Source organism: Eublepharis macularius, chromosome 8 (assembly GCF_028583425.1).
Source record: "Eublepharis macularius isolate TG4126 chromosome 8, MPM_Emac_v1.0, whole genome shotgun sequence".
In the NCBI taxonomy this organism is placed as follows: Eukaryota; Metazoa; Chordata; class Lepidosauria; order Squamata; family Eublepharidae; genus Eublepharis; species Eublepharis macularius.
In genome coordinates this window covers 91,271,776-91,339,970 of record NC_072797.1, presented here as the reverse complement: position 1 = coordinate 91,339,970, position 68,195 = coordinate 91,271,776, and the positions used below count along the sequence as shown (strand labels likewise).

The window sequence follows — 68,195 nt, the reverse complement described above, 5'->3', positions numbered from 1 at the left end:
GGATGGGTTTTTGTAACCCCATACAAGGTTTGAACTCACTAACAGAAGGAGAATCACTTCATAAAACATTGAAGTAAAGGAGCACTAAAAGAGTACTTACGTCATCTGCTGTTTGTACTTCTGTGCTTTTCAGACTTGAAAGAGAACGAGATGCACGGGAATGAATTCTGATTAATTCAATTTTTAAAGCATAAATGCATTTTCTTTTTGCTGAAGTCTCAGGCAGCTTTCATTTGGAGACCTTTTCACCACCACTTCTACTGTTGGGCTTTTGATGGGCTTTTTTAAAACCAGCAGTGGCTGTATGACTCCCTTTTTCCAATGCAAACAACATACCCTCTGTAGCTTTCCTGTCCTCAAATATTCAGTGAAGAATACCATTTTTTATTTAATTGTAGTATCATTTGTTAGCAAGGACAGCAGGAGTGATTTCTACTTCTGGCCCTGCCAATTGGGGCAGCACAGAAAGATAGCCCCTGCAGTAACTGCATTACATCTCCCTAGGAAGAATCAAGTTGCTGCCCACTTTGCACAAATAACCTACTTAGCCTTTAAAACGTACCTTTTTGAAACATAGTTGCTGTTACTTTGCTTTATTTCTGTTTTAATTTAATTATTGTTTTAATTTTAAAACTAGGCTGGCCCTGATGTTCCAAGGTAAGAGACCAGACTATTGTAATGCATCCTACATGCCTCTGCCCTTAAAGACAATTTGTATATTACACCTATTATGCCGTCACATCACTGTTTACCTGCTCATTTCTGGGTTCAATTGAAAGTGCTGAGTATCACTTACAAGGCACTTCAAGGCACATATCTGCAGGACCACCTTTCTCGATACAATCTGTTGAAGTAATTTTGTTAGCGGTCAGACTTGCCCTCACAATTTTAAGAAGTCTTATGAATATGGCTATGCCATAAGCCCCTTCTCTGCATGCGTTTCAAACACAAAAATACTGCCCAAGCAGGCAGAAATATGGAAGCCAGATCCCAGCCAAGAAATAGAACATTGCTAGCATGTGAGATGTCAGGTGAGGCCAGCTTTCAGCCTCCACACCCCGGAGATGTGCAAGGATCCTAAGACAATAGTGTCTTCCCAGAGTTTTAAATTAATCACCGTAAGACACACTTCCGATCTTTGCTTATCCACTCTCCTCAGGTGACTCAGGGCTCTGATAGCCTTACCCACCCATACAAAGGTCAGCAATCATTGATAACTTTAGTTCTGCCCAGGAAGACTTCATCAAACCTTTTCCCAGCTCATTGTCTTGCCACGTAGACAGCTTCCCAGCCCCTTGTCCCACTCCAGGAAGAACCATTAAGCCATTGTTTTGGGACAGAAGATGCAATCTTGCCCCAGGGTACGTTCCACAGTATAATTGGACTACCCCTCCTCCATAGTTGCATGCATGCTCTCAGATCAAGCATTCACCCTTGGACCTCCGTTTGAGCTCTTCCGCATTGACACGCTGGTCGCTCAACGCTGCCTCTCCCGGACACCCTCTTCTGGATGGTAACTATTACCCAATCCCTCAAACTCTGTCCAATTTTCACCATTAATTTCTAGTTAGCTCTGAGTGTGTGTGTGCTGTTCATCTTTATTATTTTTCAATAAAACTCCTCTTTTGATTGAAAGATCTTTCTGTTCATTGAAAGAGTTCTCTAGCTTGATCAATCCTTGTACACACTGGTGGAGATCCTGAAGTTACCAGTCTCTTGCTGCCTCTCCTTGCGTGCTAGTTCCCCCAACTTGCAAGGAGACCTCCTCATTGGGTAACAATTTCACTCCTCCAAGCAAAGCCTTTTGAAGGTTCCATCCTACAAAAGAGTAAGATCAACAGCTGCCTGTACTAGGGTTGCTAGGTATAACCTTCCAACTGGCAGGAATAGGGTTCCCAACCTCCACATGGTGGCTGGAAATCTCCCAGAACTGCAACTGATCTCCAGGCCATAGAGATCAGTTTCCCTGGAGAAAATGGATGCTTTGGAGGGTGGACTCTATGGCTTTATACCCTGTTGAGGTCCCTCTCCTCCTCAGACACCACCTTCTCCAGGGTCCACCCCCAAAACTTCTAGGAATTTTCCAACCTGGATCTGGCAACTCTGGGTGGGCGTCTGGAGGGGGGAGGCAGGGATACTAGGGTTGCCAACAGGTGATAGCGTAACATTTCTAGAGGAAACCTGGAAGTGATGTCACACTTCTCTAGGAATCACTGGAAACTCTGTAGTAAAACTATAGAGTTCCTGGCAATTCCTAGAGCGCACTGATGTCACTTCCAAATTTCCCTTAGGAGTCATGTCACACTTTTTGCATTGTTTTTCTCCTACCACCTGCAGGAACAGCAAAGTGAAACAGGAGCCTGAGGCAGGGGATGCCTCATCTTCAGTGGGAACCAGGAACCCTAACCTGTACCCAAGTACTCTCCATTGTCTCTCCCTCCTTGTGGACTGGCCTAGCTGACAAAGTCAAAAAGTCTTCCATACTTGTATTGTTCTGCAGAATGTGTGAAATTGAATTGTTCTAGAAAGCATTTACTAATGGGAAAAGAGTTATAATTTTAATGTTTGTAGAAATTTTAGCAGCCTTTCACTGCAGTCTTTATTGTATGCATTATATTTTTAATGAATCTCCAGTTTTGTGTTCCCACTTCGTTGCACTGTTTGTTCTATGTGTAATACTGTTGTTTTTGTATTCTCTAATTTTGTAATCCAGATTTTGTGTACTGTTTATATGTATTATACTGTTTTTATTGCATTGCTTTTTAACTTTGTAATCTAACTTAAATCTCGCTAAGAAAGGTAATTATGACATTCCCTCCTCCTCTTTCCCTCTTCTTTGTTCTTAAAAGCAGGAATGGCACCAGAGGAGTTTTATAAATTAAAAAATAACTGTATTACTTATTTTAAAGGGGAAAGATCAGGTGAAATTAAGGGTTGAAAATTTCTGAGGTAATTCAACATAGTTATCTCTGAGACAAAATCTGTGGTAAAATCAGTATATGTACAGACTTTAGTTCTTATGCTCTTCATAGATACTTAAATGCATATGTTTAGAGGCTCTTGTTCCTGGGTTTTCCTCAAACACTCTAGTATACTTTCTTTTAGTTGCTTGGTCTCTTTTCAGTTTAAGAATGCTGGTACTCACTTTCTAATACCTCAAACCTCTTCTCCTCACCATTGCTCTCCTTCAGGTTTTTTTTTTTTTACAGTGACAGTTCTCCAGTCAGTGTAAACTGCTGTCGGGTTAGGGCTCCGTCTCTCACTTGTTCACACTGGATTCTTCTCAGTTAGGGCTGAAAACAGACTCTCCTCTTTCCAGCTCATGCTACCCAATCAGATGCCTTGGAGTAGCCTGTCACTCAAAGCTATCAGTCTCTGTGAGGGATTTCAGTCTTTCAGCTGTTTGTACAGCACTTCTAGGCTTTTAAAAAATGCAATCTGTCACAACTATAAATGAAGTAAATAAATCTAATTCTTCAAAAGACTATGCATACACTTTCTAAATAACACTAAACATAATTAATTTTTGCGAGCAAAATAAAATACCGGCCTTACTCCTTTCTTTGGATATAGAGAAGGCATTTGACAGAGTGGAGGTAACTTACCTTATGACTTTATTACATGAGATGGGCTTTGGGAATCATTTAATGAATGCCATTAAAGCGCTTTACTCCTCTCCTACAGCTACAGTCAGAGCCAATGGTTTATTCTCATCAGACATTCATATCTCGAGAGGAAGTAGACAGGGCTGCCCCCTTTCCCCAATTTTATTTGCTATTGCTATGGAGCCCTTGGCTTCAGCCATTAGAACTCACCCTGACATAAAGGGTATCATATTAGGCAGACAGGAATATAAAATAAGTCTCTTTGAAGACAATATAGTATTGTATATAACCAATCCTAAAGTATTCCTTCCCATATCCCTACCCAACTATCCCTATAACCAATCCTAAACCCAATTATGGGTAGGGATATCCCCACCATAAACTACCCATAACCAATCCTAAACTATCCCTACCCTTTTATTTGAATTCCAAAACATCTCTGGCCTCTCTGTTAACCAATCTAAATCTGAACTATATCCCTTAAACCTGCAACAAGAAGAAGTTATTTATATAAAAAAATACAAATACAAATGGGTTAAAAAGGCTTGGAGCTACTTGGGAGTCAAGATCTCCCTAAAATTGAGTGATGTCTGGACCTACAATTTTGAGGAACTATACTCCACCACGTCTAGAACATTGGTTAGCTGGAAAAAAATTAATCCAACATGGCTAGAAAAAATCAACTTCATCAAATCTGTAATACTTCCTAAACTTTTATTTTATTTTAGAGCCTTGCCTATTTCTATCAAATCAAATGCACTGGAAAGATGGCAAAAGCTACTAAATGCCTTTGTCTGGGAAGGGGAAAGGCCTAGGATTGGGCATTGTATAATGCAAAGCCACACCTCACAAGGAGGGTTAGGCTTGCCAGATGTTAAGCTTTATTATGAAGCAACTCATCTCACATATCTTGCTGTCATGTTGAATCCTAATTTTCAATCAGACTGGAAGGCTATGGAGCTATCCTATGCCTTCCCCAAAACATTGCAAGAAGTCATCTGGAATTGTGGATCAGACCGTCCCCTTACTGTCAAGAAAAATATTTTTTTACAGTCTGCACTAGAGACATGGGATAGACGTAGATCCAAGTTGGCTCGACATTAGTTAGTTTCACAGGCCTAACTTGGTTTGAACCAGCACTAAGATATGGGTCCTTTAATAACTGGAAAGTGGAAAATTTGGTTAGGCTAATTGACATACCTAAAAATAGAAATCTCCTTTCTAAGCAAGAACTTGAAATTAAATTACACAACAAGATCCCATGGTTTCAATATTTCCAACTTAGTCATCTTTTTAATCAACCTTCTATAAAAGAAGCACTGACTCGTAAAACAACTGAATTTGAGAATTTTCTGAAGCTTGGAAAAAACAAATACAAAGGTTTTCTCTCAAAGATCTATAAGATACTGCTTTTAATGTCTAAAACCAAAGCCTTTTCCTATCAATTAGTGTGGGGAAAAGATTGTAATATTACGCTCTCAGAAGTTCAATGGACCAAAATTTGGAATTCATCATTATTTAAACCTAGATCGAGCAATATTATATCTCAATCTACTAAGCTGTTAACTAGGTGGTACTGTCAGGCTATGGAAGACAGGATATGGTGACCCAGAATCTAGACCCTTTCAGCAAGAAATCCAAGCTCTTGAGTAAATGGGTTTTATTAGATATCTTGTCTTTGCCATATATATGTCCATAGAATAGTCAGAAGCAATACAAAAGCATCTTTGTGTACACAGGTCCCTTGTTAGGAATGACGAACTGAACACACTACCCCCACTAACTGTCCGCTCCCCACCCACCCCCTCCCCTCTAGACCACAAAGCATAGAAGCAGGAACAGGACGATAGGGTTTTGAAGGCACCAGATATCCTATAGGCCTGACCTGGTCATTATATTAAATAGTTCTGAGATTCCTTTTTTCCATTTACTGTGGCAATGTCTTATCAGGGACCTATCCATGTTGTAATCCATAATGTAGTCAAAGTCTCCAGCTAAAACTATCTCCCCTTCTGCAAAAAATGTTAAATTAGTGAATGTGGTTTCAATAAATTGCAACTGATTTTGGTTTGGAGCATATAGGGCTGCTAATGTAATTGGGTCTTGATCTAAATGGCCTGTCAAAAATAAATATCTGCCCTTAGGGTCTTGTAGAGAGTCTGCCAAAATAAAGCACACATTTTTTGAAAATAATATTGCCACTCCCCTAGATTTAGAGGAACCAGGGGAGTAGTATTGTTGGCCAAACCAATTCAAGTATAGCACTGATTGGGCTGATTTCTTCAGATGTGTTTCCTGAAGAAAAAGAATCGAGGGCTTCAGCTTGGTCAGGGCTGAGGTCATCCTCTTGGCTTTAATTTTATTATTCAGCCCCTGGCAATTTACTGAAACAATTTTGTAGTTTTGTCCCTCCATTTTAACTTGCTGATGGAAGTTAGAACAATTTTTTTATTTTCCAACCAAAATAAAAGTCCCCGTCTTTCTAATAGTATGTCAACCAGAAGGACCCTGACATTATGGGGAGAATAAACTAACCATAATAACTGTCTGACATCTCCAGGTCTTTTTATTTTCCTGACCCATTTTTCGTAATATCCCCAAGAAGATACTTTTGCAGTGCTATAAAATAATAGCCTAAAGTACACCTATACACTGTTTATCTTTTTGCCATTGACTTATGGACCTTTTTACCAAGTAGAACACAAAATTTGAGGAAAACAGTTCCCACAAAACTTCACCCTCCCAAATTCCTTCCCTCTTAAAACATTCCTGGTAAGGCTCATACTCCTGTGAAAGTCAAGTGTCAACAAAATAAGGGAAGAAATCCCACCCCTCTCCCTTTCTCTCTCTTTGAATTCCCCAACCCAACTATTTACAAGACTGCTAAGTAGCAGGTAAATTAGAAAATAAAATAAAAACAACATGTGCCACCCTGTGATCGACCTTACATTAAGGTCGATGCAAACACTATTCCAGGGGGTAAAAAAACCCATAGGGGAAAGTTTTGAAAGCTGCAGGCGTTCAGTTCCCGTCCCAAAATCATCTGCTAATATACATAACAGCATTTAAGGCATCCTGATATAAGTCTTATGCTAGATGACATCAGCACATCGTTTGTGCTTTGGTTCTTCTCTATCTATCCATCATTTTGGGAATTTTTGAGTCTTTGGGCGATGACTTCAAATGAGGTTCCAGTGTGGAGACTAGACCCAGTGTGTTCAGCAAAGCTTGTCCTTCTTCAAGATCTCTGGCGCGACTCAAGGTGTCATTGTGAAAAACAGAAAGCGTGGCTGATGGGCCAGCCCATCTGTACCTAATATTGGCATTTGAGATAACATTGGTTATTGGTTTTAAGTCTCTATGCATTTTCAGTATCTCCGATAGGAGATCTTAGTAAATTTGGATTTCCTTGTTTTTATATAACAAATGTCCTTGCTTGCTAGCTTCTTTTAAGATTTTTTCCTTCGTTCTCAGGTCTCTAAATGTCACCAGTATGTCTCTTGCACTGCGGGATCTATTTGTTCTGATGGGGCCTAGTCTGAAAGCCAATTCAACACTAGGAGCAACCCCATCTTCGAGTAGGAGGATTTTTGCCAGCCAGGAGGATATAAAAATAGATATATCTATATTTTCCTCCTCTCCTTCTGGTAGACCCCTCATTTTAAGATTTTTAGCCTTGAGTTTTGCCTCCAGATCAAGCACTTTAGCTGATAAGGCATTTTCTACCATTTGCATCTGCTTAACTTGCTCCTGCAAATTGATTCCCAGTTCTAAAGCCTTTTCAGCCATTTGGGTAACGCTCAAGATAGTATCTTTGATGTCTGTCAGTTGTTTAGCAATAGGTTCCAAGCAACTATTAACTTTATCTGCAATTTGTACAGAAATGGTAGAGATAATATTTGCCTAAGGATTTCAAAGAGGCTGAAAGCTCCTGCTTCGTCAAGTAAGCAGAGCTATGTTCTGAGTCCGCCATTTTGAGGCTCTTACCAGCCACGTCTTCTTTCATCGCTTTCCCCCCCTCTGTTGAGAAAAAAGCTTTCATTGGTCCAGGTTATGTTTGGGGAGGCTTTGCTTTTCCTGTCTCCACTTTTCCCATCTCTCAGGACTGCCTTTTTTCCTTTTTTTGGCTGATTTGGGTGCGAGACGACCCAGAGCTTCAAAAGAGAGTGCCTGCCATGTTCTGTGCGGTGCTCTGCCCCCAGGGGATTTTTAATAAAAATATATACAGGCTATTTTCCTAAGTAGGTCTACTTAGAAATAGTATCTGTAGGTCTACTTAGACCTAAGTAGGTCTACTTAGAAATAAATGTCATGTCCTAAGGAAAGTCTCCTTAGGATGGCAGCCACCGAGACTTAGGTTAAAACAAAAGCACAACATAATAACTCATTAAAACGTACCCCGCCCCCCCATCCTACAGTTATTATAACCCTCTGAAAACAAATAGTAGTGTGGCTAAGCCAATAGGTCACACCAAAGAGCTAAAAAAATCCTCTAAATAAGCTGAATTTCTGTATCAGTACAGTATGACACCACTGGATGGCAGCATCCATATATTATCACGAATATGCTGCACCGACCTGATGCTTATGGATGCTGTCATCTAGTGGTTTCATAGTATATTTCAGTTTTAGGTGGGTAGCTGTATTGGGCTGCAGTAGAACGGCAGGATTTAAGTCCAGTGGCACCTTAAAGACCAAAAACATTTTCAGGGTATGAACTTTCAAGAGCTTTGACTCTCAAAAGTTTTATACCCTGAAAATCTTTTTTAGTCTCTGAGGTGCCATTGGACTCATATCCTGCTGTTCTACTGTATTATAGCATTTTTTAGAATTTTTCAAACTCAAGCACTTCATTTTCAGTCCCACTGTCAATGCATGTGTGAAAATGCCAGAGCAGGTCTAAGTGCACATGTATCAGTTTTGTGATTAATCAGGAGGGGTTTAGGATGACTGTTTTATGTGTTTGGGGATTGCCTGGGGAATTCTATTACTGTCCAAATCCTGTGAAAAGTGAGGGATCTGTAGTGGGGTTGGTCAAGACTGAAAGGTTTGGTTTCTTAGTGATGAGTTTGAATTTTGGGGTGAGTGGAGGATGATGGGTACCTAGGGGGAAGTGGAAGTCCAAGTATGGGCATGCCAGGTGAGGCAACAGAGAACAGCAGATGATCTAGATGGGAAAATTACCTGAGTGGTGGACTGGCTAGGGCTGGTTTGACAAAGGCTGAACAATGGCTTGATGGCCTTCCCTGGGTTTGTGACTGAATTGTTGGAGAAGATAGTATTGTAAAGGGATCTCTGGGGTCCTTAGATTCTTGAGTCATTGCTTGTGGTCCTGAGTGTGAAGGAGCTGTAGAAGACAAAGAGTCCTTGATTGCTGTTCTCCTGGGACATTCAGGCAGTTAGGTTTCTGGTGTTGTTTGAGTCTACTAAAAAAAAAGCTGGAAGTAGCAGCTAGGCAATTTGAAGGCTCTCCTATAAATTATAAAAGTTTAGGGCAAGTGTTTTTATTAGTAGTATTTGCTTTTTGCTTGCACCTAACCATGATTTAGAGATCAGGTGTGACCAGCATGCTTTTTCCTCCTTAGGATTAACAAGACAATTTTCCTTCCTCCCTCATTTGGATTTACTCTTAACGTGAGGAGGAACCATTAATGCCAATATGCCTTAATTTTTAGGTGACTGAGGAAGATGCAGCTGTTTTCTGGACATTTAGTGATTACACACTATTGAATATGATTAAGGTTACAAAATATGTTTTTAAACCCTGGAGAATTCATAATGTACTTTATCATGGATCACTGTGGGTTGTATATTTGATGTACTTTTATTGTTATGGCTGATATATGTGGGTCTATGAGATCATATATTGGGTCTATGGGATCATATATTGAACAATTTTGTATTTTGGTGGAATTTCTATCTACTGCTTTGTTTAGAGTCTTTTAATTGTTGGCTTTGCTATGCATGTTTCCTTGAAGACTTGCTCCTTTTCTTTTTTGAAGCAATATTATGCCTACAAGGTTCATATAGTTAGATTCAGACAGAATCAAAGACTAGCTGCAGGAAAAATAAGAAAGATTAAGAGAACCCATGAGACGTGCTGCACCGCACCTCCTCTGTTGTGCAAAGTTCTGATACTGAAGATTTCCATACTTCCAGCTAACTGTGGTTTGCCATTTTGGCTATTTTGGACAAATGAGGATTTGTTCAGTCAAACAATGGGTTGATCTAACCAATTTTTTTGCAGGTGAAAAGCTATGCTAGGGATCATGGGATCTGCATGGACAAAAGTCATTGACATGTGGGGTGTAGTAGGAAAGAGAACTGGGCAAGGTTGGCCAAAAAAGGCTGGTTGGAGCCAACCAGTTTTTCCACTGTAAGAAAGGGAAGAAAGGTTCTCTGACATCAAAAAGGCTACGCTGAGGATCATGATGTGGACCAAAGGCGTATGAAACAGGGACTATAGTAAGGGGGATATAGGTGAGATGGAGTGAAAAAACCAGGCTGAGGGGAGGGAGGTGGAAGGTAAGGTTGGAGGCCAGCCTGGTGTTGGCTGGAGACCTTCTGAAATTACAACTGATCTCCAGATTAGAGATCTCAATTCCCCTGGAGAAAATGGCTGCTTTAGGGGGGGGGCACTCTGTGGCATTATACTCCACTGTGGTTCCTCCTCTGCCCAAACCACACCCTCTCCAGGCACCACCCCCAAAATCTCCAGGAATTTTCCAACCTACACCTGGCAACCATAGCCTGGCCCAGTCACACTCAATTGGCAATAGCTTCTGCCAATCAACCCAGGAGGTTGGGGCAACCCTCAGCGAGGCAGTTTCAGGTGAGTGGCCATGTTGGTCTGTAGTAGAACAGCAAGATTTGAGTCTAGTAGCACCTTAAGAGACCAACTAGATTTCAGCTTTGACTCTCAAAAGCTCATATCCTGGAAATCTAGTTGGTCTCTAAGGTGCTACTGATCTCAACTCTTCCTCCTCTTGGAGGCAAGGAGAGGAAGGGATGGACATATCCCAGGGTGTCTTCCTTATAAGGGCCAGGGACTTAGGCCTGGGAGGACATGCTAGTCCTCCTGCTAGCTAATGGCGGCAGGACAGGACAGTAGAGAGAGGAGTTTAGACCTAGCTTAGTAGTGGCAGGGAAAGGGGCATTTGACAGTTTAAAGGGCCCTTTCCTGCCTTGCAAGTGGCAGGTCCCTTTAAACTATCATCTGGCAGGGCCCTTTAAATTGCCCATACCGCAGCCACCATCCACACCACAGCCACAGCCCCACACTTACCTTGCCCCGCAGGCCCATGGTGTCCTCCCCCTGCCACCATTTGAGGGGCAGGGAGGCCGTTTTGGGCAGTGGAGGAAGCCGAAAATGGCCTTCCCGCCCCTCAAATGGCCACCGTGACTGCCATTTGAGGGGCAGGAAGGCCACTTTCGGCCTCCTCCGCCACCCTGAAGACCCACACAGCGGCAGAAGAGGCCAAAAACAGCCTTCCCAACCCTTGCGAGAGGAGGGGGAGGACGTTGTGGGCCAGCAGAGGAAGGTAAGTGTGGGGCTGGGACCCTGCGGCTTGCAAGCGACAGGTCCCTTTAAACTATCCGCTGGCAGGAGGCAAGGGGGGGAATCCCCCGCCACCTGCCAGCTGATAGTTTAAAGGGACCTGCCTGCAAGCCACAGCAAAAGTTTATATGACCATTTCCCTGGGGAAATGGCCATTTAAACTTCCCCTTTATGACCCTAACGAATCAGTAGACCAGTTTGTGGAAGTTCGTGGAAACGGGCTTCCACGAACCACTGGTTTGTGAACCACGAACTGGCCTGGTTCGTGTGTTTTTTGGGGTTGTAATTCGGTTCATGCCCATCTCTACTTGGGAGTGAATACTGGAGCTTGTAGCTGGATAAAGGGGTTACGAATGACAGAGAGTTTGTATCTAGCAGACCTATTGAACCAGCCAGTGCAGCCCTCTCAGCCTAAGTAGGCTGAGAGCTAATCTGGCTCAGTTGTATTCACTGGCAGGTGCTAAGGCTCCAGAGACTGGGCTGTGCTTTGGTTAGAATCTTGCAAAGATGTACTACTCTCAAGGCCTTGTTCTGGAGCCAGGCTGGGAGTGTGTACTGCCAGCCTGGCATTTTGCCTCCGTTGCACTGCCTTGGCCCTTGCCTTCTAGCAAAGCTATTCTTTTGGTGTGGTAATGGGCCCTGAGGGGGTGTGAGCCTGGGATTTGTGTCCTGCCCAGTGGAGGCCTTGTGATTATCTCAGTCTCTCTCACAGACTCTGGTAGGGTGGTCTCTGGCACACCTAGAGCATGGTCAGTAGGGGCTTCTGTGATGTCAGGCCCTTCCTGAACCTGGTTCCTTTGACTTGGCTCAGGCTCTTACTCTTGAGTCGAGGTCACTGGACTGATCAGGAGAGGTCATGATAGCTGGGTTGGGTATGCTGCCAACCTTCTGGATAAGCCCAGATTTGATGGGCCTACCACATGGAGGGTACACTGCCCTGCTGTTACGTGGTGGGTGCACGGCCAAGTTCTGATGTGTACAGGCTGTTGCTAGGTGGAGTCCTCCAGCTGGCACTCTCTCCTTCACCTCTGAGAAAAGGACACCTGCCAATAAAGAGTCTGAACGCTGGAGAATGACAAGATTCAATAGATACATCTCAGTGCAAAATATTGTATCCTGAATAATATCCTTTTTTCAAGACATTGGATTTGGTTGGTGGATATCAGCAAGGGAATGAGTCTAATGTTTCAGTATCCCATAAGGAATCATTTGTTCTGGTGACAGTACTACACAATCACATTTTTCCAGCAATAATTCTTTTACCTTTTGAAAAGTATAGATTTGTTGAGGGCTTTGTCTTTATGTATAATTTTAGCTGAAATTGATTCCTCATGTCTTGTTATAGAGCTTCCTGGGTTACTTAACCTCTTTTCTATAACAGCACCCCCCCTGAAACTGTAAACACAGTGCAGAATCAGTATGCCCATGGCAAACAAAATTGCCACATTTCAGAGTTCTAAATATATTCCACATGCTATTTGGAAGGATGACCTGCCTAGGAGGAGCCTTGTCTTAAAATGTTAGTTTATATTAGAAAGTTCAGGATGACCTGATTTAATTAAGATAAAGCCTAAATACAACAGAAATCCAGATAGATACATTTGTTGAAGGGAAGGAAGGAAGAACAGATGGAGTTCAGAACATTTACATAAAATATAACCTGCATTTGCTTGCACTTCAAAGCATGGATTCTGTATTTTTTAATTTTGCAAGGGAGAGAACCTTTGTTTTCTTTCAGGGTCTTTTAAAAATAGTTTTTCCTTGGTTTTATTTTGCATTCGTTATTATGTATTTTATTAATAACAACAACAAAGCCTTTATTGACATATCTCAGGTTATCAATACAGTACACAAATATAGAGGTAACAAGGGTAGTTTGAGTATAAACAGACGTTTTTCAATCAATCCTTGATTGCCAGACTTAAAAATAAGGCTACCTTTTCAGTTATTTTGGATGATGATGAATCATTCAGAAGATGGTACACCATTAAGGTCTCCGAATGACCCAGCATATTAAGTAAAATTGGGTCTAAGAGATTAGAGTGGATATCAGCATACTGGGAACAATGAAGTAAAATATGAGGAACCGACTCAACTGAATTTGAATTACAAGCACAAAGTCTTGCAGAATATGTGATCTTATTATATCTGCCATAGGCGACTGCAGAAGGGATAGCATTGCACCTAGCGAGTGTGAACGCTCTGCGCATTTGTGGGGTATAAGAGGCAGATAGGTAAGGAGCCAGTCGGCCAGTAATTAAAGGGATTTCAAAATTCAGAGGGGAGCAGGATTTTTTGGCAGAACTGGCAAGCTTTTGCAATTCAGTGTCCAAAATTCTGCGTTTAATTGATATGCATTTGAAAGAGGGAGCGTAGATAACGAATCTAAAGATAAGCCCATTGTAGTTATTTTTTTCTCTATGCAGGCAGTCCAGTTGGAGATGGTAAATTCTGACAGCGTTTGATGTAAAAAGCTCCTGGGGTCAGCATTATAGTGCACTCGTAACCAATATTTAATTGACATAAGCCATGCTCTTGTTTCTACCACGTTAAGGCTGGTTTCTAAACAAAGGACTGCATATGGAACACAGCATGGGAGACCCATGATTTTCTGCACAAACTTGGATTGGACTCTTTCAATACCAGCCTCGAAGGCACTTATCCATGCGGGAATACCATACAGTAACTGTGGAATCACTTTGGCCTTAAAAACTTTTAGCGCAGCTGGAACAAACTGATTACCTCTATTGAAAAAGAAACGTGAGATAGCTGATGTGCTAATGGTAGCTATATTAATTACTGATTTATGATGGCTTAGCCAGGATATATTATAGGTAAAGAGCTTTATATCTATATATCTAGAGCTTCCAGATATCATGGAAGCTCTAGAAAGGAAATTTCCCTCTGCTGAAATTAGCTTGGCCGGGGATTTTAATGCAAGAGTAGGAAGAGCATTCAATTTTTTTTAGGGGTCTTGGAGTCAATGAGAACGACACCCTTCCTCCTTTTTTCTCTTATGACAGGCATTCTAAAGACTGCCATATAAATTCGGCTGGTCTACTTCTTACCAAATTCTGTCATCGATTCAATAGATTGTGGATGAATGGGCTCACATGTTTTCCTAAAGCCAGTGAACTTACATTTATCTCTGGGAGAGGTAGTAGTGTAATTGATTATTTTCTAGTATCTCCCTTCCTGAAATCTTGTGTTTTGAACTTTGAGGTAGGCGATTTTATTATAAGCGATCACCTTCCCCTCATTTTGACATTTAATATTGGCTCTCTTGTTGGCTTCCCTTACTCTTTTACATCTCCAACTTCTGAGCTAGAAATTCTACCCAAAATTATATGGAATGATCGTTCTATTCAAGAAACCAGTCGATTACTCCAATGCATCTCTCTCCTTGATTTTAGAGCTTCCTTAATTGATAGTAGGGAACCCATACTAATGATCTCAGCATACAATGTCTTGATTTCTCATTTATCTCAGTCTCTCTGCACAAAGCCTGATTGTACAACTAAAAGGAGTAATAAGGTACTAAATTTTGGTTCATGGATGATTGCAGAGTACTTAAGCGCCAATTGCGCAATATCTATAGCCAATTCCGAACTTCCAATGACCCTGTGCTCCTTCTTGGATATTTTCAGGTTAAAAAACAGCTCCAAGAGAGTATGAAAAAGAAGCTAGAGTTTTTAAATAATCAATGGGAACAATTATACCAGGCCACGATCCTAAACAAATCTACAAAGTTTTGGGCTATAGTTTCAGGTACACTCCGTGCAGAGCCTTCTCTTATGTATTTTATTTATATTCTACCTTTCTTACTGAGATGCAAGGTGAATTACGTGATCAACAGTTGTGACATTCCATAAAGCAAGACAAGAAGGAATGAAATCGCAGAAATTTCAAAAACAAGCATAAATCCAGTACAGAGCTGAAACAATGCTGAAGGAAAACATAAGCAATTTGACCAAACATATTAAATTACATACAAGCTACCCAGAAGGAACATACTTACCTCAACAGTAGAGATGAGCACAAACTGAAATATGAACTAAAGTTCAGCACGAACTAGTTCAGTTCGTGGTTTGCGAACAGGCGGTTCGTCAGAGCCCATTTCTGACAAACTGCCACGAACTTTAGGCTGGTTTGTTTGGTTCGGTTTTTGGTTCATCACTGCAGACAACCTGGCGCTGATCAATGTTTCCTAATCAACAGGGGATGGACTTCCTGCAGACCACCTGCTGACCTGGAAGTGGCCTTCTGCTGGCCCAGAAGTGAGGTTTTCACGAACCAAACAAACTAGTTCGCGAACTGGGGCAGGTTTGTGAAAGTTTGTGGTTCGTGAAATGCGACGAACCACAAACCGCAGAGTTCATTTTTTTCCAGTTCGTGCCCATCTCACCTCAACATACATACCAGTATAATCCACATTCCCTTATTCCAAGGCATCTTTCTGAACCTTTACACAGCACAACCCCTCTACCCATGTAAAAAAAGCCCTCCTATTTCAATTTTGCATGTTTTGCAGAAAGCCAGGGTGGGAGCTTTCCTGACCTCTTCAGGCAGGCCATTCCATAAGGTGGGAATCACTACAGAGAATGCACATGTATGGGCAGCTGTTGATTTTGCCCATTTGCAGGGTGACACCTAGTCAGTTGAGCAGAACTCTGAGCAGGGGGAGGGGCAGTCTCAAAGATATGGTTAAGGCTGTGAAGGGCTTTATATGTGATAGTGCAAACCCTAAATTGAGCATGGTATCCAACGGGAAGCCAACAGAGTGACTGCAGAATGGGTGGAATATACATGTTCTGCCCAGCTCCTGATAGTAATTGAGCTGCAGCATTTTGCATGAACTAATCTCTAAACTGACTTTGATGGAAGATCTATATAGAGAGCATTATAGTAGTCTAGTCTCAATGTCACCATGGTGTGAATCTAGGTGGTCAGATCAGCTATGTCAAGATGGGGGGGGGCATCTTCCAGGCTAGTATGAGTTGGGAGGAGGCTTTATTTGCAGCTGCATTAACTTACTTCTCTTACTTGGTTACTTCTTAACCAAGACTGCAAGGGTTAACTGAACCCCATCAAAAGTGGAGAGCACAAAATCCTTCCAAACTTCTGCCTTCCCAACCAGCATCACTGCTGTTTTGTCTGGGTTCAGCTTTAATGTGTTCACCTTCAGCCATTTGACTGTAGCTGTTAAGGAGCAACTCAAAACTCCTACTGTATCACCAAGCGATTTGGCTAGTGAGATACAGAGCTGGGTGTCATCTGCATATTGATGGCAGCCAGATCCATAGCTCTGAATGATTTCTCGTAACGGTTTTACATAGAGGTTGAATAATATGGGGGTTAAAATTCCAATTTGTAGAACCCCACAAGAGAATTCCAACATTGAGGACAGTTGTTTTGGACTTGCCACATTCCATCATGGTTCTGCTGGGTTTCTTTGTATCATTGATTCTGTTGGCTTGTTGGCTCTGTGTGCATTTCAAGGTTTTCGGCCAGTGGTTGCTTTTACATGTTTGGCTATTTGTTTTGTTGCCCTGGAGAAAACATCTTTTTCCCCCTCCACTGGAAACAATAGAGATAAGTAGGATGGCTGGGGGCACTTTATTCAGGGGCCTATAGAACTGGATCCCCTAATTCAATTTATGTGAAACTTGGGAGGTCTTTAGTGGACAGGACTAGTTTGCCTGCAATTCTGGTGCCATTTGGTTGAAAAACCACCACTCTACCCCTGCCCCAAGCACCCTCACAAAGAATAAGGGATCAGTTTTTTTAATTCCAAAAAAACACCCCCCCACACGCACACAGCAACACCTCAAAATTCTGAAAAACAAACTGGAATACTGATATAGACCCTATCCAAATACTACCATTTTTCCAGTGCACATGCCTAATCTCTCCCATTAGTTAGAAGTGAATGAATACCACTCAAATCATCAGATCCCCAAACTCTATACTCTTCCCAGGTTTCACCCTCAAATCTCTTGGTCTTTCCCAAAATGAAGCTGGCAACCCTACTCCCACCCCTCTTCATGGCAGAGATGAGATACAAGTCATGGGCTTTTCAAGTTGTAGTGAGGGCACTTGGTCACTATGTTATAAGCAGTTGATCATACAAAAGGACCACCTGAAATGAAATGTAATTTTAACCATTAAGAACCCACTTATTCATAGTGTGATAATCCAGATGACAAACAACCAGAATTCAAATTTCTCATTTACATTAAGTTACAGAAACTCTGAAAATCTGGGTGTTTCATGTTTAACCAAAAGACATCATTTATTGCAACCAAAGTCTACAATACAGTATTGCACACAAGAATAATAATGTTATGGTCTTACATAGCTATCAATAAAAGTTTACTTCAGATTGTGCGTTAGGTGCTTATGACTACTTTTTGTAATTTGGTAGTGCACTGTCATTCAAGATGTCTGTATACCAAAACACAGACCACATAATATCTCTCAAAGAAATAAAATTTAAAAGATTAAATACATCAATCCCACTTTTCCATAGAACATGTTACATTCATCATTCAGTCTTCGTTCACCCTAAGAAGGTTCAGTCAAACTCTAGAGATGTTCTCAACATAGAATTTTAAATGACTTTCTAAAATTCATAGGGTACAAGATTGTAGTAGTAGCCACTCCTATTTATAAATTGTTTAATATTCCTTTATGTAGTCTAACTAATCTTTTCACAGTAGCAGGATATTTTGACATGTCATGAAAAGGACTGTAGCCTTCTCCTAATAACAAATATGTTGCAGTACACCTGCCTGTTGCAACTGATAAGACTATTGTAGCTAGCAATCTTGTACTGCAACATAAGCGTTATTGGGAGGAGGCTTCATTTGCATCTCATAAATATGACTGGTATAGGTGTCTGCCTACAAAGATAACTGCAGCAGTACAAGTACACGAAGGGCAATCTGGAAATACCTCTCTAGGTAAGAAAATGGCTGAGTTTTATATTAACCAGACGAGAAGTATTTTTTTAGATATACAACAGCATAACTTAGCTGTAAGAAGGTGAAAGTAAGCCTTTAAGGAACTGTTTCATTCATGATAGAAACCATAACTAATCTTATTAAAATACAAATGACTATCACCTTTTAAGTTACTCCTGCTACTCCCCAAATAAGCCATTGATGGAAAGACCCTGCTTTTATTTAGCTTACTCCTTCAACCAAAGTATTTATAACTAAAATTGCTGATTACTTGTTAACAAAACTGCACAGCCCTGAAATATTAAATTCCTTCATTGTGTGATTATTAAAAGAAGACTTAGAAATATGAACTAAGGACAATTTGTTTTCAGAAACAGGGTCCAAAATTTTTAAGATGAAGTAATGAAAACAAGGGACAAGATGGTGAAACAACACAAGATTCTGCACTGCCTACTGCAAAATCAAAGTGGTCATAAAGGTTACCCTGGTTCCTTAAAATACTGATGCCTTTCCCAGTGGCAACAAAAAGCTCATTTCTCCATTTTAGAAGAAGTGGGCAATGGTGTGGGGAGGGAGGAGAGAAGAGGGTCGTAAGATATTAGGAGTAAATGATATTTGAAGTGTAGGTTAAATTATCTCAAACCAGGCTGTGTTCCTTTCAGAATGAGTTCAGTTTTGAAGATCTTTTTTTAATTGACTATTACAAATGAAAAACTCTTGGACATAACCATTACATATAAGGTTTAGTATTGTTTCAAAGCACAACAAATACCATACTATAATTCACTCTAATCAAAATAATATGACTTTACATCCATATTGTGAACTACTAGCAACATCCTGCAGAAGAAAGACTGCTGAAAACTAGTCCTGCAATTTTCTGCCAATCAAATTAGAAATGTGTTATTGTACCTCTTGTGTTCTTAGGTTTTGCAGACAGATCACCCTTTCTCAAACCTGAGTGCATGAGAACTGAAATCTAACACACCGATTACATTTTCAAAATGCAGTGCTTTTATTTTCTTAAAAAGGCAGCCATATTTTACGAAGTCTAAAGACACGAAAAAGTCCCAATTGATTACTTCAAGAAAGCAGTTTTGTGATGTTTAAAATCATGGGAATAGTCCTGAGATTTCAAATGTTGAAGCTTTCTCCACAGCCGCATGTTCCTTTGATGTTTGGGTTGTTGAAGACAAATTCACTGGACAGTTTGTCTTCTATATAGTCCATTTCAGTTCCTAGTAGTGTCAGCTGTGCTTTCTTTTCAATAAACACTCTAACACCTTGACAAAGAGAATGGGAAAAAATCTAATGAGAGGTGACAAGACCTTGCTTGCTTTGATGTATTTGTTTTGTGCAAAACAGCTTAGAAGATTTCGTCTCCTTACTAGCTCATTATGGCACATTGACATAACATGATCTATTAGTGTTCTCTCAATCCTTGAAATAAATTTTGATAAAAATAATTCTGAATGGTTTTTCCCTAGTATCCAAGTCTATGAACATAAGCACACACGTAGATGTTCAGCTCAAGAATGTAGTACTTGCTCATCATCAAGTACCATCATCAAATGTGAGCTGTCCAATCTACAGAAACAGTATTGATACTGTATTGGTTTGAAGAAGAGAGTGTATAATTCATTTATCAATACATTGTATTAGGACTACCTTCTACTTTACAGATTGGGAGGGAGGCATTTAAGTATGCAGTCCTGAATTCCTGGAAGAAGGGCAAGGTAAAAATGTAGAAAGATTGTCAATGAGTTTTCTGAGAAGTTCAAATAATGAGAATGAAAGACGTATAAAATATTTTAAAATATTTTAAAGAACTACAAGAAGATACAAAATCACCATTAGCTGTCATAACACACTTACCATCCTGTACTACTTCTTCATCAGAATCCCCCTTTGCTTTTGTATATTCTAGGGTGTAAGAAAGTCCATTACAGCCTCTTGTGCGGACACCAACTTTAACTCCTACCTGAAATAATAATTAGGAAATATGTTAGTAGGAAACAATATTCAGCAGTACACATTTTCTAGAAATTTGAAATACAAATTTCAAAACTCTCTCGGCTTAACCGGAAGAATTCTTCCTTCTAGTACAAATCTGCAGTTAAGGCTACTGTTAAAGTCACTGGCTGCACTTAGTTTTTCTATTACTGCAGTCCTCAGCAGACTGAAATCAATGGACTTAGAAGGTTATCACTCTGCTTAGGACAACACTGGAAAAGGAATACTGACTCAGAAAGCCTGTAAAAAGGGCAAGATTTCCTGAAATATGGCGTCAAAGGAACTTCTACGCATCACAACTGGGAGAAATTTAACTATGCTTAAATTCCATTGAAATCAATTATACAATTTAGGCACAACAAAACCCCACTGATTTAAATAGAATTTGACTAATTTTTGCTGGACTGTGAAATCAGATAATGGACTAATAGTAGATAAATAGAAGTTAATACCTACATGGTGGATAACACCGAGAAAATTTTGCATAAAATACTTACATTATTTATAGTGGCACTTCTAATAACCAAGGAAGCACATACATTAAAATTATTAATGCTAAGCCTGCTAAGAATTCATTAAAAACCCCATGTTTAAACGTTTTCAAAGCTTACTGCACTTCAGTAATATCTTGAAAATCAGAAGCTGCTACATGATACCAAGAACCTCAATGAACACCATCATTGTAAAAAAAAGTTGTACATTCTTTTCTATCAACATACAGCTCACACTCCAACAAGTATCATCACCGTGAACTGCTGAATGTGCACAGTTCCTTTTCAAACTGAAAAAAATTATCTACATGTCACTCACTATTTTGATGCATTAAACGGTCACACATCTCTCACAGGGGCAGCTGCTATCAATATACGTATCAGTGGTTTGTTGTGAGCTATTATTAAACGTATGAACAATGTCACATCTTCTCCTACTTACATGGTCAGGTTTGTCTTTAAGCAGCTGTTTTATCTTATTTACAGCAGAGGGTGTCTGAAAAAGATTTTCATTAATGGTTTGTGTTACAAGAGTAAACATGCCTGGAAGCAACTGACAATCTAAATCCTATTTTATTTTCTTCTGCACCTCCAGCATGCATACACTAAACCCATATAACAAATTTTACAGTTGCAATTTTACAGTTCTTCACATGCAATTCTCTGGGAACAGCAAAGAAAAGAAATCATCAAGCTACAAACTGAACAGGAACATTCCTTTCCCAGAAAGCTTAAATTTTAGATTCCCTTTTATTAAATAAGGTTGCCAGTACACAATATAAAGATGCTCTCTGCACCTTTAAACAGATGAACAGGAAAATGCATCAGCTGCCTCTTCTTCCATCATATTTTCCTTTAGCTCTTTTGTCATTGTTCATCCTATGTCTATAGCATGATTTGATTATGTGGAACCAGAAATCAAGAGCTGTACAGTTCCAATAGCTGTGACCTAGATAGCCCAAGTGAGCCTGATCTCGTCAGATCTCAGAAACTAAACAGGGTTGGCCTTGGTTAGTTAATTGGATGGGAGACCTCCAAGAAAGCCCAGGGTTGCAGAGGCAGGCAATGGGAAAGCTCCTCTGTTAGTCTCTTACCACAAAAACCCCACCAGGGGTCATCATAAGTCAAATCCGATTTGAGGGCATTCTCCACCACCACAATTTCAATAGTTCCTCTGGCCCAGATTAAATTAATTTCACATGCTTTTTCATCTGTAAACAGGGAGGGATTAGGGTGATCAGGTGCAGAGGTAGGCAAGACTACTGTGATCAAATGCAATACTTCTCAGAAGTCCTGCACTCCTTTATATCAGATCACCTAAACCAAAGTACAACTTGCCCAAGAGAATAATTAGCCATTTTTCAGTGAAGTTCACTGACTGTGAAAGACCAACCATAAACACAACATATTTTGGATTTGCTGAAATAAAAATGCATCACTTCATCTCTGAGGGCCCTTCATATAAGGACCCAAACTTATGACATTGTTTGATATTTGAACAACAAATAAAATTATGGAACACTATTTTTTCTGTACTGTTGATTACACTATTCCAGAGTTTTTCTTCAGAGACTTCTTCAGAGACTTTCCCCCCATACTTATCTGCTAAAAAACTTCAAAATGCCTGTCATAAACTACCAGCATTATGCAGGTAGACAGAGTTTCCTGGGATGCATGCTCATTTCATGTGGGGTTCTGGCCAGGTCTGTTAAACCTCTCCTTTGCCCATGAAGAACCCACCTATAACACAGCCATACTGCCTGTTGTCAGTGGCTCAGCAATGATAAGTAAACTTTGTTTTTTCAGGGAAGCTGTAACATTATTACTGGATCTATTTTTGAGAAACTCCAGGACTTTCTGAAACAGAGTCTGAAATCTATTACTTTATAAAATACATAAACACACCCATAAAGTGGATATATAAACACACACCTGCTTCAGAAATACAAGGAACACAGGTTTTATAAACATTTTAAAAGCAGAGTTTACTATCCTTTCAAATGAGCTTCTAAACGACTCCACAAACACCCAGTTATTTAGAATGTTAATAGGAAAAACAAGTATCACCAGTCCATAATTCGTCAAAAGCAGGATGTGTATATTCGACTCAATAGGGACCAGGGGCTAAGCCTAGAGATGGGGAGTTCAGAAGGGGCATTAAACACATACAGGAAAACAGGGAAATCAGAGCGATATTGGCCTCGAATCAGGCACTGCCCCCCGCAAAAAGCTGTCACTTTTGTGCGTGGGACTGGCCTCGAACAGCTGCAGGTGAGGCAGATAAAGCCTTTTCCCAGGTAAAGCCTTTTCCCTAGGTCAGAGACCGTAAAGGGGGTGGCAGCGGGCTACTGTTACACAATAATAAGATACGGGCCCAGTTATGAGGGTATGTGTATGTGGGGGGTTAGAATCATGCTCCGAAAGGAGGCCGAAGGAATACACAACTAAGAGCTCCATCTGGGAACAGCAGCCCTTCCGAACATGAGCAGAGTAAGCGCTGCAGCTGCGCCTGCGCAACACCCTTGTTTACCATCCGGTAGCAGCTCCACCTCCACTACGGCGCCGGGAAGAGGCCCCCTGCCCGCGGCACCATCTAAAATACTGACCAGTGTAAGTGCCGCTCTGGTAGCTTGAATCTTCCTCTTACTCACGGCCCGGACAGTGGCCCTCACCATTGACGAGGCCATGGCGCCTCCGACCACCTCTCTCGGCCTTCCTCTCCCCCACCCCCTCAGCCCTGTCCTCTGAGGTTGGCCATGGCCACCGCGGACGAAGGGACGCAGCGCTCGACGTACTGGCGCACTGTTTACGTCTTGCGGAGGGGCGGGAGTTTCCCCTTCTCGCTCATTGGACAATAGCGTGTCGTTGAGAGTTCCGCCGTTATGGGCGGTGTTCGGTCTCCCGCCTCTCTCCGCAAGGGCATCCAATCAGCGGGAGCGGAAGGCGCGAGTCCAACGAAATTCGATTGTGGTGTTTCTCTCCTTGCGGCTGGCCCAAGAGCGGCTCCGAATTCGCCTGGCGAATTTACTGGCGCCAGTTGTCGGAGGAGCCGCGGCAGCTCAGAGTAAGTCAAAAGACGCCCCCCAACTGAGCTCAGCTCGACTTGACGCTCCGAGGGAGACCAGAAGTCCTCGACCCGACTTAGAAAGCACCTTACGGAAAGGCAGGTTTATCGGGAAGATGATTCTAGTCGAGTCCGCACTGCAGTCTACAGAAACGTGCGACACCAGCCTCTCGGTTGCTTTGTAGAGATCAGTCCCCACACCAAAACCCTCCTGCCGGTTTTGTCCTCCGAGCAACATGACTTAATCAGGAGGGTCCTCCGGAGTGGCTCAGTGGTGTGTCCTGTTGTGTGTTCGTTTGTCTCACTTCATCCTCTACTTCACATTTTGATCGTTTCAAGGACATGGCTACAAGTGCTTCGCACCCGTGCTGAATCAACTGTTTACTTCTTGGCTCCGATCTTGCTCTGAATCAACCACACCTTTCTGATTGACTTATGGCCTGTGCATCAGAGGAAGTGAGCTCTCGCTCACAGAAATTTATGATTTTGCTTACTGTACCCTGTTGCTGGACTACTGTTTTATTCTGCTACTGCAAACCAGCATTCGGGATTTCAAAAATCTAGTAACATCTGCCATACCATCAAGTGCTTATTCACATGCATGTTTATACTGGCCAAACTAACCAAGGGAATAAAGTAACACAAATCAGATAATAAAAATTGGAAAAAATCAGAAACCAGAGGGGTGATAGCTGAATGTCCTGAATATTCAATAATAGACTGAAATGATACAGCAAGAAATTGCTGAGCTGAAATTCTCATGCAAGCTTGACACCATCAGTTTTACTAGGTTCTGCAACTGCTGTATTGGACTACACAACTGTCCCCCTCAAATGTAACAATTACTAGCTGTGGGCTCTGTTGAAGAAACTTCCTTTTAAAAGTTTACTGAACTCATTGTTTTCATAATTATAACAATCAATGTTATAACAACAATGTGCTTATATATCACCCTTCTGGACAGATTAGTGCCCCACTCAGAGCACTGAACAAAGTCAGTGTTATCTCCACAATACAGCTGGGAAGCTGCAGCTGAGAGGCTTACTCAAGGCTACCGGCTGAGCTCATGGCAGTTGAACTAGCAGAGTGCCAGGGCCATGTTTACTCATGGCAGGCCCCCTCCGGCACTTCAATGTTTCACCCCACAACAGCTGACAGCCTGACCCTGGTACAGTATGTACTAGACTGCAGTACATAGCCCTATATCCATTTTGAGGGCCTCCTGAAGAATTCTATTCACAATTTTAAAATATTTTTATTGCACAAGAACTCTTCAGGAAAGTAACATTTTGGGGGTATAATTGTTCAATACTGTAATATTTTGAAGCGAATACAATTTGTATTATTTATTTAAAATATATTAAAATAATTATCCATAAATTATATGAGATAATTCGTTTAAGTTCAACAAAGCAGCAGTTAATTATCTTATTAATAGAGGTTATATAAGAGAATCAATTTTAATTTGTGAGGGTATGCCTCAGCAAAAAAAAATTGATGGGCCCCTAGTCCCTGCAGGTCCCCTAGGCTTCAGCCTAGTCAGCCTTATGAATAATACTGCCCTGCAGAGTGCTGATTTGCAGCCCTGCCTTTTAACCACTATGCTACGGCATAACATAGCAGTATAACCCAGAACAAAAATAATTAAAGGACATGGGTACTTATACTAAACAGCCTTAATTCAAATGTTAAGTTGAATGTCATATTAGCATATGTTTAAAGTTGCCGCTATTTTTACTTGTTAGTAGAAAGGAGCAAGAGTCCAGTAACACCTGTAAGACTAATACAATTTATGATAGGGTATGAACTTTCATTATGTGAAGAAGTGAGCAGCGACTCACAAAATCTCATTCCCTACCACAGTCTTAGTCTTATATGTGCTACTAGAGTCATGCTTTTTTCTGCTGCTACAGACGAACACAGCTCAGTCTATGAACACTTTTCTCCTGATCTGTGCCTTTTGTCTTCAGTTGATATTTTAATATCTGAACTAGACTATCTCTAGATACTGGAAATACTCTAGCTACTGACAATACTGGAGCAGATATTAAAGGCATCAATCTACAAGCATCTTTTGGACAACATAGTGATACGGTGAAGTCAGTATGTCCCCAACAGGTCCTGCCAAACCAACCTCATCTCCTATGACCGAGTGACAGGCTGACTGGATCGTGGGAATGCTGTCAAAGTACTTTATCTGGATTTCAGTAACGCTTTTGACAAGTTCCTGAATGGGTAAACTGGAGGACTGTGAACTGGACTCTAGGATGGTTAGATGGATGGGGAATTGGCTGGATAACCACATTCAGAGAGTAATTGTCAATGGCATCACATCTGATTGGAGGGAAGTGTCCAGTGGAGTGCCACAGGGCTCAGTTCTGTGCCCAGTGCTTTTCAATATTTTTATATATGACCTGGACGAGGATGTGAAAGATTCCTCATTAAATTTGCAAACGACTCCAAACTGGGAGGAATAGCAAACACCCTTGAAGACATAGAATTCAACGAGATCTGAACCCACCGGAAAAGTGGGCAGATTTGAGGTTCTTCACCTGGGTAACAAAAATGCAAAGCATGCATACTGGATGAGGGATACACTTCTGGGTAGCAGTGTGTGCGAACAAGATGTGTGTGGATGAAAAGTTAATGAATAGTCAGTTGACACAGTGGCAAAAAAGGCAAATACAATCTTGGGGTGTATCAACAAAGGTGTAACATCCAAATCACAAGATGGCATTGTCCCACTATATACCACCTGGGGCATTATGTGCAGTTCTGGAGGCCTCATTTCAAAAAGGATGTGGACAAATTGAAACAGGAGCAGAGGAGAGCAACTAGGATGATTAGGGGCCTGGAGACCAAGCCCTATGAGGAAGACTGAGGGACTGGGGAATGTTCAGTTTGGAGAAGGTTGAGGGGAGACATGATGGCTCTCTTTTAATTATTTAAAAGGCTGTCACTTAGGGGAGAGAAGAGAGCTGTTCCTGTTGGCAACAGGATAGGGCTCAAAACAATGGGTATAAACTGCAGGAGGGAAGGTACGGGCTGGACATCAGGAAAAACTTTATGAATAATCAAACAGTGGAATTGGCTGCTTACTGATGTGGAGGGCTCTGCCTCATCGGCAGTTTTCAAGGAGTGGCTGGATGAATACTTGTTAGGTATGCTTTAGTCTGTTCTAGCATGGGCAGGAGGTAGGACAGATGGGTCTGTAAGGCCCCTTCCAACATTATGATTCTATGATTCTCCCCCACCCATCTTCCCACTTTCCCTCACCAGAAGTTATTTCTTCTTCCCTAAAGTCTTGACATTGGCTCTTAAAACCTTGAAATTTATTCCAGCCTTCACAAGAGCTATTGCTTTATCCTCGGCGGCCAGATCCTATGCCTACTCCCACTGAGTTCAACAGGCTTCTTACAAGGGATCAGTTTTCAGCCTGCCTGATGAGGTCAGGAAAGTTCCCAGGCTTTTATCATTCCACAGAATGTGTAAAGCAATGTGCAAAACAGAACTATTCAGAAGGGCATTTTTATAATTGGAAACGTGAAATTTGATAATTTCATTACTTTGTTCTTGTATATATTACATTTGCATTTTTTCATTTTCCACCCATTTTGAAATTTAGCTGTTTATTGATATGTATTTATGTGTATTATATTGCTATACTAGATGTATTATACTGTTTTAACTTTATTGTAGCGTAAGCTTTCGAGAATCACAGTTCTCTTCGTCAGATGCATCTGACGAAGAGAATTGTGATTCTTGAAAGCTTATGCTTCAATAAAGTTGGTTAGTCTTAAAGGTGCTACTGGACTCTTTTTGATTTTGCTACTAAGAACATAAGAACATAAGCAAAGCCATGTTGGATCAGGCCAGTGGCCCATCCAGTCCAACATTCTGTCACACACAGTGGCTAGAAATCCAGTGCCATCTAAAGGACTGTCAGTGAGGCCAGGACACCAGAAGCCCTCCCACTGCCTTCCTTCCAGCACCAAGACAACAGAGCACCACCTCCCCACAAAGAGAATACCATCTATCTCCTGTGGCTAATAGCCACTGATGGACCTCTGCTCCATATATTTGTCCAGTCCCCTCTTGAAGCTACTACAGACTAACACGGCTAACTCCTCTGCATCTATACTGTTTTAGAGTGTTTTCTAATTTTGTAGCCCAGTTTTATTCATTTTGGTTGTATGTTTTGTATGGTTCTTTCATACTGCATTTTTTTAACTGTATAATCCATTTTTGAGTCTCACCAAGAAAGGCAGACTATATGTAATAAACAAAAATAATATTTCTATTACAATAAAATGGCCAGTGTTGCATGGAAATACAAGTGCCCTGAAGATAAAATCTGAAAATCATGCAGTTTAGGTTGCTACATATTAGTAAAAATGTAAAATGGTTATGCAGAAGTCAATCACCCATAGAGCATTACTTTCAATGATTGCATATCTGAACACATTAGAAGAAGAAAAAACAGCACTGAAAGAAAAGCAGTGGAGGCAGCTGAGTTCTGCATTCAGGTTCACATGCAATTTATATACAGGAATGGTTCCAGACACAGATCTCTGCATCACACAGATCTCTGCATAACAGCAGACGTTTTAGTTACCTAGTGTTTTGAAAAATCAAGACCAAACATATAACTCCCTCTAAAAAAATGTAAGGTTATTTAAGCTAGAATACATGTTTACAGCTTAAAATACAGAAAATGTTCCTATGTTATATTTTGTCTGCATGCGCACATTTGTGTGTGTTTATGTATTTAAAAGACTCCTGGAATATATAATACCAAGAAAAATTTAGAAATTTTATCTTTTCTGTTGGCTGTTTATTTCAAGGTCATAAATAACAGTGGCTTAAATTTATGCTGTATACTTTTCTTGTATTATCTCCAGAAAATCCTGACGTTAAGCCTTGATAACAATAAATCCTTGATTATCACATGGTTCTTTTCAGAAAAACAGTATATTATCTTTTAACTGCCAACGTATCTTCTTGTTTTCTCAGATGAACTTAGTTTTGTGTGTGTGTGCACGCGCGCACACGTGCACATGTGTTATACACAATGGGAAAATATCACAGCAGCTGAACATAGAGCTAACCAGCTTCTTAGTCTTTTTGTACACAAAGATAGCAGCATATCAATCATAAAACAACAATAGGAAGAACTCACTCAATGGCACTGCTTTTCCACAGAGATTTTACATAAAAGTTTACTTAATGTCCATGTTTAGTTCCCCATAGGTTAAAATATTTGTAAGTTATGGCAGTAGCAATCCAGAAACATTTTAGACATTTAACAAAAGAAATCAATAAATGTTCATCATTAATAAATAACCCCTTTATCCTTCAAAAATAATATTTTGAAGGTGACGCTGTATTTGGCTTGCACCCCATTAAGTGCACTCAAACATTCAGGCTGAATGTAGAAAACTCTCTGAAGTGGTCTGGATTGGGGAATTCCTTGATCTACATGTTTTGTATTTTGTAGTAAATACAATCATGGTTTTCTATTAAAATGCTCAAACTTATTAAGAGCAGGGAGATTCATGGTAAGAACAAACATTAAAATCCATTGCTCTTTCATCTTTAGCAGTTTAATTAAAATAAAGTGTGTTCTCTTTAAATTTAAGCTGAAGACTGCTTGTGCTGCTGTTTTGTGAACCTGGAGACTCTAAACAAAAATAAACATTTCTTAAGTAAATGGACGGTCTGTATTGCAACTTAAAAGACTGCTTCAGTCTCTCATGAATCTTGATGGGATCTCTTCTGCGAAGCTTTTCCCTGAGTCATGTATTTGCTGGAAAGGCTGCCTGTGCATGGAGAGAAAATACCACTTAATTGAAGATATTATCACAATGGAAGCAATTTACACAACTTTCCATTAGCATGTTTACAAATGATAAGAGCCATTCTGCAATGACAAGGAGAAATGAATACTGATTAATGGGTAAACTTGAACTAAAATTTCTTAGAACTTCAAGAACACTTATAGTTCATTCCACCCACTTCTGACTTTTTCCAGGACCCATTATTAAACATCCCCTTCTAGAAGTAGGAAGGTAAATCCTACTCTGAAATTGCACCCTTCATCATCATGAGAGTCAATGGCACTATGATGCACACAACAAGCAATGACTTTAACATACTGATATTACTGCTTCCAATGACAAATTGTATGGAATATATGTTTTAGAATAATATTCCAGCAATTCAAAAACGAATTTTATGAGGGGCTTGAGGCCTACAAGGTGCTCAAACTACAGCAACATGGGAAGATAGGTGCCATTTCAGTACATTGTGGAAAAATAAGTTTAAAAATATTTGAAAGTTGAGCATCTTAGTAATAGAACTTTTTCCTTTTACACGCCGTGTTAACTTTTGTTACAGACTGTATAGTTAGGCACTCACCAAAGGAAAATGAGCCTGCTGAACCCAAAAGTCCAAGTCTCTCTAACTCATATAGGGGTACTGCAGAAAAGGTGGTTTTTTTCTTTTGGTGCATGCTTTTACATTTAAATAATGGATGTTGTAAAAGAAGAAGTCTAGTAAGAAGAAGTCTAGAAGTAACCAACCTGACTGGGGACTCAAGTGTATTTTTCCTTTCTGTTTCTTTTTTTCTTCCTGTAGAAGTAGTCCCTTTAAAAGTTTAAAGAATATGAGAACATACGGAGTTAGCTACTATTTGATGCAGAAACAGTATCTAGCTGAATGCCGTTTGATTCAAATATGTAATAGGAATCATGGAACTTGTACTTTGAAAATAAGGGTTTTAAAAAATACCATGTATGACATATTATTTACCTGACTTAATCTACCAGAGTGTTTAACAGCATTGGATAAAGGAGACCCACATAAAACTTCTGACTTCAGAACACCTAAGAAAGTGGAAATAAAAGATTAAATCGTAAAAGGAAATTAGATTTTATTTCCATACCACTCTTTTTAAAGGAATCTATTCATATACCACCAAGCAAACATTTAGCAGATATTAATTCTTGGGAGGTTTTAAAATGAGACGTTTTAACAGTTGAGATAGAACAAAAAGATTATCATACTTGTTGTATTTGGCAAAATAAAGAAACCGAATGAGAGTTGATTCGAAGTAAATAAAAGCATGGCATAGGAGTAAGAGGAAGGGTTTTTTTTAGAAACTTATGCAGCACTTGGCATTTAGCTTACAGCTGTAAAAAACTGATGCTTCTCCTTTGCACCTGTCCCATGCACATCCCTAACTTTCTCCATGGCTCTATTCAGATCTATGATCAACTGTGCTTGCACAGGCCTTAGTTAGGTGACTAGCCATGATCTGTTTGCAAACTCCAGTTAGTCTGCCTCCTGCCTTCGTTCTTGCCTCCAAGAACAATTACCAGATATTATGCTGAGTTCTCTTGCATTGCCACACTACTGGCAAAGCCTCACTATTGGTCAGCTGCAATAAATGGGCAGGAAAAGATCAGAAAGCCCAAGGCAACCCAATCCTTCTCTGAGATATTCAGGTCACTCTCATGTAAGCCGATCAGTTCCCTTTCTGCTTCTGACTAGATGCTTTACTGTATTCCTAAACATTTAAAACACTGAAACAAAACAAATCTTTTAGAAATGCCTTTCACACAATCCTTTTTCACTTCTTATTTTGACAGAGTCTTTCTCTATCAGGCTGCTCCCCGCACCAAAGATTGCCGTGTTTATATAGCACGTTAATTACCTCTGAACCCCAATGTCTTCCAGTTAATTTCCTTAAACTTACAATTTAGAAAAATATAGAATATTAGCATTAGACTGCATATGGATTTCATTACCTGCAGCTGCTTTGTGCTGTGGGCACTCTTTTTTAATGTGGCCTTCCCTCCCACAAATAAAACAACGCTTCTCTCTTAAATCCCTGTCTTCTTGTCGCTTCCATTTTTCCACTGGCTGCTTAGCAGTCTTCTCTTTTCCAGTTTCCATTGTGCCTTTGCCCAATTTGTTTCTATGAGGCATACATATCTGTAACTTCCCATCCTTCAGCAAAACTTCTCGTTCTGTAGTTTTAACTGGGGTCTCTTTGTCTTCTTTACTTCTTTTTTCTTTGTTTTCTGTATACCTTTGGTTTTTGGGATCATCACTGTCATGTCGTCTTCTCACTCTAACAATGCACAGCATTAATTATAATCTTAAAATGGGAAAAATATGAGTGTCTGGAATCGACTGACAAAGTACATTTCAGTCATAATCCTTTTGTAATTGGATTTACAACAAGTCCGTTATATTAGAGGATCACTATTAGTAAAGGTATGCAGGGAGTATCTATTAATGAACGCACAAAACCTATTCCATTTTATGTAACTTGGCATTCATTTGGCAACTGAATTACTAAGTCAAAGTGTAGTATCTTATTGGTAGAGACATAATTAGAAGGATCTTTTGCTGGAAGCGCCTGAACTTTATTACTGAAAGATATTTAATCTATTCGTTTTTGTGAAAATCATCAATACTTATCTATTAAGAGTTACAGCGTTCTTTAAAGACTTAATATCCTTACATTAACTGATTTAATTTGCCCCTTTTCATTCATTAAAAAAAATTAAAAGAGCTGTATGTTTGGAATGCTATAAATATGTTAGAATAAACTAATGTCTCTGACACGCATGCATGCACACACAGTAGCACAAGTGTAGCATTCTTAATTTCCTAATAATGGTTAGTAGTCTGGGAAAATAACATCTACAATGGGCCAATAAATATTTATACTATTGACAGATTGCTTCTAGACAAGAGATAAAACTACTCACTTCCTCCGCATGGGACAGTCTTTCATGAAATGTCCTATTTTACCACAGATTCGGCAACATCTATCATTTGGAGCCAATTCTCCTTCTGTCAGGACTTCTGGGTCAAAAAAATATTCCTAACAAAAAATGACTATTAGCATTTGACTCCTTAAAAAGAGCAATGATTTCTACCCAATAAAGAACATGCACACCACTCTAATTGACTATGGCTTTCCCAGAGAACTTCAGAACTACAAGTCTAGACCTGTTCATGTTTCCCCTACACGATCACACACACAGCAATGGCAAACTGCAACTGGGTTCCACAGAGCATACATATGCTTCCCTTACTGTTATTATGTTAAGTCCAAATGGTTTATAAATAACCCTAATTCACAGTCACATGAGTATAATGAAGAAGGGTAATTAGAATTTGGGTAAATTTTCAGTAATCTTACATTACTCAAGAATACAATAGACTGTAAAACACTCAATACAGGGAACTATGCCACAAAGCTTTTAATGAAGTCTCCATGCATAATCAAAATGCTTTGACAATGTGCAATGCTCCTTTAATATAGATACATATTATTTACTTTTTTCCTTTAGCAAGTCCTTCAAAGTATACAAATGTTTGTGTATTAGCTGTGGAATGAGCTGCTTAATAAACTTCTGGTACACATTTATGCAGTCATATTCCCAATACTCACCATTTTGGAAGAATATTCTTTAGGAAATCCTCTTACTGGGACACCAAATACTCGCCTGCCATTTATAAAAGCCTTCATTATAAAGTTTGTCACTAGAATAATCAAAGAAAAGCAATTCATTATCTAAATGGGAAAATTAAAAGTAGTTTTGTGTAACACATTTAAGCCAACGAGTCTTACTTTTTCTTGATAATCCAGCTCCAAGATTATGATTCAAATCAAAAGGATCTGCAAGAAGAATGTCAAATACTTTAGTAAAATCCATATAAAGCCTTATGAACAAATAGAATCTGATGAACTGAAAAGCAGCAGAGCACACTAAACAGAATCAATACATTTCTTCCCATGTCTTTTTAAAAATACCCACCCAGGCAAAACTGAAATTTTTGAAAATGAAAAGCTTTTCTTGAGGAAAAGGTAGAAATCTGTAAATTTCAGGGTTCAATGTAAAGGGGATGGATAATCTGAGTACAGTAGCCTTAAATCTGAATGAGAAGGGACTAACAGAAAAGGCTGTCCTGCACTGATTATTCATTTACGGGATGCAGGGTCACTGGCTTTGCAGATCTAGCTGCAGGGCCAGAGGGTAGGAGTCCCTGGTGGTTATTACAACTCCTGGCAGCTGGTACGGATAACTTAAATAAGAGCTAGCATGGAGATCGGCAAACTAGGCCAGCAAAATACACGTTGAAGCATGGGCAAACTTTCCTGTCAGCCTTCCTGTAGTGGTTGTTGACTCCTTTGCTCCTGCTGGTTGGATCTTGCCAGATCTCCCTGTGTCTATCCGCAGTGACTGAGAGTTATGACTAGATTGCATTACTAGATTGTATACCATATCTTGGAGAAATTGTGTGTTTTGTAATTTTTTTGTATTTATACTTGATTTTATGATGTATTTATTGTGTTTTATTTACTTATGTATTTATGTTCCTGTATTTATGTGACCCACCCTGAGCCTGCTTGTGGGGAGGGTGGGCTAGAAATCTAATCAATCAATACCACAAGGGCTTCCTTCTGATTCTCAGTATCAAACATTCTGGATAGCTCATGGGATATAGGATGGGAAATGCGTACAAAACACCTGCTAAACACCTCAATCTGTGCATTTTATATACCAGCTTCACTGTCTCTTTCTGTTTAGTATCCCCTATGGCCAACGCTATGTCAAATGCAATATTTACTTGCACTAACTGTTCAAAGGCATAGATGGCATAGTAGCTGTTAAGTCCCCCTCTTAATAATTTGCCAACACAAGTGTGTACAGGATACGTCTGTTATACAAACAGGGATGAAAATTATATTACTTTTGTTACAAAATGGGGGGAGGAAAATAAGAAATAAAAAAGTTCTTTAAGAAGGATGGCACTCGAGAGGTATATGAAATTAGGCCTTTGTACCATTAAAATATACAAAAATGTATAAAACTCATAATGAGAGAAAGCTCTCTCTTTCTCATACCTTCAATAACAATATATTTTGAAGTCCACTGTTTCTTGAATGTTGTAAGCAAATTTTTTCTCCTGATGCAGATAACATGTTCTTTAAAATCAAATTCTTCAGTATAAAAACGTAAAAGTCCCAGCCATAACTCTCCAATGGATTCATTATTTTTACCAAAGTCTGGCCAAAATGCTGGCTGGAAACAAAAAACGCATGATATTTTACTTCAATGTTCAGATTTTCAGACCAGTTGTTCACAATGGAGTATGAAGTAACTAGTACTTTATGAGTGTATATTTACACATATTCAAATCCACCTGTCTCTGTTTCACTCTGTTAATTATCCTGTGATGCCATGTAACACATCTATAACCCACCTTCTACACCACAGCCTATACTAGGGAAGAGCAGAATACCAACAGTGGGTTAATAGTTGACTACTAGCAAATTTACAGTGGCCTGCTAAGTCATAATTAAAAGCTCATGCTTTTGCCTCTATTCCCAGTGCCACTGCCCTGCATATCTGAGGAACACTGAGGTGGAGTAGGAACAAAAATCCCTCCCTTGAGAGAGTTCATGCTGTGTTTTTCTGTGAAGGCTTGCACAGGTATGCACATGCCGTCAGTGCATGTAGAATATGTTGGCACTGGTTCAATTTGAAATTAAAAGCCCCCAAGAAACAACAATAGTGCTGAGCTGGCAGCCTTCTAACACTTTGATTGAGCACCCGAGCATCCTCCAGCCAGTGGACTCTGGTCCAGCCTCCACAGGCCAGACTGTAAAAGGAGAACCTAGAGACCCCCACCCCCATCGAGCCCTGTTCAACCTAGCTGCAGCCACCACCAGCTATGGTGGTCAAAGAAGGGAACTTGTAAGCACCTTCACTGTGCATCTTTTGACACCTCCCCTTGCATTGATGGTGAGAGCTGGATTGAGCAGGGCAGACTCAAAAGGAGAATTTGGGGGTGGGGAGGGGATCTCCTCCATACAGCTCTCCCTCCAAAGCAAACGTGACTGAGCACCAAGCATCCAGTGCCTTGTTGCAGCAGGAGGCGTTTCTGAGTGTGTGTGAACAAGACAGAAAGATTGTGTATGGGTGCACGTTTGTTTGTATTGCTGAGTTTTTAAGGGAGGGAGTGTGCGAGTGCTGTTTTCTGCATTTTTACCTAACAGAAATATCAAGGTTTTTTTATTAGGTTGGCAGTGCTAGAGGGGATCCATAGCACACCATCTTTACCATGTTTATCAGATTCTCACACTCATGTGTGAGAAAGGAGGTGGCAGAAGTGCAAGAGGGCCACAAGGTGCTTATTAAAGACCAAAAAATGTGAAATTTGAAATCTGCCCACCCCTGCATACATTACAAATGCAAGCTATTACGTTTCCTGTAACATGTTGAGGCTTCGTTATGTGTTATAATGTGAAGTTAAACTCATGAATCAAGAATACAAAGCAAAACCTTCCACTCCACAGAAGGCAGACAGATCTAGAAGTACAGCTGCACATCTATGGCATGTGGGTTGCTGCAATCGCAGAACCACCCCCAAAATATAAGTGAGAGTTGCCTAGACCCACAGCTGCAGGACCAGTCATCAAAACAAAACTGAATTATCACAACCTGCCTTTCTTCTTATAGTAACCAGTCTTATGTTCCACCACACAAAAACCTACTATTAAAAATAACTTGCAGCATAATCAGTGGCATGGTGCAAACTAAGTGCCCTCGCAAAAAATAAATCTCACAAAAATAGAAAATAAGGCATTAAGGAAAAAACTTCTCTGTTCCCTCAGCTCTGTTTCAGAGAACGGCTGGGCTTGCTGCCTATTTAGCTGTTAAGTGCCCTGCCCTTGCCCCATACTTTATTTATTTGTCATGCATATGCAAACTGTTTATTTTCACAACAATGCACAGACTGTGCCTCCACAGAATACTTTCAGTTATGCTATATGTATAAAATCTTTTCTGCCACAGACCCTGAATCCTCAGATTTTCAATTTCAATTTAAGAATTTTCTCTTTTTATCAATCAGTTTATTGATCTGATACAGACCTAATGTTTTACAGCTATTCAAATATTTCATTGCAACTGGGCCTATCAAAGTATTGTGTCAAACTAACAACTTAATAGTTCTCTTTTTAGGTCTTACATAAAAGTAATAATAATTCTTTTTCTTTTTTTAAGCATGTGGTTTTACAGAGAATAAATGTATCTTTTAGGTAATGTGGCAGCATTTAAGGTTACATAGGCAATTGGCTAATACGAAGAGAGACTCACCAGTTCATCTATTCTGTCAAAGAAATAGACATTCCAACCATCAACTAAAATCTCAGGTTTCTTTTGCTCTTCGTAGATCTAAGAACAGATGTATTAGACCATCGAGTTAAAGACCTGCTGTTTCTGAATTATTTTTAAGTGAGCGTGCAAGTATGCCAAAATTAAACATGCACTATACCTCCTGAAGCACAGGAATGACAGGTGGGCTTCTTTGCTGAAGGAAATAAAGCACCATAAGAGTATATGCATAGGAAGACAGGCTGCCCCTAGATGCATCACCAATGTCACACATCTGAAGAAGAGAAAAACGTTAGTTGAAAAATTTGACCAGCATTGTGTTTTCTTTCATAGTCTGAAAGACTGCTTACCTTTGTAAAGACTTTCATTGTATAACAGAGATATTTTACTCTGGGATCAATAGCTGCATAAGAGGATAAGAGTCTTGTGTTATGCAGGGCCTATAAAATATAAATATATTCAATGTGAACAGAAACAAAAGATTTTCCCTTTGCAAGACTTGACTTGGAATGCTCTTCCAAATATATTTAAATAAAGCAGCTCAGCATGTTTCAGCTGACTCAAACTGGAATTCTAATATGTTTGCATTTGAGATGTGCATATACATAAATAAACACATGTATGCAGGCATACACACACCCCTTTTTCTTTTATGATCCTAATAATCCAGTAATAAGTAAAATATGACAACAGCAGGATGCCACCATGCATAATTTCAAAGAAACATGCTTTTAATCATATGGATCCTCAGAAACATGTTTTAAGATTTACAATTTCTATAGTCCAGTGCCAGTCATGATATCTTTTCCCCTTCTACTTCCCAAATTCAATTGATCAGCTATCCACATGATGATTCACAGTCCTGTTTTTGTTCAACATGATTACATAGAGGTGTGCACTTCGGGTTTCTGATTCGGAAAAAAATGCCCGAATCGGACCCAATCTGTAAAGAACACCTGAATAAAAGCTTCTTGAAGCAATTCGGATCGCTTCGGGGCCCTTTAAACTTCAGCTGAAGTTTAAGTTCTCCCTCCTTACCTCCAGCCAGCTGCAAAGGGGTAGAGCTTAAAGGGTAGAAGTCTCCCTGCACCGTTTGCAAATGGTGCAGGGAGCCTTCTACCCTTTAAGCTCTCCCCCCTCCCTCCAGCCAGCAGTGAACGAAGTGGAGGAGGCCTTTCCTGCCCCTCAAATGGCCGCTGCAGCAGCCATTTGAGGGGGTAGGAATAGCCGGAGGGGGCAGCTCCAGCCTTCCCTGCTGCCCAGTTGGCCGCTGCAGCCACAGGCAGCAGCAGAGCCGGTTCCAGGCTGTCCTGGCCTCATGAGGGCTGCCGCGGCACTCTCCCACCTCCCAGCTGATCAGCCTCCCCTGTCCCAGCCAGCTAGGTAAGTGGGGTATGCTCCGAATCTTTATGGAACATATCGAAGTGAGGTAAATACCAGATTCCTGAAGCAGCTTGCCACTTTGGGATTCTGGTAATTCTAGATTTTCCCATCGCTTCAGGTAAACCTGAAGTGGGAAACCCAAATCTTTTGGTGGTGCACACCCCTATGATTACAGGAGGGATTCAAATGTAATCTGGCAACCCATTTTGCGGGGTTAAAAACTAATCAGTTCCACATTCTTGTTTATAAGACTCCTACAATAACTAGTGGAAAATGTACTTTCATTTCAAGTTAGAAGAATATTCTTACCAATGTATTATACAAACTGATGTCTACTTCAAGACCACTTCGGACATGGAAAAACTTGACAATTGGCACTTTAGCAGTTGTTATGGGCAAGATATTTCTTAGACCTAAGAAAAGTATTAGGATACTAATTTACATCCATTTAATTTAATACCATTTAATTCAATGGTAAAGTGGATAACTATTTCAATCCAGTAACATTATGTGTTTAATGAAGCTTATACTGCAACTCTATACAGACTTACCTGAGAGAAAATCTCATCGAATCCACATTTTATTTTAGTGCAGTGGTTATCAAACTGTGCCCAGAGAAACTGGTGACTCTTTGGAAGTCTAACCAGAGGTATCTCAATGAGAAAATGGATGTACTTCCCTGAAAGATGGATTTTCATCTTTTTTTGCAAATCACAGCCACAAGAGAGCACTGGGTGCATTTTAGGGCATACTGTTGATTCATATGTAGTATATTGGCCCTAAAGGTCTGGCCAGCATACTGCATGAGCAGCCTGTTTGCCTTAAGAAGTGGAGAGTGCCTTCATGTCACAGCTGACTAATGGCAACCCTGTCGGGTTTTCAAGGCAAGAGACATTCAGAGGTGGCTGGCCATTGCCTGCTTCTGTGCAGCAATCCTAGACTTTCTATATTTAATCCCTGAGCCAAATCAATGTTTAATATTTGCAAAAATTGGGGCTTAAAATCTGAACTCAGCTATGTTAATTATACCTACTTATTAATTTTGAAGCCATCTCACAGACTTTATGCTCCTATATTGGAAAAAATATTTTAATCAAAGATACCTGAATGTTTCTTCAGCACTCTCGCAAGTTCTTCAATAATTCTTATGCAATCAAGCCCCTGTCATAGAAAATATAATACCAGTGCAATAAACTACTATCATGATTAAAAAACAAATCTTTTTCTGAATTACATCCTACTAGTGTAAAGACCCAGTGATAAATTTCATTGTGCAACAAACTGACCTACATTGTTTACAATGCACTAAGTTTCCAAAACCACTGAAACTATGGCAGAAATATGCTTTAACATGTGCCTTAGAATTAGAGTGTTTCTTGTATTTACTATTTTCATTTCAGAACAGTACCTGCTAAAAAACATAAGCATTTCACAGCCCTGATCAACTGTTTGTCTGGAAACTCAAATCAAATGAAGTATGGTTTCTTTCATAATGCTAACTACCCACTGGACTGGGGCAGTAGGAGTAAGCACATTGTTCGCACGTAACCGATGACCAGTACTACAAGATTTGCCATTGGTATGTTCCTTAATACCACCCTCCCCTACAAAAGAGCTGTGTTAGAAGCACTGGTTGGATGCTGGATATAGGTTTCTCTCTCACATGCAAGCAGCGTATTGCATTCTAATGGCAAATCCACATAAAAACTGTTTCCCAGAATGATCATAGTTACTCCTTGTCAGGTTGCTGTCAATGAAAGCTTGTATAATTACAAGCAGAATAAGTAGTTCCTATTGTATAACGACACTGGACTTCTAGCATTTTAGGAGCTATTTCACTGGAATTTCTACTTGTGTAAAATCAGATGAGACTCTTCAGCTAAGTAGCTATTAAATATTCAGCTAAGTAGCTATTAAATATGCACTTTGAAATTAACAGACAGATTCTTTGAATTTATCTGAATGCTAAGGTTGTCACTATGTTTGTGACAGCTAGTGTAGTAATCTTAGCAACAAGCACAGCAGCCAATAAGGGCAGTGCTTGGAAACAATCAATTGCACCTGAGTGCTGGGAATGAGGAAGAGAAGTGTTGTTTAATAGGAATGTGGCCTAAAAACCTGTATATGTATCAGATCTTTAGTTAAATTCTCCTGTCTGGGAAACTGACAGTGCCATCCCAAACAGTTACACTATTCTGGCTTAGAAGAATATAACTCCGCTTAGGATGGCATTGAGAGTGTACAAAGCATTACATTACTTCAGCAAGGTTTGCAAAATCAGCCAAATACTCTATTTATATATAATTAGCCTGACTAGGAATGGTTCCCCCCCACCTTTGACATGCACAGTTTAAAATATTAAATCCCAGATCTCCTTGTTTATTGCTAATATCTACCTCTTCTTATCATTTAAAAGGAAGCACCATGTATTTACCTTACCCTTCAGTCACGAGCCAAGGCTCTGATGAATATCTTATCTGCATCCCTGAATCTTTTAAAACACCTGCTGGAAACCCCCAGTTCAGTGAGGAAGGTGTCTAAGTGATGAAGAATCATTTGGGTGGTGTTTAGCCCCAAGAAACCATCACTGTAGAACGTCTGATTCTTAACAAAAAAAGAATATATCCACCTCTCCCCCATCTCCCCAGGACACTATCACACTCCTTTACTGAGATTTCCTTTTTCAATACAACATGATTAAATTTGAGTAATGGGCAATTTCTTGAAAGCTGAAGTTTCTTTATGTCACAGATATTGCCTGCATTTGCATTGTTGACCAGATTTACCTCAGCACTCTCTAGACCATCAATAGTCATACAGATATCAAGATCACTTTGCTTGAAGCCAAATCCATTCTTTGAAGAGCCAAACAAGTTTAATTTGGTGCCTATAAGGAATAAGGACAATTTTTAGCATTTGTTGTAGCATTTGCCATAACCAGGCTATTAGAAAGCATGAACAAGCTTCTTGGTAAGAAAGGAATGGATAATACATGCAAAATAATTTTTTCCTGTTATGTTGCACATTCGGTAGTTTCTATTATGGATTTTACAGATATTTTTAAATTCTCAGTTAGATCAAAAGACTCCAAGTAGAACTCTAAAGCAAGGGACAGTGTTTGCCCAACAAACTGAAGCACAGGAATGAATCCCCCCAGAACCAGTGAAGCAAGGGGACCAACATCACATCAGATAATCACATCCACTAAACTCAAACCAAACTGAAACAAGGGACATTATTGCAGCTTAGCCCAACAGAAGCAAACTGAAGCAAGGGAATGTCTTGAGTACTGCTTGGTTCAGTTCTGTGGTGTTTCCCCACTGGTTGAACCCAGTGCCTGGCTGCTGTGAATGATACAGGTTCTGTTGGGCTAAGTTGCAACACTGTCCCTTGTTTCAGTTTGGTTTGGGTGGAATAAGTGTAATTCTCTGATGTGGTGTTAGTCCCCTTCCTTCGCTTTGGTTCTGTTGGGCTTTCTCTGAGATGAGCTCAGCTTGCATTTGAGAGTGTGGCTTGGCTATGGCAGCCTTGCCCCAGTGTGTTTCTGTAATGGCTTTGACTTTTTTCCCCATAGGAAACAATGGAGTGGCTGGAGGCACCTTGTTCAGGGGATTCAATCTTCCTGAAACTTGTGGGGGGGGGGGGTGTCATTAGATGACAGTCAGGAGTAGGTCCCCTAAAAATTTGGTGGAGTTTGAATGAAAATTGCCACCCCCATCTCCCCAGATAGCCTCCAGATATTTTCCCCAAAGGGAATAATGGACAGTGAGCAGGGCCATCTTTTGGGGGGCCCATAAAATTGGCCCCCAGGATCCAATCTTCATGAAACATGGGACGACTATAGAGAACCGTCAGGAGTAGGTTCCCCCCCTCCAAATTTGGTGGTTTGGTTGAAAAATGACCCCTCCAACCTACTAGATAGCTTTCAGAGTGATTTCCCCACAGAAAACAATGGATGAATTTTACCGAATTTGGAATACCCAGTTTTTACAGTATCAGCCAAAAATTAGTATTTTAATCCAGATTCTGAACCAAAGTGTTCACCCTTGGCTGTGCTTACTAAACAGATTTCACAATCTTTTTTGTCTTCTGCAGCTCCTCAGGACCAACCAAGAAGTACTGCTGAAGGTGAAGGAGGGGGAGGGGATGGGACACATTTGGGAACAGCATGGGATGAAGTGCATGGGGCTATGTCTTAAGTGGGAAATTATCTGAATGTGTAGACACATCCCCCTCCCTTTCCCAGTGAAAGAAAATTTTGAGTCTCACTCACTGATGTTAATAAATATATTTCAAACTTTAAAAAAAAAGATACCTGGAAATTCCTGTTGGATGAAGCTTTCAAGATTTTGTCTTATATGTTCACGTGCCTGATCTTCTATATTATTTGGAGCAAAGTCCTCTGTTAAAAAGACAATAAATCAGTTTCAAAACAGGGTTGTTAAATTAAGCAATGAACCACAGATATTTTCTTCCAAAATATTTAGTACTAGCAACCAAACCTGTTGTTAAAACAATGGGCTCTAGAGAATGGCCCCCGGAGGGCTAGGCCTTCCCACCGCTGCGCTGGGCCTTCCTGGGCCTCCAGAGGCCTTGAGGAAGCCACCATGGTGGCGAAAGGCAAGCCATGTTGCCAACGACTCACTTTTTATCCCTATGAGAGCGCCTGAGCAGGAATAAACGGGGAGCAGGAATAAATGGTGAGTCGTCATCAACACGGCTTGCCTTTTATATTGTAGGATTGTATTTGCACCACTCCTTTGTTTGCATCCCATGCAAAATCTCCATCAGTAGACAGGTTTTCTTTCAGTAGAGTGGGACTTTCTCCCCTTGCAACCCAAAATATCCCCCAAATCCTGCCCCAGGAACAGCATGAGAGGGGTGTGAGACATTTACTGCTAGAGGAAGATCTCGGTGAAAACTGCCCCCTCTCCTATCTATGGAAATGTCCACTGGATTTCACCTCTTACTTATTTAACATCTGCGGTAGATTTAGAAAAATGCTGGCTGATCTGAGGTGTAGCATGACACAATGAATACAAAATTTGTGATCTAACAGATAACAGCCTGAAGCAGTACAATCAGTGTAAATATATAAGCCTAAGAATTTGGGGAGGAGGAGTGGGAAGGATATTTTTTTACAGTAAGAAAGCTACGCATGTATGAAAAAATATGTAAGGTTTATTAATAAGAGTAATTTCATATACTTGAATAATTCAAGATGTTCAGTGGCAGACTTAGGTCTGAATCTCAGACAACCAAAGTTTGGGAAGGGTGATCTACACAGCAAAGAAATGGTAGTAATTTTTATTATTATTATCCTTCCTATGTTCACTGTTTTCCCAGTTCCGTTCTACCCATCTCATGTTTTCCTGTAACTCTGCAAACACTTCTCAAACTCTGGCTAGGAGAAGCTGGCTTCAGAGGAAATGGAGCCCATGTGTATGAAACTCAATTTTCTTGAATAAACTGTAACTTCTTTGTATACTTAAGCATTTCCAGAAACTTGCAACTAAAACAAAGGTCAACTAACTTACTGTAGCACTGGATGCACACTTGATCTAAAATAGCAGAAAACTTGGGTGTTAATGGAGGCAAGGGATCTAGTTCAATTTTTTTGAAGTCTTCTGGGCAGTCCCTCTTTAAGTGACCTTCTCGCTTACATAAGCTGCATACAACTGTAGGAGACTGTACCAAGAGAAAGCAGGACATCATTAAACATTTCTCTACTCTGAGTTCACTTATACTTTCTAATTCTTTTGGTTGCTATGGAAGAAAGCTCACGTAAGAGAGAAAGCCAACAGCCAGCCATAGGATATACAGGGGGAAATGAATTTGTCCACACCAGGAAAGGGTCATTTTTTGCATTGTCAGGGTGCATCTTATTCTCTAAACCCTAGATCAAAAGTGCAGAATAATTTGACTACCTTGTGGTTAATCAGAGTTATAATAAATATATCATATAGCCAGCAACAATTCCAAATCAGGTAGCACATTGTATGAGGTTAAGAATTTCTGTTACCAGACCTTGACTGAAATAGAGCTCAGGCTCCAGACTGAGCCCACCAGTTGGACAACCCTGGCTTATACAATAAAGTGGAAGGGCTCAATGTGGTTTGGATAATAACCCTTATGTTTAGTTATTCCAAGTTAATAAACATTTTAGTTTAACTTCATCTTTCATTTCACCTTTAAGATGTTTAATAAGAAGCCTGCTACACATTCTCTCATGCTAGTAAACGGATCCTAGAATTTGTCATTTGGCAGAATTCAAGCAAGTTAAGTCTAGTTACACATAAAAATTGGGAGGGAGAAAGATTCAATTGAAAAGAGCTTTGGCAGAGGAAGGTTTAGATCATATTCTTTTATTTCAGATTCATCAGTCCAAAGTAAATGTCACTTCCAGGTCTATACTCACATAAAATCCTATTTCCATAGATAATCATGCAGGAGACTTAAGACACTATTTTAGTTGGGATACATAGATGTTATTACCTTGCCTTTTGTGAAAGCTACTTTATTAAATTCATAGAAGAATTCAGATACACAATGTTCATCTATGGGTAAGTTGCTTTTATAAGATTCGCCTTTCCCAGCAACATCTTCAGTGGTCAAAGATATCTTTGGAAGCTCATCTACATTCTTGCTAAGTTCAGTGTCTTTATATTTAACAGATATGAACAATTCTTCCTCTTCAGAAAGAGCCTCTTCATCACCAGATCCAGTATAAATGTTGTCCAGCTCATCCTCAGTATTGGTAATATTGCCCCGCTGCTCCTGATTTATGATAAGACACTGTTCTTCTTCCTCTTCCTCCGAGTTATCTATTTCATTTATCAGTTCCTGAGTTGGTGGTTCCAATTTGATCACAGAATCTTCCAGTTCATCAGTATCTTCTGTGCTTCCTTCATCAATGTCAACCTTTTCATTAAGTTCTCCACTGCATTCTAAATCAAATTCATCAACAGCAACCACAGTGTTTTGAAAATTTTCTAAATCAGAAATGCTGTCTGTTTCAATATCATGCTCAGTAGCTGGAACTGCAAGCTCTCCACTTTCACTGTCTTCATCCAAACCTCGGTTAATGCACAAATGCATCTGCCACTTTCTAACATTTTGGTCCCCCTCCTCTTCTTCGTTTCCACTTTCAGTATCTTCACAGCTTGGTTTAAATTCCTCATTGTCACCAGATATAAATTCTTCAATTATGCAGTCTGAGTCTCCGTGGGCAATTTGAGGAACATGTGAACTTTCCTTGATAGTAGCTGCACAGCTGCCCATGACTGGTTCCCCTGCTTCATTATGTACATGCTGCATGTCAGAGATGCCATGTTTCAAGGCATTATTTTCAGGCTTTACAGAGGATTCAGAAGGTTCCTTTTGATTAGTTCTTGTACTCTGCTTTTGGGGCAAGGCAAAATACTTGTAAGTTGCCCGTAAACAGTGAAGGATATACTCATACACTAGCTGACTATTAAGAGTCCTTGCCACATTCCTCTTCACAGAGTAGGGATCTAACAGAAACAAAAGCCCAAGTCAACTTTCTTAAAAAGTATGTATTACAGAAGTTGTTACAGTATGTTTTAACTACTATAATTTATGACAGCGTCAACGGATTCAGAGATGCTCAAGACAATGTATGTGAAAACTACAAACACACGAATAAAATCGTGATTAAAACTGTGTTCAATACAAGATCAGATGACTATAAGAACAGCAAAGAAATCAACAAATACCTAAGAAAATAAGTCTTTGGCTGGCAGTAATATGTGCACACAAAGAGGGTCATCCCAAGCTTCCTCAAAAAGGAGTTGCAAAGAGTAAGTATCAAAGCAAAAATGCAGTTCTACATGCACATGAAAGCTTACCAGATTAAAGGGTAGAATGCAAAGCAAGAAATAGTATGGCATCATGGTTAGAGAGGTTGGGATCTGGGACACCTAGGTTCAAATCCCCTCTCTGCCATGGAGCCTACTAGGTGATCGTTGCCCAGTTACACACTCTTGACCTAACCTATTTAACAGGCTGGTTGTTAGGATAAAATGGAAGAGAATAACGTAAGTTGTTATGGATCCCCTCTGGGGAAAGAGGTGGGGTATAAATGAAGTAAGCAAGTAAGCAAGCAAGTAAGCAAGCAAGCAAGCAAGCAAGCAAGCAAAGTGATATGGGTCCAAACTAGACCCATATGTAACATTGTCCTAACAACAGTTTGTAATCTTGGAAAGCCACTTCCAGAGTGGTGACCAGGATCAGTGAAATGGTGGTGCATGTAACCTTTCCATCCACGGCAATGAAAACATACTTGGGGAGTGAAATGGAAGGAGTCTGATTCACAGTGAGAGAAATGACAGACAAAGAAAGGGTATAATATTCTCAACTTTGGTCTCAACTACCGCTCCACCCAAACAGATTTTTTAGTTTACAAAAGGCTGTTATAACGTTATATACATCTGCAGGTAATGTCTAGCATGGTCCTAAATCTCATTTTACAAATACAAAATTGCATTTCAGACAATGGTTTGCCTTGAGCCCCTTAGCAAGCCAATGAGCGAACACATGTTTTAAACCCAGCTCTCTCAGGTACAAGTTCAACATCTATCAACCAGACCACAAAGGCTCTCTGAATACACCTGATCAAGTAAGTTACTATAGTCTAGCATGAGCTACATAAGGCAGGGTGCATTAGGATTAGTGTATAGAATTAAAATGAAAACATATGTTTTTATGAGTTCTTAAGCATTTGCAAGACTTCATGTATTTTATTTGTGATCTACCTCTTCACTGTATTTCCTCACTGGGAATGTATGAGATCCAAACTCAAACTCCTAGTGTTTCACTGGTAGACACCATCCTATATATTTGGAATCACTACGCTACATCACACAAAATTCGCCAGAAACGTTTTGCTGAAAGTGAGAATTTCCTCATCAACTTCTATGGGTTGTTATACATTCAACTGCTTTAAACAACTACTTGTGGCAAGGGAAAGCACGAAAAATAATCAGATGCGTATGGAGTCAGGTCCACATATGGGAGACATGGACCAATGCATCGCAGCCAGTTTGGTGTAGTGCAGGACTCTAATCTGGAGAACCAGGCTTGATTCCTCACTCCTCCGCTTGAAGCCAGCTGGGTGACCTTGGGTCAGTCACAGCTCTCTCAGAGCTGTCTCAGCCCCACCCACCTTACAGGGTGTTTTGTTGTGGGGATAATAGTAACATACTTTGTAAACCGCTCTGAGTGGGTGTTAAGTCATCTTGAAGGGCGGTATATAAATCAAATGTTATTATTATTATTGTGCTTGTTTTGTGCACACCTTCCCTAAATCCAGCTTTTATAGTATTAAGCCCAAGTCAATCAAGAAAAAGAATGGTCTGAATTTGCTCCACTATAACTAACCCAAAGATGCTCTTCTGATGGGAAGTCAAAGGAAAAGGTGAGCCTGATACTACTTCCTCAAAGTACCTCAGAAAAGCAAAAGGCTGTAACCGCCCTCCCCCTCCGCCCCCAAATCACAGGCTCTGCTCTTTGTCTTTCAGCACAAACCAAATTTAGAGGCTGAGGGTTAGAAAGAAATAAACAATGATGTTTGTACAGCGCATTGATTAGAATAGAGGAGGACAGCACTAATTCCTTATGTAAAGACTGCATGTGCAACTGTCAGAAGCATCTCACCCTTCCCCAGTTTACTTGCAGATGTCTCTCACACTCAAAAACTAGGGCTCTATATTGAAAATGACACAAATAGATCTCTCCAATATTCAATATACTTTGGCTCTTCTGTAGTTAAGCGAATTCCAGATACCTTCCACAGCAATCCGTTTTTTAGGCCAGTCCTTAGATTCACGAGAGACTTTTTCTTTGAGGCGTATGCTGATGACCAAATCTGCCAAATTAAACTCCAGGGCATAGAAACGAAGCAGTTCAACCCAGAGCTGCCCAACTGGGATTGAACACTGACGGTCTGACTCAAATACTAAAGGGACCTGCCAATTTAAGCAAAGTCTGAATCATTCTATTTGTCAAGAAAAAAAAGCATATGTTATAAAACATTTCAAAACAGAAAAACAGCAGTATCAGTTTCATTTAGGGTTTAACGTTTCAAGGCAACAAGGAAACAAATAGAAAAGACAAGGCCAATAATCCTACGTTCAGCCAATATTAATATATGCAATTGAATTTTTATATTATGTGGAATTAATATAAGGAATTTTGCAGCTAATGTCAAAAAGAAGCAAAATATGTGATCCAATTATACTTAGCTATTTCAAATACTGCAAGATTAACAATGAATAACAAACATGTTCTTATAGTTTACTTAATTCCTAAGAGAAGACTAGTAGATTACAAATTTAAGTAATCTTCTTCTGAAAGTATCAAATAGTACTCTCAATTGACATAAATACATGCTCAAACCAACAACATGGCACAACAGTTTGTCTTTTAATCTATATTGTGGGTTTTCAGTAAAAAGTGTATCTTAATATCTTAAATTACTGAGAATGACTTGAATGGATCAAAATTAATTATATAACATAAAAGCAAAATGTGAGAGTATTACTAGTTTAAAACGAAGGTATTTCTGAGGCAATCACTGTTTTTCCTTCTTTAACTGGTATGCCAATACTAATTCTGAATGTGCTTATTCCACTCCAAGAACTTAAAATTGTTTTAATAAGCATTAAAAAGAACAGTAATTAACTCAAGATTTTACCATATCTTAAAAGTGCATTATATACGTATCAAGTTACTCACCAATTTTTTCACAAAAAACAAAACAGCAAGAATATAGTATTAAACATCCATTTATTAATAATGAGAGCATAACGGTTAAGTAATTGAACTGCAATGCCACACGTTGCTGGTTTGAATCCCACTACTGCCATGAGCTCAGCAGGTGGCCTCGGGTAAGTCGCTCCTCTCAGCCCCAGCTCCCCAGTTGCACTGTGGGGATAGTAACACTGATTTTGCTCATCTGAGTGGGCCCTAATTGTTCTAGAAGATCAACATACAAATGAACTGTTATAATTATTGTAAACATTTCTATTCTACTTTGTCTCCCAATTTAGCAAATAAGCTGCAAATTAGAAATGCTAGTGCTTTCTTAATAACAAATAATATCCGGCCCTACAGGTGGCAAGCACTGATAAGCACAATCCCTCATGTTTTGTTGCTGGGGTTGGACTTGATAGTTTAATCCTTCAGTTTTCCAATGCTGTATCAAGTCCACAGAACCACTGAAGTCAATGTGTATTCTAACCTCAAATATTTTTATGATGTCACTTACCCAGCATAGTGGGTAAACGGTTGGGCTGAGAGTCAGCACTCTGCTGATTCAAATCCTACCACTGCCATGAGCTCAGTAGGTGGCCTTCAGTAAGTTACTCCTCTCAACCCCAGCTGAACTGTAAGAATAATAACACCACTAACTTTGTTCACCACTCTGAGTGGGGCACTAAGAAGAGCAGTATATAAGTGCAGTTAATATTATTGTGTTTCACCATCATCAATTGTTCCATGCTTACTATGAATGTGAGAATTATAACGAAATATATCCAATTTCTTTGTTAAAATAAGTAGCAAAGAACAAATGTTTTTAAATGTACTCTTAATCTTCTCCTCTGAAAACATTAACATGTTAACATACCTTGCCACTCTTGGGAGAAGATTCCTTTGAAGAACTGGTCTCATTGACAGCAGAACTGTGCTCCCATACCACAGTGTCATTTTCAACGTCCTTTAGATTAAAGTCCACTAATCTGTTTAATGAAAATCCTCCAATCTAGCAACAGGTATATAGAAAATAAACATCATTAGAAGTAATTACATTTGGGGATAAAATCCAGTATTATAAATATAGAGGACACAGTATTATATGTTAGAAAGCCACTAAAAATTACCATAAAGAACTGCCTTGCTGTATCAGACCAAGATCTATTTAGTCTACTGTATACAGAAACTGTACCCTGGTCACTGAATTTAAATTTGAAATATGATTGAGTTTACTCCTCCATAGTTTTATTTATGCTTTGTTTAGCAGTTGCTAATAAGTATTTTGTTCAGCTTTTTTCTCTTTCTTGAAATCAAAGGCTTAATTATAAGTAAAATGTTATTTCAATGAAATTAGCACTATTTTCCGATCACTCTGCTTATACAAAAAAGCATAATTTGGGTCACATTAACCAAATGACACCATCACCTAGATAGCCCAGCCTAGCCCAATCTCATCAGCTCTTGGAAGCTAAGCAGCGTCAGTCCTGATTAGTACTTGGATGGGAGACCACCAAGGAAGTCTATGGTTGCTATGCAGAGGCAGGCAATGGCAAAACACTGTTTCTTGCCTTGAAAACCCTATGGGGTTGCTATGACAACACTTTACACACACAAAAGCAAGAGATAAAGAATGGGGACCCCTTTGTGGAGTTTTTTCTTGCTAAGCTAGTATTGGTGCCTAAGAGTTATCTTATGCTCAAAGGGAACGGTAATAAGAAGCAAAGGGAAAAGTCTAAAGAGCAATTTTTGTTGCAGTTGAAAAATAAAAGGTTAAGTTCTATGGGATTTAATCAGTAGTCGTCTTCTAACCTTTAGTGGTGGCAGTGACTAAAAGGCTTTGACTCTTTCTGATACCGAGAAGGGAAAAATTTCACCAGAGTCTAATCAATTGAGACCTTGGCCAACTGGGTAAATTCATCACTGGGGTAAAACAGGAAAGTCTGTACATCTGCACCTCTAATAATATGAAAAAGGGAGATGCAGACAATCCTGCTAATTCATTTGCTAGTATTAGTTCTAGTATTATGGAAGAGTCTACATCATTCATAATTTTAAAAACTTCTAATACATTTCCTCTTAGTCATTTTCTTCTATGCGTCCAAGTCTAAAACCTTAAGTCATTTCCATTGTGACAACTGTCAATTTATATGTCTATCACCTGCTTAGTTAACCAATTAATAATTCATAAGGCAACTTTTCCTCTTATCCTATCACTGCTATTCATAAGACAACTTTTATACCATGACACACTCTTTTATGAGAAGTTAGCAAAGAACTTTCTCCAATTTTTTTTAAAAGCCTTATTATGTCCACTGGATCATGTATAGCAACAGGTTTGTTGATGCTCTAAAACGACTCTATATGGCTGATAAAATGTTCACACTGCAGACACCATGACGATTTTTTAAAATTAAGCATTGATTATTGTTCAATGTAGAAAAGGTCTAACCTTAATTTTTTGCCTGTGATATATCTTAGGTTTAGAAGCCTTTAATTTTGTGAATACTTTAAAATTAAATCATTTAACAAACCATTCATTAGAACTGGGCTGGAGATGGTCAAGTTACCCTGGCTCCAAACCACCATCTTTTCAATCTGCTATAGAAGTTGCAGTACTTCCACTGCAGTGCTGTTTTCACAAAGTTTCTCAGCAAGTACTTGGGTTCTTCAGACAAAATTAGATATGCAGGCAGGTATATATCATATCAGATATGATACAGAAGGAAAGCTTCAGAAAGATTCTGTACTTTACATAATATCCCTTATCCTATACTCTGAGAAGAAATGTTGCTGATTCTGATGGGAAATACACACAGAGAAATGAACACAGTGTTAAGATAAATATTAATTTTTCTAAGTTTCTTGTGAAAAAAACAGACAAGCAAAAAATCCCAGTATGTTATCTTGCATTCATATAAAAAACTATGAACTCAAATTTTATAAAACTCTTAAGCAATATACACATACCCAAGATCCTAAATAAACAGGCAGAAAGGGTTCTCTCCTCTGTTGCAGAAAGAAAATGACCATTAATGCAAATACATAGGGTGGTAAGCCGCCTTCTTCAGGACGATCTGCACAACATAACTATAAACAGATGGGAGAAAAATATTATTTAAAATTTCTTTGTCAGATAGATATTCTAAAACAACCATTGACAGAACATAAATCGAAAACATTATTGGGAAAACTGATAGCCTGACCTCCTTCTGCCACCTTAACTGTACCAACTCAAAGCAAAGGCTGCTTCTACAGCTGCAACAGCACTCTGTACTAAACAATGGCAGCAGAACCACACAGCTGCAGGTATTCAGATATACCCTTCACTTTGGCGATGCGTTGCCATGCTAGTGCTAGGGCTTCACTGACAGCAATGCCAATCCCTTTCACCGTATTCTGCACTCCACTGCAGAACACAGCATTCATAATATATATGAAAAACCTGAGAACTCTACAGCAACATTTCGGTTTTATTAACTGTTGGGACTAAACATGCAGAGATTCTAATGCTGCCAGATCAACAGTAGTGCTGATCCACATTAAGGCATTAAACAAAAATAGTATTGCACCATTATGGATTGTATCAACTCCATACAGTATAAAGGAACACAGGAATTACTGCTTGTAGGATCATTACAGGACATGTCTGGTCTTAGTTTCCACACTTAGGTGAAGAAACAACAGCCACAGCCACTCTTCCTGTTTTTTAAGCAAATTATAAATTAAAGAACATTTGAAGTAGAATTTATAATCACACCACACAAGTGGTTGGCATAAAAGTAATGTTGTCCAATCCCCTAGATGCAGTAAGAACACTGGGATCACTATGGGGACTTGGGAACTTATATCCTCTTTGCCCTGTTTCCCCTTTCATGGATGAATTCTCACTATCACTTCCTTTCATTTTTTAAAGCTAAAAATACTGAAGCATTTCACTAATTATGGCTAGCTGGAACTATGGTTTGCAAACACACTTCTAAGAACAGTTACAAGACATGGTTTGAACCACCTATGGTTACACAAAATACCGCACACTTTTAGAGTTAGACAGATAAGAGGAACAACTTTTTACACCTCCAGGATCCTGTTCAACTGGAGGATCAAGAAATACCTCCATAACAACGAGAATGGATTAGAGAGAGATCACCTGGAAGAACAGACAATACTGACTAAATATTAGTTACTACTTACATAAACCAGTCACACTTACCTTGGCCCAGTGCCTGAAAGCAACAACAAGGGGCACTAGATGAGGTTCTAGCTTTCCTAGGGCAGCCAAGTGATTTGTCGTTAGACAAGCATTTTCATTCCCTGCACTTACTCTGCAAACAAGACCGCTAAAATGACAAAGGCAAAAACATAAAGCTCTTTTTAAAAACCCATCATTCAATACAGAGGATGGAACTACTTATAACTGGAGAAGCAGTTCTGCATTTCTTCTGCAGTCCCTCAGCAACATGTAGTAGAAATGTGATATCACTATGTACATGATTACATCACGTTTTTAATCAAGGGACAGAAAAGAAGCAGTTTTCAGTAGTACTGACCTATCTCCCATAACATACTTCTGCCCATTACACAAAGAATAGTTTGCAATCCTGACTCTTGTGGGCTTATATATGACATCACCTTTGAAAACTTGAATTAGGCAGCCACCCTACCCTATCCTGGGTGGCGACTAGGGGAGGTGTACTAGCAGCAGCCACATTGCAGGCCATAGGATAGATGCTGTACAAGGAGGCAGTGCAGCTGCTGAGCCCTTTAATTCCTGGCCTGTCTTACAGCTCATTGGTGGGCCAGAAATTGACACAGCTGCTGTTGAAGAGGGCAGGATGGAGAAAGAATAATTGCTGGGGAGAACTTCCCCAGGGCACCTGGAGCTCAGGCCACACCCTACCTACAAAGGATCTTTGTCTAGGCAGGGCCAGAGTGACTGCCAGACATGCATAGTCTGGAACTGGGCCGTCATAAGTGGAACAGCGCAGGGTTATGAAGAAAAGGCAGCCCACACAGAACAGGAGGAAAGCTGGAGAGCAGGAGGATCAGAATGACAAATGAACCTTCTCCCCTTTCAGTTGAGAGGCCTTGGAGAAAATAGCTTAGTAGAACATAGATGAGTCTCAGGAGGTAAGCCAGGACCTCATTCTGGGTTAAAGCCATAAGTCCACACAGACAAGGCTTTCCCCCCCTAAGCAAACAAGTCAATTCAAGGCAAAGAACAGAATGAAAGCAATTTTTAGATAACTGAGAAATACAGAAGGACCTTAACTACCTTAATTCTAAGCTAGAAATGTTTCAACCATATCATTGCTTTTGCATGTAAAGATCTTTGAAATTACTACTACAAAAAGAATCCCTTTCAGGGATGGGAATGTAATTTCCATTGCCGTATGCTGGAACAACACATAAAATTGCAGAGACCTTTGTTTTTCTTTACACACCACCACAGGCACTCTAGCGTGGAAATCTGCATCAACATCAATAAAGGATTCTAGAGGGGGGGAAAGTCACATAAATCATGTTATCAAAGGTACAACTAATATATAGAAATCTCTCTTGCACATTAAAGAAAATCCTCTGCTCCCTTGCTTGTCTTTCAAAAGTGTATTCACATGAATGTAATTTTTCATGTGATAATTAAAGGTATGGATCCTGCAGCCTAGCCACCTGAAACTATTATAGGCTGTTTCTCCTCATAATAGTAGTTGATACATGGAGGTCATATCCCTGTGTTTGCATTCACAAAAAAGTGTATCAGTAGAAAGCAGAGGTATTTGTGTGATTCATATGTTTATGCTAGTGTACTTGCAGGAAACACTCTACCACCTTACATCAATGACTAACTGGATGACATTCTGCTCCTCTCTAACCATGATGCACACTCAGAATCACTAACATATCTTGTTTTAATCTCCAGCAGTCTTTAGCTAATATGCCCCACTGACTTTGAGTGGATTCTGTTTATAAACGAAATGGCAATTTAATACACATTTGTGTCCAATTATGGAGCCAGTAGACAGACGCTATTCCAGATTAATCGATTACCACAAAGGTGGTAATCTGCATACGTTACATAGTGCATTATTCTTGCTGCACCAGGCCATTGGTAGGCCATGAACAACTACTCCAGCTCCCCGTGATAATTTTCATGGAACTTCTTATGGTTGCTATGTGCAGAAATGTACAATTACTCTAATTGTCAGACATTCTTTCACGCATACTGCCTCAGTAGATGTCTCCACAGAGCTACTTGCACAGAAGTGACTAATTCTCACATGATGTGAGAAAACAAATGGCTACCTACATATCAGAATGAATGCACCTTACCACTGTTCTTTAGGCTTTCTTGTACAAGTAACAGAACATCTGGTTGGGACATCTGTGAAAAAAGGTAGTAAGCTATAGAATTTTAATATTTCTTAATTCGCTAAGTATTTATGCTTTGCATGAATATTTTGAAATATTATCTAGTGGCTTTTTTAAAAACATTTAACATACTACTCAACCAAACACATACTAGTTTCTTGGTCCTTTTACTACAGATTTTAGATGGAAGAATATCTGAGGATAAAATAAGCTAATTTCCTGTACAGGGATAATGTTCCAATGACCATATTGAAGAGAAGAATCTTATTTAGATTTTAGTTTACATCAACATGTATGAACCTAGGAAATGTATGCATATGTATTACACAACCAAACATTTTATTTTGCTATTCGTAGATCTCCAGGATACCATTTTATAATACTATTATGACAGTTATCAATCATTTTACTTCAAAAATTAGTGCAAAGCTGCCCTAATTTATGCAATATTATTAATGAAAATTATCACACTTACACTGGCTGGAAACTGGGTATCTAGATTTACATCAGAATTGTTGAAACCAAATCTGCTACAGGAAGACCCATACAGTCTTAGAGAACAATCTGTAAGTGAAGGGAAATTATAAATTTTAATTGAAACTGCAGAGTAAAGGAGAAATCCTATGTTGTCTGTAACAGCAGAGTTTATCCAGAACTGGTACAGGAATCACATAGGCCTCACTTCCAAAATCCTTCAGTGTTTATTAAGGTACAGGGAAAATATACACAGGGCTGAAATGAGATAAAAGTTATCAGAATAAAACTAATAGATGGCTTCATTTTTAAAAAAACATTTTTCAAATAGATTTACCTGGCAATTTTTGATGCAACACATTTTCCATTGTAGTTTTAATTCTGAGCCTCTGTCCCACATCTTCATTATTTAAACCAAATTCTTGCACTACTTTCTCAATGGCAACGTCAACAGCTTGGATCTGCAAAGGTGTTGGTGGAGGCAGGGCTGTCAGCAATTGTTCTTCTTGCTTTTCCTTTAAAGGTAAGAGCAGGAAAATCTGGATATTTCCTCAGTAATTTCAACAAACTATGAAAGTGTACTCAGCACGATTACCTACAAGTAATGTTTATATACAGTACAGATGGAAATAAAACACCAATTAAAATACCCTGGAAAAACTGTTAAAATTTATGTACTATTATACTTACTGATAGTATACAAAGACTAATATTCAACCACCCAAAAAATCTTGTTTTATAAAAGCAAAGTAAGCATCACAGAGGTATTCTGGAAGACAGTTTCAGGCACAGAATCCAACAAAGCAGAGTTTAGCTGTTTAAGGTAGCGGGAAATTTTTGAAGAGCTAAAGGTGGGTGGAGATGAAGCAGTGACAGACAGGAATATCTTGGGATATGAGGTTAAAAGAAGACAGTAAGAGGCAAGATAATGACAAGTTTTTAAGGCAAGGGCAAGAAGTCTGGTATGTTCATGTAACAGACAGGAAGTTAGTGCAGAAATTTAAGATGCAGCATTAAGTGATCTGACTGACAGTGAATTGTTTGGCAGAAAAATGAAAGGCCAGAAATAAGTCTGGAGTAGTCAAGATGAGAAATCACCACAGAATGAACCAGAAATCCTATTGAGAGGAAGCGTTTTATTTTCCCAATGTCATATGCCTTGATAATGGAACAAAGGAGAGGAATACATTAACATAAGGTTTCATAGCTGATAAAAGAGTGGACAGCAGCGTTGTCAGTGGATACAAAGAACATATGATAAGCCATTATGAGTGAGGAAAGATGAGAAATTTCACCTTGGAAATACGGAGATGACAATGAAACCATCAAACATGGCAGTCATAAAGCAGAACAAACAGAACCTTGAGACAGCAGATAAGATTTGAGGGGAGGGGTGCATTCCAGGGTAGACAGGAAGAGCTGGGTATCATCTGCCTATAGCTGGTACCAAAAGCTATGGTACTTGAAGTGGCCACCCAAAAGATAGTGTGAAGAGAAAATAGTAGAAGACCCAACAACAGATCAGTAAGGATGCCAGTGAAGAGGGAAGCAAGAAGAGGAAGAGCTTCCCCCTGTGCAAATGCTGAATGAGTGACCACACAGGCAGAAAGAGAATCAGCTGTCTATGAAGGGAGCCAAGCAAGAACTGTATTAAAGACAGCAAAGAATTCAAAGAGGATGAGGATAGAGTAACCAGACGACTTTTGGATTTAGCCATGAGGAGACTGTCAGGCAGTGGGAGTAAAAAGCATGCTCCAAGGATTGAAGGCAAACGGCTAAAAGGAGATAAAATACAGGGAGATGATAAGTTAAGGGATATTAATATGATATTCCTGTAGTTAAAAACTAAACAATATCACTAAATTAAAATGCAAACATGTTAGCAAGTTACAACTTTTGCATTCATTCTTTATTTTTAGTAAAGTAGATTTCCAAAGATGAAAGATTAACACCATAACCCTGATCACAACAGCTGGGATCCCGTTCCTATTTGTAGAATAGCAAGATGACTGTGGTCATTTACAGTATATTTATAATAGTCTTCTTCTATTAGTCATCATCTCCAGAAGTATCAACATAAATAAAGGCAGTTGAAGAAAAGACAGGGTACACAGCCCACAATGAAGTCAACATATGACAGCACGAAACTGAAGGAAAACTGAACCCATTCTCATCAGTCTTTTGCAAATGCCCTTATTTCTCAGATTTTCAACTTGGATTCTTCACTGGAACTGGATAAACAAATGGCCACAGCAGCTAGCCATACATTTCATCAATTATATCTAGGGTTGCTAACTTTTCCACACACATTTTCTAACAATAATTTAAGCGCTTGTAACCTCTATGACTGACACACACAATACTGTATATACTCCTGGTTTAAGCTGGTTAAAGAAGTTTCAACAATAAAATATTGCAAGATGCAAACATGTGGAAATAATTATTGTTTTGCAAGCCTTAATATATGTGAAAGTATGTTCGTATTACATAACTCTATTGTCAATTGATACAATTTTTCAGTATTTAGAAATAGCCAAAATACAGATATCTTGAATTTTATTTCTGATGTGTACAATATACAAGAATATGAATACTGTTATACTTTGACTCGTTGTTAGCTCACCTTTATGTTTTTCTTGTGTCTTTTTTCTTTTATATGCTTATGAGCAAATGCCACAGACTCTATCAAAGTATCACATAATTTGCAACTATATTTGGCTGTTGGGTAGCTTCGAGGTCGCTAAAAGACAGCAACATATTACCAGTCAGCAACAAAACTTTTGTCAAGAAATGTTACTTAAATGCAGAATTAAAATATCAAGGATAATTTAATTTTTTTTTATTATTTATTTATAGTCTGCCTTTCTCACCGAGAGATTACATAGTACAAGTGAAAATACATCTCATCAACATCTAGGACATTCACTGAGCAAAGTACAATAATAAACAACAAGGCATTCAGGGAAACAGATACAACAGAGTATGATAACAGAAATACTGGAAACATGAATAAAGTTTAATAAAATAATACTAATAATAATAGTACTGAAACTAGCAACACAGTCCTACAGAAAAGCTGCAAAGAGACAGTCTCATACAATCACTCAAGCACATCAGAATTCTATCTCTCATTGGTTTTATATTTATGGGCCGGAGACATACATTGAAATATGCAAAAATCCATTAAATTTTTGTAGTTATTTCTGTTATATTGCCTGTGATAAAACATTGTGCCTCTCAAGTCCAGATTATGCCTTGTTCCTACAAACTGAAATCATTTTAGTATATTCTTGTCTACTGTGCTAGAAAGTTGTATCACTCTCAAGTCATCATGTCTCATGATGGTGGCTAATAATGTGAATAAAACTATCAACCACATGTTCATACATTACTACTCCTTCAGCATTTTCATGTTTGTTACTAGTGTCAGTGTCAGGTTGGAACTTTAAAATACTTTAAAAACTATGCTATATAAGAGATTTCTCCTCAGATTTTTTTCCCTTGACAAGGGATGAGTTTGATCTGAACCAGGGGTCATTTCCTAGAAAAAGAACTGCAGGAACTCATTAGCATATGCCACACCCCCTAACATCACCAGAAATGTGTCAGAAGGCACCATCCACCCCTCAGGACCCTTTCTGCAAAAATCTCCAGATATTTTCTTAAAGCAGAATGAACTCAAAGCAGCTTACCCTCCTCTGGAGAGCCAGCCCTGCTTGTTTGCACGCACGCACGCACTCACACTCTCTCACAAGTCACAAATGAAAATAAAGCAGCAGAATGAATTCAAAGCAGCTTACTTCCTTTGGAGCCCAGCCCCACTCGGCTTGCACTCACTCACTCATTTTCTCTCCCCTCCCCTCACGAGTCACAAATGAAAATAAAGCAAGCAGCAGAGCAGAATGAATTCTAAGCAGCTTACATTCCTTTGAAGCCCAGCCCCACTCGGCTTACACTCATTCACTCACTCATTTTCTTTCTCTTTCTCTCTCGAGTCACAAATAAGAATAAAGAAGCAGAGCCTGCTGTTAAAGACGAGGACAGCCAGGAGGAAAAGGAATCATGTGGGCGGAGCCAAAACCCACGTGACCTCTTTCCAGAGCTACCGGAACACCGTTCCAGCACGTTCCGCCTCCAAATGAGCCCTGATCTGAACTAAGTAATCAAAACTTCTGTCTTGACTTGACCAGCCTTGTGGCCACATCATGTTGGTAGCATTTACTATCTAACGCTTATCAATGACCTAGCTAAGTCTTTCTACTTATTTGTAGTAATTTCACTTACATATTTGATGTGATTTCACCCTCTCACCAAGGAGTACAAGCCAAAATACATTTTGCTTTTGCTTTTCCCTTCTGTAAGTTTAATCAGCGAGTCTGGAGGGAATCTCTTACCACCACTCAAGCTGGTCCTCCTTGCAGTATTACTTCCCCCTCACCTCATAGCCCTTGCATCTTTTCTTCTTTCTCTATTGCTTTCCTTCCCACCTCTCTCAGAAACATCTACCCCTTTTGTACTTGTCTACACTGTGTAGAGTTCCAGCAGACCTCTTCTTCTTCAAGACAGCTTAAAAAGGAGAATGGACAGATTCATGAGTGATAGGTCTATCATTGGCTACTAGCCATGATGACTAAAAAGAATCTCCACATTCAGAGACAATGAATCCCAGTACCAGGAGGCAACTTCAGGGGAAGGTCTTGGCCTCTGTGCCCTGTTGTTGGCCCTCAATAGTAAGTGGTTGACCACTGTGTGAGACTGGATGGATCAGTGGCTTAGTCCAGCAAGCTTCTTCTTATCTTCTTACGAATTTTTAGTTCTGCACTCTGGGGCCAAGTTCATAATTAAAAATATAGATTTGGTTTCTTCATACAGATTTTTTCCCTGTAAAATGTATGCATTTTGTGCATCAATAAAATTAATAGATGAACTACACTGTATGGATAAATCACATCAAATAAACAAAATTAAATATCTACTTTGCACATCTAAGCAATAAATCACAGGTTCTCACATAAAATTAAGAGTTGTACCTTCTACCCTCCTGACTGTAATTTAGAAGCATTATCCTCTTTAAACAATTTTCTAATATATACTCTCTTTGATTCACAAGGCTAAATACACTCAGTTCTCTTATTCTCATCTAAAAATCATAGTTCTTAACTTAGAATATTTAAAGAACAAGGCAAGTGAAAGCACAATACTTATTTAAAACATTCATAAGCTGCTTTTCATCCAAACTAGGATCCCCATAGTGGTGAACAGCCAAAACAATGTTTAAAATGCAGATGAAAAGAGATTAAAATGTTTAAAACAATTAAATAAAACATATAAACATAACCATAGACATACATAAACAGGGAGGAGAACAATGAGACAGAACACTAAACAAGACAAAAATAAGAATAATCAATAGCACAGAAATAGTTACCTTCCTCAACCTGTAAATACAGTCTCGCTTCAGTCGTTCTTCAGCTTGCTGCAACCCTAGCAATTCCTTTGCTGTCAGTGCAGACTCATCTATAACTGGTCCATCCATATTATCATCTTGATCATTCTCTTCTTTTCTTATCCTCCTTGATCTTCTTGGCTTCCTATGTTTCTTCATTTCTTTTCAACAGTTAGTAGAACAAAACTGCATTCAGCACCGTTGCAAAAATTTATGGAATTTCTTAAAAGCTCACTGTATTCCCATAATTAAACAAAGTACTGAATTCCTGAACACTGAAGAACTGAAGCTTCAGGTGAAGTCTACAGTTTTGGTGCAAAAATGTCTTACTGAGATAGCATGTTAGGCCTGCAAAACATGTTTTCTACCACTGAGCCATGACCCAATTTTTCTAGAGTAGTTGTAAGAATTAGGTGTTGGGGTGTGCACCCGAGAAAAATTCGGTTTTCCTACTTCGGGTTTACCTGAAGCAGGAAAACAATTTGGGTGTTTAAATGCTTCAGTATACTCTGTAAAGATTCAACAATCGGAGCTCAAAGCAGCACTTTTCTTTGCAAATGGCAAAAAAGTGTTGCTTTCAAATGCCGCTGCTTTACAGCTGATGGGAGTGGGATTCCCCATCAGCCGAAGAAAGCAGAGGGCATTTTAAAAGGCTTTTTTTAGCTGATGGGAATCCCCTCCCATCAGCTGTAAAGCAGCCGTTTTTCTTGCCGCTTGCAAGCACTTGGGTGACAGAGAAGAACATGAAGCAGGACTGATTTAATGCTGCTGCACTGTACTGGTTGAAGCTGGGGTGGGGGCAGGCAGGATTTTTCTGAATGGGCAGAGTAGGTATACATTTGCCATTTGATTCAGAAAAGGAGCCCTGAAAGACTATGGAACCAATTTTAAACCAGTCTACTCAGATGGAAGTGCCATGTTATTCAATGGTGCTTACTCCCAGGGAAAAGTCTTTAGAATTGCAGCCTATGATTGAAGTCTCCCTCCAAACATTTCCAAAGCTGATAGGAAGGGAGGGGTCTCCCGTTGTGAGGACCCAATTGGCAGGGAGGGAAACAATGCCATTTCCTGGGTAGCAACAGGGTGGTAGTGGGGAGATGCAGTCATGCACATTGATCTCATTCCCCCTTACTGCCAAAAGAGTTGATTAATAATATAAGATCTCTCTCCCCTTGGGATCTGATTGGTGAATGCTATTCAGGAAAACAAGATGCTGCCCCGCAAGGCGCGCTCAGAGCCTGCCTGCCACTGGAAGGTACAGAACCAAACAAAACACAAACTTTTTGGTGGGAAGTACTCATTACAATTTAGTTTCCCGGATATGGTTCATCGTTCTAGAAGCCACTTTAAAAAGCTAAACCAGCGATTTGTGTGTGTATTTTTGGCTTGTTTTTTCCGTTATGCATTCCTAGTAAGAATAATACTTTGTACTGTAGCTTAAAATAAATAGCACATAAAATCCTTGTTACATAAAATCCTTAATATTTCCCAGAGCTGAAAGATAGAATAGATAAGATACATAAAAGCAATTTAGATTCCAATTACTAAATAAGAGTATCTAAAACAGTTTTTTAAAAGTTTTTGAAAAATGTGTACATTACCAGAATTCCCTCTCTTATCTGATGCTTCCTCATTTGTTATATCTCTCTGAAGCTGCCGCCTTACATTTCTGCTTCCTAGGTCCTCGCAGTCATGAACAGAATTATTCCTCAGCCTGATAAGCACAGGAATCCGTGCTGCAGATTTATATTCTCTCCAACTGTCAGAATTAGTACAATGGTTGTCAGATACCCACTTTTTAATCTGGTCTTTCTGGGCATCATTTATCCTTGTCCCCTGATTGTGAACAGTATTTTTAAAAGAATTTGGATTACTCAAAGCACCATGTGCTCCCTTCCTGGGACTTGTTCCATAGTGACCCAGTGCTCCCTTTCTTTTCTCAGTTCCTATGTCCATCTTGTTGTGTCCATTTCCATAATCATCCATTGCTTGGTAATCATGACGTAAAGCACACTTCTGGAAGTCATCATCACTTATAATTCCCCGTTCCTTACTGCGCCTGGCAAAACAAGGTTTTGTAGCCTCTCCCATCATAATAACTCTTCACTCTTAACCTGCAGGGAAATAAAACAAACATATCTTCAAAATGAGACCAATTATGCTGAATAGCACTGGGTTAGGCATGAAAATCTGAGATTCATATTGTTATGCAAGAAGCTGACAGTGTGGTCTCAAGCAAGTCACTGCCTCTCAGCTTAGATGTTACAAACTGTTGTTATAAGTAAGGAAAAATATGATCTGTTGTAGCATAGGCTTGAATCTCATCTAGATTTGGGGGGCGGGGGAAGTTGCCAATCCCTCCTCCCACAAGAAAGCTCTGACTCTCCCCTCACTATTCCTGAGGAGGGGGTTCCCCCATCTCCCAGCATCAGCATTTCAAGAGTATTTTGGGCTGCCATGGGAGGGGCGGAAGTGATGATAATTATTCCCCTGCCTGTACCCATAGAAGTTTAGAAGGCATCCGATCCACACATATGCAACACGTATGTCCATCTTTTAAAAATTATAGCATGAGATTATATGAAAACTGAGCACATCAATAAAATTTCTAAGGCATAGATGCCAATCACTCATGGTAGTAATACTGACACAACATAGTATACAAACACATGTATAACTGGAGAATTGATGCTCAAGCAAGACTACTGCCTTTAACAGAAAGTTCAAGGGTCACATACTCCTGTACAGAATGTACATTCTGTATATTCATATTCAATAATGACCTAGAAAACATATGCACCACCCAAGGATGAAAAAACTACCTACACAGGGTAACACAGAAAGGGCAGCGGTGAAGCAACCATATACAGCGGTGGAAGTTCATACTTATTTTTCCTCTCAAATTTATGTTAACAGAAGTTGGATATGGGGAGTGGCATCTCTTAATTCTTATGAGTTAGACTACACATCTTACTGCATTGAGGCTTATTCAATACAATGCCATCTGACTGAATTACAGGAAAAAGGACAAAACTTCTTACCAAACAATACTGTTGGACAGTCAATTCAAAATGTACAAAGTGGAAAGTTGAAAGGGGACTTAATATAAATAAAAGGATGTTTCCTGATATATGCTTTTGTCTGGTATTGTACACACACTGCAAGAGAGATCTAGTTCAAAATCAATCTACTACCGAACTATTAAGACGTTGTGGATGCATCTTCATTTGAGCCTCAAGGAAACAATCACCTATACTGTTAAAATAAAGTAGCTGCCTATGTAGCCAAGAACCCCTCTTCGAACAATCATATTTGTGCCGAAATACCTTTCGGCTGGAGGCTTGTTTCTATTAATCCCATATTGTTGTTAGAAATGCAAGGATACTTAGAGAAAGTAGGAAACAAAATGTACCAATAAACCTACAGCTTTCTGATGAAGGTAAGAATTGTGGCAGGTGTGTTTAACTTATCTAGAAAATTCCCAGTAGACCACTATTATTGGGTGGCCAGAGCAAACCAAGCCCTGACAGCCTGCAGGATCTGCTCAGCTTGGACCTGGGCAATGTCACCTGTGACAGGTGTAGGCTTGCCAGGTGCCTTCTCCATGCTACCAGCAGCTGGGTCTGAACTCAGCATCGGTGATGCACACACCTACACCAGTTACCTCTCATGCCACCACTGGTCAAGTGCTGACTAAGTCATTAGGGAAAAAGCAATGGGTGAGCCTATTTCTGTTTTCGCTGCCACTGACTAGGTTTGACCATACAGTGCTACCAGAGCCACAGAGGCCACTTCATTCAGCATGATCTTGGGCCACTGTAATGTCCCAATCTGAAGTAGGAACAAGTGGAACTTTGTAAAGCCAATATAAAGGAGCTAAGAAGGCCACTTGTAGACAAGCAACATACTAAAAAGATCCTTCAAAACAAACATTTGCTTAGTAACACCCCTCAGGTGGGGCAGGAAAAAATCATGTATATTCTTAAGGCTGAACAAAGATAAAAAAGCATTAGCTATTATTGTGTCTTATTTTTGTATCAATCAGTCAATTTTATGTATAAGAATAAACTCCTCAAAACAGTTGTTCTCTGTTTTCTACAGAGAAACATTTCTGTCCATAGTAGGCAACAGAATTCTGAAATGGGATGACACAGATATTATTCTAGTAAATTTACACAAAGAAAGTTCAGAGGCAGAGAACATACAGCTCTTAAAGAGGTCCACAGCTCTGCCTCATCCTCACTCTGAATCCACCAAGAGTAGCAAAACAGCCATTCAGCAAAACATTCTTCCTTGAAAAACATTGGTTTTCAGTGATGTGGGTTTTCTGTAAAAATCAGAGTTGGAAATTTTTCAGAAAAATTATTAATAACCTAAATACAGCATGATCTGATTTAGCATCTTTATTTTGATATAATAATAAAAAGAAGTAACCCAAAGAACTGAATGATACACCATGGATACAGATGTTCATTCTTCTGCTCCAGCAGATTTGGAGCCCCTCATCATTGAACCATCACCTATTAGTTCCCTAACAGATTGGTAATTAAGTATTCCTTCAACTATGTGACAGGAAACAAACAAGTGAGAAATTCAGCTTTGCTTTTCCTTCAACCTGCACTTACCAGGTGAATTTGTAGCTTGATTTTTAATTTGAATTTATTTGGATTAGTACATGTACATGTAATGTACATGTACTAGTACATGTACTAGTACATGTATTTGTAGTTTTATCTCCACCATCCTAAAGCCAATAAAACATACATGTTTTATTGGCTACATGCATAAAACATACATGTACAAGTCAATAAAACATTTATTTTCTTCACACAATTCTAGATACAATCACTTGCAATAAATTAATTACAACTCTGAAACTGCCAGGTTTGGAAATGGCATCCATTCATCCTTATGAACTGCATGAAACTGCATGAAACAAGGAATTTTTAGAAATGGAAACATTTCCAAAGAAAATAGTGAGCTCAAAAATATTCTGCTCTATATCTCTGCCACTTTTTACATTTCACTTGTAGTGAGAATGGGACTTGATGCTTGAAAAGATTCAAACAATAGACTGTACTAGGCACTCACAAGTTCATTGTTCATTGGACATCATTAAGAATCTGTGCCACCTTAAGTATATAAACACTCTCACCAACAATATGATCCAAAACACATTAAGGGATGGTTTACTTTTTAAACACATGACCCTAAAAGGGCCTCTTCCTTTTACCTCACATATGTGGAAGAGAAAACATATACTATTACAGATGTATCTACAGGCCTATATGAGCTCCTGCACTCTCAGTTTGGAACAATTTAACCCATACCTAAGAAAACACCATTACAGAGAAATCCTAAGCAGAGTTACTCCAGTCTAAGACTATTGATTTAAATGAGCTTAGACTGGAGTAACTCTGTTTAGGTTTGCATTATCAGAGTGAGTCAGTAAGGTCCAATTTAAACACCATATTGGCAAGGCAGAGCTTCCCATACAACTGCAAATACGTCCAGTGTCTCATTTAAAATGTGTCATTTCCTAAGCAAAGCAGCTACATATACTATGTCATCACACCAGCACAGTATTTAAAAGGGTTACAAACCTCTGGAATACAAACACAGTACATGTAGTTGCTTTGTATGGGTATCTCAGTTTAAATAAAATGCTGAGCCTGTGTAAAGTCTTCTGGAAAAGTTCTTTCCTCATCAATGTCACATGCAAATTGGACCAAGAAGAAGCACTGCAGAATATCTCTTGGGCCACCCGTGAATATTAATGGTGAATAAAAACTGCAAAGGGCTCAGCTGTCTTAGCGTGTTGCCGCAAAACCAACAAAGAATCTTGTAGTACCTGAAAAACAGTAGTATAGTACCGTGGCAGAAGCCTCCCTGGGAGCCAGAATTCGTACCGGCAAACAGAAGCCTCTCTGCCAACTAAGATGAGGAAACGAAAGTCAAGTCTACCCGGTTTCACATTCACAGTCCAGCCCGATTTAAGCCTTACGTATGAAAGCTACGTGCCATGGACGTGTGTTACCATGTAAACATTGTGTGTGTCAGTCAGTGTCACCCTTTCACCTTTAGAAGAGATCACTTGTTACTTCGCCAGAGTATCGGGAAGGGGGGAGGCGGCGAGAAGGACGCGGCAAAGGTACCGCTTAAGCCCAAGGACAAGAACCCCGGAGCGTCGCCTCCCTCTCCCTTCTCAGCGGCCAGGGCCGCAGGTGCAGATTCTCCACCCCCGCTCCTGTCGCCCTTCCGCTCGGACGCGCTGCCCCCTCCCCAAATGGCAGCCGCGGGGACAACCACCAGCGCCTCTCTCCAACTGGCGGGGCAAGCGGGGGGGGGGGAGAGAACTTACTCGGCAACCAATTTAACTGCCCTTCGGAACGCGGCGTCTTTATTCCCCCTTCTTGGCTACCACGTCCGCAGCCGCTTTCCTGAGGCCTCGTCACTGGTCTTACTCTGTTGTACCAAGGCGGAAACCAGCAGAAGCCGCCGCCATACAAGACCGTCCGAGTTTGCTCCCCGCTCCGCCCTCCGCCCTTCCACAGCCCAGTGGCAGTCGCACAGCCGGGCTTCCGCCGGCACATTGTGTTTACCTCACGCGTCAGGGCGCCGTGACGTTCCGGCCAGAGGAGGCGCGCGTGTTCACTCCCCCCTCCCCCGCTCGCCTGTACAACTAGCTACCATTTTTCTTTTCCTTAAAGAGCGTTAGTATCAGCGTGGTTTGAGTGCAGTGGCACTTTAGAGAGTAACAAGATTTTCAGGATATGAGCTTTCGAGTGTCAGAATTCCCTTCCTCACAGCTTTGACTCTCCAAAACTTATACGCTAAATATCTTGTTGGTGGTCTCTA

The 68,195-nt window shown here is 39.7% G+C and overlaps 2 protein-coding genes across 3 annotated transcripts; both read right to left on the bottom strand.

The window, feature by feature from the left end:
• Nucleotides 1–17,429: 17,429 nt before the first annotated feature.
• On the bottom strand, nucleotides 17,430–23,443 carry ISCA1 (iron-sulfur cluster assembly 1). The gene is made up of 4 exons (XM_054987225.1): nucleotides 23,236–23,443; nucleotides 21,072–21,125; nucleotides 20,001–20,106; nucleotides 17,430–19,408 (listed from the first exon to the last, which is right to left on the bottom strand). Exons 1-4 carry the CDS (start codon nucleotides 23,314–23,316, stop codon nucleotides 19,260–19,262), a joined length of 390 nt encoding a protein of 129 aa, XP_054843200.1. The 5' UTR covers nucleotides 23,317–23,443; the 3' UTR covers nucleotides 17,430–19,259.
• A 5,451-nt stretch (nucleotides 23,444–28,894) lies between these two features.
• Nucleotides 28,895–67,874, bottom strand: TUT7 (terminal uridylyl transferase 7). Of its 2 annotated transcripts, XM_054986468.1 has the most exons (30): nucleotides 67,699–67,874; nucleotides 65,543–65,664; nucleotides 62,939–63,451; nucleotides 61,320–61,498; nucleotides 58,515–58,631; nucleotides 56,229–56,406; nucleotides 55,893–55,981; nucleotides 55,379–55,430; nucleotides 54,473–54,542; nucleotides 53,262–53,388; nucleotides 52,019–52,138; nucleotides 49,926–50,060; nucleotides 48,084–48,264; nucleotides 44,774–45,792; nucleotides 43,816–43,966; nucleotides 42,594–42,680; nucleotides 41,065–41,165; nucleotides 39,382–39,439; nucleotides 38,588–38,691; nucleotides 37,246–37,335; nucleotides 37,056–37,169; nucleotides 36,878–36,955; nucleotides 34,621–34,798; nucleotides 33,343–33,390; nucleotides 33,163–33,254; nucleotides 32,474–32,589; nucleotides 31,502–31,827; nucleotides 30,504–30,577; nucleotides 30,275–30,338; nucleotides 28,895–29,512 (listed from the first exon to the last, which is right to left on the bottom strand). In XM_054986468.1, exons 3-30 carry the CDS (start codon nucleotides 63,429–63,431, stop codon nucleotides 29,445–29,447), a joined length of 4,509 nt encoding a protein of 1,502 aa, XP_054842443.1. In that variant the 5' UTR covers nucleotides 63,432–63,451; nucleotides 65,543–65,664; nucleotides 67,699–67,874; the 3' UTR covers nucleotides 28,895–29,444. The 2 variants fall into 2 exon arrangements, with proteins under 2 accessions (XP_054842443.1, XP_054842444.1); XM_054986469.1 differs by lacking the exon at nucleotides 65,543–65,664.
• Between the last annotated feature and the right edge of the window lie 321 nt (nucleotides 67,875–68,195).

What these genes read in the sequence shown, in the direction of transcription:
- ISCA1 (XM_054987225.1), bottom strand. Translation starts at nt 23,316, where the DNA reads ATGGCCTCGTCAATGGTGAGGGCCACTGTCCGGGCCGTGAGTAAGAGG. An exon ending in CCAGAGCGGCACTTACACTG is followed by an intron (nt 21,126 to 23,235) that starts GTCAGTATTTTA and finishes AATCTTTTTCAG; the next exon opens with ACACCCTCTGCTGTAAATAA. An exon ending in TTAAAGACAAACCTGACCAT is followed by an intron (nt 20,107 to 21,071) that starts GTAAGTAGGAGA and finishes TTATTATTTCAG; the next exon opens with GTAGGAGTTAAAGTTGGTGT.
- TUT7 (XM_054986468.1), bottom strand. Translation starts at nt 63,431, where the DNA reads ATGATGGGAGAGGCTACAAAACCTTGTTTTGCCAGGCGCAGTAAGGAA. An exon ending in AGAAAGCCTAAAGAACAGTG is followed by an intron (nt 54,543 to 55,378) that starts GTAAGGTGCATT and finishes CCCCCCCTCTAG; the next exon opens with AATCCTTTATTGATGTTGAT. An exon ending in ACAGCACAAAGCAGCTGCAG is followed by an intron (nt 30,578 to 31,501) that starts GTAATGAAATCC and finishes CCACTTTCTTAG; the next exon opens with GTGTTCTGAAGTCAGAAGTT.